Source organism: Ruditapes philippinarum, unplaced genomic scaffold, assembly GCF_026571515.1.
Source record: "Ruditapes philippinarum isolate M1 unplaced genomic scaffold, ASM2657151v2 ctg275_1_1_1_1, whole genome shotgun sequence".
Classification (NCBI taxonomy): Eukaryota; Metazoa; Mollusca; class Bivalvia; order Venerida; family Veneridae; genus Ruditapes; species Ruditapes philippinarum.
Genome location: NW_026852998.1, coordinates 704767 through 770351, shown reverse-complemented (window position 1 = coordinate 770351; position 65585 = coordinate 704767). Strand labels below are relative to the sequence as shown.

The following is a 65585-nucleotide window of genomic DNA, read 5'->3' as shown; positions in this document are numbered from 1 at the left end:
AGGTCTTGGATGACCAGATACTAAAATCTCGCCTTTTAATCTACCCAAATGCACTTATTAATTAGGATGTTTAATTTATCTCTTCACTCTGATTTGAATGTGATAATGAATGAAAAATGTAAAATAAGTGAAAAAGCAAAATTTTGTGATCATATTTCTGCAAGGTACTGTTTCACTACTGTAGTGAGATTTTGTACAAATGATAGCATTTCTGAGGCATTAGTTAGGCTTTTAACATTGTCAAAAATACAGGATAGCCTTCAAATGCTGTGTTTGTTTAAGGAAGCATAATCTTTGGTGCATTAATGTGTTAAGCCCTTCTAAATTTAAAAGGAGTTTACCAGTTACTGCACTAAAGTGATGGAAATGTTGTTAAAGTTTTATGTGTAAAATGAGTACAATGCATGCCAGTACAAAATAATTTTGATTTAATCCTTGGAAAATTGTTAACAATGAGAATTTTCAGACATACATGCATATATGAATATCACATGCTTTTAAATGTTGCTTTATTTAACAAATAAAACATGGCCTTGAGGGCAATATGCAAGTTTACGGACTTGTTGGTCAGACTGAGGAAGGTATATGGCCCGAAGCGCAGCTGAGGGACATATACCTTCCGAGGTCTGACCAACCAGTCCGTAAACTTGCATTTTGCCCGAAAGGCCATGTTTTATTTGTTATATTATACCGAATCTAAATCCTTTCATCCTTTTGTTGCTGTCATTTTTACTATAATTTGCTTTCAAATAATAATTTATTTGTTCAGTGTGTGAAATATCTCAAACCCTGGTCGGATTATTTATTATTTTATTATAATTTTCAAGCGATATGTACAGCAAAAGAATCAACATGCTCTTCTTTGTAATTCAATTTTTTTTAATAAAATTAAACAGGCAAAGAAACCCCGAACTTTAAGATTTTCACAAACTGTATAAAGAAAATTTATAATCAATTTAAAGACAAATCATGACTTTTGTACATGACATGTAATAAAACAATAAATTCATTTAAAAGATTCATTAAACAACAAAATAAAATATTATACCTCATTTGCATATGGACTTCTATATTTAATATGACGTCATCCAGTCTTTATAAGAATAATGGACCGCCCCCCGGTCTGTATGCGGTTTATGGACCGGATGACGTCATATTAAATATAGAAGGGCGCATGCAAATGAGGTATACTATTTGTGAATATGGTACCTTAAGGACGTTTTCGAGAGTTTTCATATAGACATAAAGTTATAGGCAAAATGAAAACTGTTCAATAGAATTTCTTTTAACTTGGCTTGCTGTTAGAATATGATAACAGAAACATTTTATGTGAAAAAATAATTGGGGTCATCATTTTCGTTTTTGAATTATCTGCCCCTGAATCAGAATTTTCTACTTATTTTAGGTCATTTCAAGGGCAGATAACTTATACATACTGAAATGAAATCTTGTTTTTACTTCTGGATTATGTTTTTTCTTTTTATTGTTGAGGACAATACATAATAACATACAATTCCTTATATTAAAATTCCTTATATATTGTTTAAGGCAGAGCTCCAGATAGCGTGCGTATAAGCGTAAAATACGCATAGAAAATCTAAAATACGCATCACTTTCAAAATTCGTGCGTCACAGTTACGCACAACAAAATGAAAATACGCTCGTATGTCAAAATTTATGCGTAAAAGAGTAGAAGTGTAAACATTTGATATGTAGAAAGAAAATGTTTTGAGCATAAAATACAATATATTTCCATTTATTTGCATTGAAAACTAAAAATTCTGTTGTCAACAACGCATGTTAAAACGAAAGTAGCAGGAAATACAGAAGGGAGGTAACTCCCGTAGATCTATCAACCTGTGAAATTATTGATGAAATTTGTGCCAGATAATCATCGTAGGAGTTAACACAGTATTAAGTTTGTTTAGGCATCTATTGACATACTCAATATAAAAAAAATATATTTTAATAAAATTTCTTTAACTTTAGTTGTTGGAACAAAATAACATGTTATTCACCTGCAGTTTTGTACTCAATATTTTCGTACCCAGTCTACATTTACGGACAATTTTCTCTCAGACCAATAATTTTTTTAAGGAAAGATAAAAATATCTTGTTTATGTTTCTTTAATTCTAATTTCAACTATAATTGTTCAAACTGGAGTACATGATAAGGTACATGCCAACAAAAATAAAGAAAGAAAAATATTGACTCCTAGAAAATAAAATAACTTGAGGGCTTCCACTAGTGGAAGTTTGGGAGTCTTTTACTCCTTCAATTGGCCTGTGACTTCAAAAAATCAATACTTTCCTTCTTTACCTATATAATGTGACTTCCAATATCAGAGATTTTGAAGTCTTTGACTTCCAAATTTTGAAAATGGAAGCCCTGATAATTTTGCTGTGTATCCTAAACTTGGGTTCCAGTATACTCTGGAAGTCTGACTTTACATGGCATGTTTTGTATTGTTTCACATTAAATCAGTATTTAATTTGTAAAGGTTTTTCTTAAAAAAGAAAATAAACAAACAAACAAACACAACAATAAGTTTAATTTGTTTATAAAAAATGCAAAATACTTTTTTGACAGATTTTACCCCTTAAGTTTTTCAGAATTTGCATTTTACCCCTCACTCTAAATTTTGAGGGGTAAAAACCCCATGGCCAAAAAATTATCTGGAGCTCTGTTAAGGTACTTAAATTTCTTAAAAAATCCGCCATTTTTTTCTAAAAAATGCACATGTTAAAAGAAGAAGTGAAAAATACCCATCCACTCTAAATTCGTTCTTGAAATTTTGCATATCGACTAAAACGAAGGTAAGCTTCATGAAAATAAGAAAAAAAAATGTGTATTGTTTTCCTTCATTTTAAATTATCTGCCCTTGAATTTAACGAAAAAGTCCAATTCAAGGACAGATACTTCGAAAATGAGAACGGTGACCCAATTTTTTTCCCGTTTAAAATGTTTCTGTTGTCATATTCTAACAACATGCCAAGTTTAAAGAAATTCTATTGAACAGTTTTAATTGTCCCTATATGTCTATATGAAAACTCCCGAAAACGACCTTAAGAGACATTACATAATTATATCTCCCAAAATTTTTGGAAGACATATTGCTTTTGCCTTAGTCATCTGTCTGAATGCATTCAGTTTGTCCAGCTTTCACAGATCTAACTGCTGGCTGGATTCCAATGAAACTTCACAGGAGTGATCTGAGTACCATGCCTAGTTTTGCATATTGCTGGCATTGTTCTACTTTGCTACACAAAATGGCTATCAGGGCTATAAATAGAAAAATCTTGTCCAGCTTTCAAAAGTCAAACTGCTGGTGGAATTTTGACTAAAATTCACAGGAGTGATCATTGTAATGATGAGGGAGACTTATGTTTTTGCTGGTGACATAATAAGACAATAAATGCATTTGAAGCTGTCAAGCTGGTTTTATATAACTTACCAGTTTGAAGAATGCAATAGATTATTAAAATTTGTTTTGCTTAATTATAAACTGTATTAATATATACAATGTATGTATATCTTTATAACATTAAAAGAAAAAAACATCAATATTTAAATTTTTTATTACATTAAAAACTGTCCACCTTGTCTCGAGTCAGAGTCCCCATGTCCCAAAATATAGTAAACCCTGTCCAATCATACAGTCAGCCCTGTCTCAAGGTTCGCCCTGTCTGTAATCACTGCCTATATACAATTACTAGAAAATACCATTAATTGTCAACAATGTTTACCTCATTATCTGGGGAAAATAAACAAACAAGTATGTAGAAATAATAGTAAAATCATTTATTTATAATATCAATCTAATTCACTTTTTGGTTAAATAAAAGTATACAGATGAGACTAGTATTAAATTATTAGTTCTAATAAACAAAGGTATATTCAGTTCCTATGATATCATGATTGTGTTATATAATATTACAGTGTAAACATTTTCCGTGACTGCATATGAAATCAGCACATGTTGATGATGCTTTTCTTAAAACTATATGACACTAAATCACATATTTTATAAAATCTTCATATTTTACTAACATTTCCCCTAAAAGTTTTAATTGTGTTTACACAGTCAACAGACATATGTTATTATAAATTATTCTATAATATTTACTGTTCATATTAGCTTGAATTTTGTAGCAAGTTAGCTGGTGGAAGATTGTCATAACTTAAATTTCATAAGTTAAATTTTCGACATTAATGGTCGATAGTAGAAAATTTTCGTAACAGTTTTCATCACAGCCTATACAGCATATTGACATGTGGTCCCAAACTTCAGGACTGTTGATGACTTAGTTAAATTTGACATTAATGGTCAATGGTTGGAAATTTGCGTTACAATTTTCTCAGTAACTACTTATCACAGCCTCTTGGTATTTGGCATACAGCACTGACATGTTGTCCCATACAGTGGGATTCGATTCCAGGTCTGTCGCTCATCCACTTCCGATTTACCGACTTAGTTAAATTTTCGACATTAATGATCGATATAGTAGAAAATTTTCGTAACAGTTTTCTCAGCAAATTCTTATCACAGCCTCCTAATTGATATTTGGCATACAGCACTGACATGTTGTCCCAAACAGTGGGATTCGATTTCAGGTCTGTAGCGCATTTACATCCTGTTAACTCACTTACTTAAATTTTCCACAGTCATTAAAGGTCAGTGGTAATTTTTTTTCGTAAGATTACAGCTGGATATTATATAGATGGATATCGAAAATAAGCTATTTTCGCGAAAATAAGATTGCGGCTACGGAAAAAAGATTTATTTTTGAAATAGTGCATTTATCTGTTAAATTAATAATGTTAGTTATAATATATCCCAAACAGTGATTTTATCGCTCAATAACATCATTGTTTTGAGTTCGGAAGCGAGGAATTCTATCACGAGGGCGTAGCCCGAGTGATATAATGATATACGCATCCGACGCATCCGTATAATAATTACGTTACATGTCTAAATATAGAACGTGAAACTGTTACTTTATTGCATAATAACACACACTTTCGGTTCTTCTATGTTCAATATGGAAAAATGCGGGTCGTTGTTAGAATATAACATAACATAAATTTATTGCATAAAACTCTTTTACAAAGTTTATAGCAAGAAAGATATAATTGTGGCAAGTACATGAAAACGTGTTTATGAATAAACATTTCTGTACTCAACTTACTGTTCCTCTTTTCTTTATAATCGAACCATTAAACTTATTTTTTTTTCTTTTATTTATGATAATACAATCATATTTCTATCCGGCGACTTGATGCTTTAGCATCAAAATCTCTACTTGTTTCCTTACTGATGTTATTTTCGTAGAGTACTGCATACATTTTTTTTCGTAAATATTCTATATACGTTAGATCCTATTCTTGTAATCGTTGTTTCTTGTTATTTTCGCACTAGAACTTTAATTCTTGCTTTTATTTTGATACTTTTATTTACCACAAACTTTTCTTGTCCTATAACAGAAGATAAAATTCTTACAATCATATTTGCAATAAATACGATTTTTATAAAATTTAAGAACCATTTTTAAATATCTTATTTTCGTAGTCGCCACCTTGAGTTATTTTTGCATGCGTTCTTTCTATACTATTTATATTAATCGAACACGTGTACACTTCTAATATTTCATTTTAAAGCATTTCATTCCTTATTATTTCAGTCGTGCAATTCATTTAATAACAAAAAAAATACGTTTTGATAAATTATACCAAAAATAAATCTTATTTTCGTAGACCCGATCTTATTTTCGCGTCACATGGCGATTTGAGTTATTTTCGTAGGCAGCTATTTTTCGACTCAAACTTCACATTTTTAGATATTTTTTTGGGGTTATGACAATTCAATTTGCTGTAAAATCATTCAAACAATGCATAAAATATATAATTAACATAATTTATTAAAAAGATTTATGCACAATTTCAAAAATAAATCTTATTTTCGTAGACACGATCTTATATTTTCGCTAAAATAGCTTATTTTCGGTATCCATCTATATCGAAAGGCAACCCGGCCATTTTTGTCTTTGATCCATTTTTGGAAATTACCGTGATACAATAATAGTATGCTTCTCTGAAATTACCCAAATTGGCAGACAATGGAAATAGTTTTAAAATGGCATTTAAATTGTATCTTAAGAAGTAAATTTTTGACCGACAGTCTTGGAAAAGGATCACTTATCAAGAAGAATAAAAATCTAATTCATGCATGATTTTTATATTTAAATATTTTCTGATAAACTTAAGTACTCCCCGGGCTACATGATATGCACGTTCCTGGTTAAACCAATATATCACTTGCTCCCAGTATCTCCAAATTACACAATTAATGTTATTGATAAAAAGGCCAACCAATATTATGCAAATAAGCCCAAATTGTGTGGATTTCAATCCCAGTGAATGAAAAAATAAACTAGGGCGAATTATTAGCGGGGCGAATAGTTATATCATCCGGGTTATGTCCCTTTGCTAAATTCCACCATTTGTAATCGAAAAGTTGTAAAAAGAAAAAAGGTTAACAGATAATCGAGTGGAAAACAGGTATTTAAAGATTTATAATGATCAAATTTAATATTTGAAAAATCTGCTTATTGCTATAGTCACATTTTAATCATAAGGCTTATGGTAGCCATAGGGAAACGGAACATATACTTGGACAGTTGGGTGAAATATTTTTTATTTTTGTCAGCCATGTTTGTTTTCACTTAAGCAGTGGGGAGATGGTCTCTAGCCGGCAAACCTTTTTTGGTATATACATTTCAAGTGCGCATGCGTGACGGATTTTCCTCACGGAGACCATCGAAATTCAGGACAGGCGCCATATTGAAAATTAAATGGTCGATGCGGCAGCAATGCAGAGAAATACAGAGCTATAAGGCTATCGACGGAAAAGTTGAAAACTGGTGAAAATTAATTATAATGAAATACTTTTTCTATTTATTTATAAAATTCAGATCGGTAATAGACATAATGGATTAGTTACCCTCAGTTGACCTACTTCAATCAAAATAGTCCTCTTCAGACTCAGAGACTGAGAGTATTATCCTTTCTCAGGGCTCAAGCTAGGTTCAAAATTTAGGGAGAAGTCACTTCTCCCTCCAGCTGCTTTAGGGAGAAGTGGGGAGACTTTAGGGAGAAGTGAGGAGATTCATTTATCGATGTTTGTTGTATCGCAATTATGTTGTCTCACTGTACATATCTTATTAAATGAATTGGATTTGTGTTACAACAGAATATTCAATTTTAATTTAAAAGTAGTTTGAAACAAGTAATAAGAATGAGTATAATGTAATGCAACCATTGCATTAAATGAAGATAAAAAAAGCCATAGTTGATTCATATCATCACGGATTTATATTACAAGGATCGGACACTTTCGTTTAGCTTAAAGTCTCGTCGCGCGCATGCGCGGAATCGCACATCGGATAAAGGTGGACGGCGGAACTCGCAGAGTGCGAAATATGACAGATTTTCACCAGAGTATGTGGTGTTATTGCAGCTTTGTGAAAAATTATACACATATGAATGTATTGATACAGTATTATTTTGTGTCGCTAAAGTATTAATACATCAATATATGCTGACAGAACGATATAAGGCTTAGTTAAAAAAGTACCTTATTCAAAAATATTTGCCTATTGTTTAGGCATACTCTACACTTTGACGCCCTTTTACTTCAAGCACAAATTATTACCCAGATTCAGACTAAGATAATTCTTTTTTACATGGTTTAATGGGTGCATTGCAAAAAATGTTAACTTTCTTAATTGCTTAAAAACTTTTAAAGAAATTCATGTTTGAAATTTGTCTTTATTTCTGTGAATTATTTTCAAATGATTTGTACATTTTTTATTTGATTACCTGTATATTACTATAAATATAGTAAATATTCTACTAATTAGTGTATTAAATATATTTTTCAGATCATTCTAAACAAGCGTGCATATATAGATGAATTCATTAGATTGGCAAGGAAGAAACTTTTATTGGCATACAGAACAGCTGTTTTATAATATATTTTTTTATTTTGAAACAGATTTTTTTCATAGTTATCCTTTACAATTCACGTCAAATGATTTATTTGTCATATGTTTACTTTCATTATTTTTCAAGGATTTAGTTGTATATTTTCTATTTCATTTATAAATGTTAATAAAGAAAATAGATTTACATTGTATTTATATATATCCTCTTCAGAATCATTTTCTTATCACACATATCATGGATTGTAGCACATACAAAATATACATTCAAATTCTATTTGTTTTTGAAGATTGAGTGTTGCAATTATCATAATGTAACATGGTAATTAAAGTTTGAAAATAAAGTTTTTTCAATTATCACTTGTTACCTGGTAATTAACCCCCTTCAAAAGTAATTAAACTTCAAAGAAATTTAAGCAACGTGTAAAAAATAATCAAAACTTACTTTTATTACGCATAAAACTGACTCAAACTGTAACAATTTTTATTATTTTTCTAGCATTACATTAAAAAATATCAGAAATACCTTTCTACAGGCATTCAAAAAAAAAGAATAATTAAAATATATGAGTGACATTAAAAAAGCCGGAATCGAGACAGCCACACGAGAGTACTTTTAAAACGGTTACGATGATTGTCTACTTCACTGCACCGACTTTTGAAAACAGATTTACAAAAAATAATAATGATATAAATGATGAATGAAATTTAAATATTCTATGAATATGGCAATATTAAAATCTCGGCAATATTTTGTACTAAAAAATGAATAAATTTTCTTCACGCGTTGAGCGAATTGTAAAGCCCGCAATTCATAACCCGTAAAACAATTGTGCGTTAATAAATTTGACTACATAACCCAATCAATCTTAAATATTGATCATCTGTGAATAACTTACATCGGCTTCTTTTTTATTTTGAAATTGAATTTATGTTACCATAATGATAAATTTCAAATATAAAAAATGTAAATTTACCGCGGATTTCGTCAAGTTAATTTTTTAATCGTCGTTGCGGACAGATAAACTGCACCTTTGAAAAATAAATTAGATATTCGAATTAAACAAGTATTTTTCTTCAAAATAAACTTTAAATTTCTAAAATCGGATAATAAATGGAAAAGTTATATGGTATTTTGTAAAGTAGGTATCCGTTGCGAACGGGCATTTACGCTTAGCGCCGGTAAATTATCGATCGATGTACCTTATCGGGTGCACGACAAGATATTTAAGCATTTATATAGGGTTAACTGGGAGTGTCCGATCCCTGTAATATAAATCCGTGATATCATGGATCATATCATAGGTGGATTAACAGTTATTCCCTTCTGATTTACTATTAAAAAGCTTGCGCCGGACATTATATTCATATTCACTTATGTTGTAAAGAAAATGAAAGTAGATAACGAAAGAAACGATCTTTAATTTAACTTCATTTGTAATAAATTCAGTTTAATACGCTGTCAATTTTATCAAATTTAACTCGTCGACAAAAAAGGTTATCATAACTTTCATTTAAAATTACCGTTACAGTTATATGTCGAGCGGTCCTCTTAATTCTGACAATCATTTGATGGTGAAAATTTAATTGACATTTGATCCGTCCATCATAAATAATTGTTACAGGAGATTTAAGGTACCCTTTCAACAAATAATGATATTCTGGGAAAGTCCAGGTGATAAAACCCAGGCTAGAAATCATAACCTGTATAAAATGTTTTTGTACACATTTTGCCCAAATTTCACAGGCATCTGCATTTGTTTGTGTCAGATATTTAATGAAAATTTTTATTACAGTAATTCTCGATATTACCTTTTAAAAACCTGGGTTTTGCAGGAATTCCCGATGGTTTTTGCAGGAATACCCGAAGGGCTATGCTATACTCATAAAATCATTGCTTATAGCCAACCTGGCCTTCTATACATTATCTTAGACAGAAGCGGACACTGAGTAGAACCACCTGAACATCCCTGATCTGTGAACAGGGCTGCAGATAACATGCGTATTTGCATTATTACCCAATTAAAATGTCTAAAAACCCAATAGAAATAATAACTAAGGGTAAGAAAAAGTAAATGAATTCTTATTTATACAAACTACATTTGAACTGGTGCGTAATGACGAAAATTATTAATTAACGCGTACATCAGGCAGATCATACTGTTTCAGACTGTTTTAACCTTTAAATTATATAAGGCAACTTGGAAATCTCCTAGGCCAATAAACCATAAAGCAAAGTAGTAAGTAGCTTTTTCATGGGTGAAAGTTTTCAGGATTATTCCTGAAGTTCAGGATTTTCAGTTTCCAGAAAGCCTTCTATTCCCTATGTAAAACTATAGAAAATCTGCTAAATTCAGGATTTTTAAAATTTCCAGCTTTCACCCATGCTTTTTTATTACCGTACAAAACCTACAAATGTCTACAATGAAGGTCAAAAATTTTGGGTAAAATGCATGAACTTGTACTTTATAACCCAAATTGGTTAGGTAGGGTAAAAAATACAGAAATAACTCAAAGAAAATTAATAGAAAAAACCCAATAGATTACAAAATAAGGGGTAATTACCCAATATACACAAAATGTTATCTGTAGCCCTATGTGAACGAGCAATTGTTAGATTTTATGTTTACTGTTTAATTTGTATCCCTAGGTAAATGGTGTGGAGTATAACTGGTAACTGAATAACGTTGATTGTAACTGCCTGTAAAATGATACTGGGACTGGTAAAAGAAGAAACACAGGTAATATTTTTCTAAATGAAATTTTTTGCATATATTAGTTGATAATTTATACAATAAATATTGTTTCCAAAGAAATATAAATCTGTTCCTCGTATAAAATATGATGAACAAGATCGACAAGGAAAGGCGGCGTTCAATGAAGTTTCTAAAAGTGTCAGATGATTTTAGAGAGAAGGCAAAAGATCCTTAAGCCAACTATGAAAACAATGAAAATTATGACAGTGATACACAAAAATCAGGTCCCGAGCTCAAACAAAGGTTGATGTGAACTTCATGAAAAAAAATGAATTTTGTGCCCCCCACTTTAGAAGGGGGCTATATAGATTTACCCTTGTCCATCATTCTGTCGTCCATCTGTCTGATCATTCCCTTTTTATGTCGCACATAACTCAAAAAGTATTTGACCCAGAGTCATTAAACTTAACAGAAATATTGATCAGCATGTGTAGTTGTGCACCTGGGTATTTTCTTCTGGATATTTTTAGAGAATTTGCTATCGACTTAGTCAAAATTTATAATTTTCAACTTGTTTTGCATGTAACTCAAAACGTATTTGACCTAGAGTCATGAAACTTAAAAGAATGTTGATCAGCATGTGAAGTTGTGCACCTGGGGTTTAGCTTGTGAATTAAAAGTTTTTTTCAGAGTTATTGCCCTTGACTTAGTGAAAATTTTCCAATTTTTGTCGTATGTAGCTAAAAATGTATTTAACCTAGGGTCATGAAACTTAACAAGAATGTTGGTCAGCATGTGCAGTAGTGCATTTTGGGTTTTGCTTGTAGATTTGTCCAGTATTTATAGAGTTATTGCCCTTGACTTAGTATAAACCATTTCATATGTTGTGTTACTTGTTCCTTGAGTGCTTGAGTTCAAATCAAGCAACTTTACAGGAATAATGATAAACGTCACTGTGAAACTATGCACCTGGTACTTTGCATGTGGACTTTTTTTCAGTTTTGTTAGAGTTATTGCCCTTGACTTAGTATAAATTTGCAATTTTCAACTTGTTCATGCATAGCTCAAAAAGTATTTGACTTGTAAGCCTGAAAGTTTACAAGAGTAATGGTCAGGCATGTGTATGCACCTTGGGGTTTGCTTGTGAATTTATTAAGTATTTGTATAGTTTTTGCCCTTCACTTGGTAAAAGAATTTTAGTTTTCAACTGGTGACATGTGTAGCCCAAAAAATATTTGACCTAGAGTTATAATATTGACAAAACAGTGAAGTGTGCACATGTGTCCTATGGACACATTTCTAGTTTTAACTTCTTTATTTTTTAGCTCACCCTGAGCATATGCTAGAATTAGGATCACTCTTCGTCCGTCGTACGTCATCCGTCGTACATTGTCTGTTCACACTTTTCAAACGACATCTCCTCTGAAACCATGCAGCAGATCATAATGAAACTTCACAGGGATGTTCCTTGTGTGAAGCCTTAACAAAGTTGTTCAAAGAATTCCATTCCATGTAGAACTCTGGTTGCCATGGCAACCAAAAGAAAAAACTTTAAACATCTTCTTCTAGAAAACCCAAAGAGCTAGAGCTTAGATATTTGGCATGAAACATCTTCTAGTGAGTGTCTACCAAGATTGTTCAAATAAAATCCCTGGGGTCAAAATTGGCCCCGCCCCAGGGGGTCATTGATTTTCCCTATATGCATATTGTAAAAACTTAAAAAAATCTTCTTTTAAAGAACTCAAAGAGCTATGGCTAAGATATTGAGCATTAAACATGTTCTAATAGGTGTCTACCAAGTTTGTTCAAATAAAAGCCCTGGGGTCAAAATTGGGCCCGCCCCAGGGGGTCATTGATTTTCCCTATATGCATATAGCAAAAACTTAAAAAATCTTCTTCTAAAAACCCAAAGAGCTAGAGCTTAGATATTTCACATGAAACATCTTCTAATGGATGTCTACCAAGATTGTTCAAATAAAAGCCCTGGGGTCAAAATTAGCCCCGCCCCAGGGGGTCATTGATTTTCCCTATATGCATATAGTAAAAACTTAAAAAAAATTTCTTTTAAAGAACCCAAAAAAGTAGAGCTAAGATATTTAGCATGAAACATCTTCTAATCGGTGTCTACCAAGTTTGTTCAAATAAAAGCCCTGGGGTCAAAATTAGCCCCGCCCCAGGGGGTCATTGATTTTCCCTATATGCATATAGTAAAAACTTATAAAAATTTCTTTTAAAGAACCCAAAGAGCTAGAGCTTAGATATTTAGCATGAAACATCTTCTAATGGGTGTCTACTAAGTTTGTTCAAATAAAAGCCCTGGGGTCAAAATTGGCCCCGCCCCAGGGGGTCATTGATTTTCCCTATATGCATATAGTAAAAACTTAAAAAAATCTTCTTTTAAAGAACCCAATGAGCTAGAGCTAAGATATTAAGCATGAAACATCTTCTAATGAGTGTCTACCAAGATTGTTCAAATAAAAGCCCTGGGGTCAAAATTGGTCCCGCCCCAGGGTGTCATTGTTTTTAACTATATGTGTATAGTAAAAACTTAAAAAAATGTTCTTTTAAAAAACCCAATGAGCTAGAGCTTAGATGTTCAGCATGAAACATCTGATGGGTGTCTACCAAGTTTGTTCAAATAAAAGCCTTTGGATTAAAATTGGCCCTGCCAGGGGTGGGGGGTGGGAAGGTCATTGTTTTTCATTATATGTGTGTAGTAAAAACTTAACATCATGAAACATCTTCTAATAGGTGTCTTCCAAGTTTGTTCAAATAAAAGCCCTGGGTTTAAACTGGCCCTGCTCCAGTGGCCTATATACAGGTGAGCGACCTCATGGCCATCATGGCCCTCTTGTTAATGTATCTATTTTAAACTACATATATATGTGTCTTATTATCACTTTAATCATTTGGGAGAAGGTTCAATACTTTTGCTTGACTATTTCTAGAATCCCCCTTGAACTTAGACTTTTTAGCTCACCTGTCACAAAGTGACAGGGTGAGCTTTTGTGATCGTTTTTCGTCCGTCCGTCCGTCCTTCCGTCCGTCGTCCGTCCGTAAACTTTTACTTTAAATGACATCTCCTCATAAACCACTGAGCCAATTTCATCCAAACTTCACAGGAATGTTCCTTTGGTGGTCACCTTTAAAAATTGTTCAAAGAATTTAATTCCATGCAGAACTCTGGTTGCCATGGCAACCGAAAGAAAAAACTTAAAATATCTTCTTTTAAAAAACCATAAGAGCTAGAGCTTAGATATTTGGCATGAAACATCTTCTAGTGAGTCTCTACAAAGTTTGTTCAAATAAAAAAATAAAAGCCCTGGGGTCAAAATTGGCCCCGTCCCGGGGGGGGGGGGTCATTGATTTTCCCTATATGCATATAGTAAAAACTAGAAAACTCTTCTTTTAAAGAACTCAAAGAGTTATGGCTAAGATATTGAGCATCAAACATGTTTTAATAGGTGTCTACCAAGTTTGTTCAAATAAAAGCCCTGGGGACAAAATTGGCCCGCCCCGGGGGTCATTGATTTTCCCTATATGCATATAGTAAAAACTTAAAAATCTTCTTTTCAAAAGCCCAAAGAGCTAGAGCTAAGATATTTAGCGTTATACATGTTCTGATGGGTGTCTACCAAGTTTGTTCAAATAAAAGCCCTGGGGTCAAAATTGACCCCGCCCAGGGGGGGGGGTCATTGATTTTCCCTAAATGCATATAGTAAAAACCTAAAAAAATTTCTTTTAAAGAACTCGAAGAGCTATGGCTAAGATATTGAGCATCAAACATGTTCTAATAGGTTTTAACCAAGTTTGTTCAAATAAAAGCCCTTGGGTCAAAATTGGCCCCGCCACGGGAGGTCATTGATGTTCCCTATATGCATAAAGTAAAAACTTAAAAAATCTTCTTTTAAAGAACTCAAAGAGCTATGGCTAAGATATTGAGCATTAAACATGTTCTAATAGGTGTCTACCAAGTTTGTTCAAATAAAAGCCCTGGGGTATATATAGTAAAAACTTAAAAAAATCTTCTTTTAAAGTACCCAAAGAGCTAGAGCTAAGATATTAAGCATGAAACATCTTCTAATGAGTGTCTACCAAGATTGTTCAAATAAAAGCCCTGGGGTCAAAATTGGCCCCGCCCCAGGGGGTCATTGATTTTCCCTATATGCATATAGCAAAAACTTAAAAAATCTTCTTCTAAAAACCCAAAGAGCTAGAGCTTAGATATTTCACATGAAACATGTTTTAATAAGTGTCTACCAATTTGTTCAAATAAAAGCCCTGGGGTCAAAATTGGCCCCGTACTGGGGGTCATTGATTTTCCCTATATGCATATAGTAAAAAACTTAAAAATCTTCTTATAAAGAACTCATAGAGCTATGGCTAAGATATTTAGCATCAAACATGTTCTAATAGGTGTCTACCAAGTTTGTTCAAATAAAAGTCCTGGGGTCAAAATTGGCACCGCCCCGGGGGTCATTGATTTTCCTTTTATGTGTATAGCAAATACTTAAAAAATCTTCTTTGAAAAAACCCAAATAGCTAGAGTTAAGATATTAAGCATGAAACATCTTTTAGTGACCTGGGGTCAAATTGGCCCCGCCCCGGGGGTCATTGATTTTCTTTATATGTGTATAGCAAAAACTTAAAATCTTCTTTGAAAAAACCCAAATAGCTAGAGTTTAGATATTAAGCATGAAACATCTTCTAGTAAGTGTCTACAAAGTTTGTTCAAATAAAAGCCCTGGGGTCAAAACTGGCCCAGCCCCAGGGGTGTCATTGTTTTTAACTAGATATGTATAGTAATAACTTTAAAAAAATCTTCTTTTAAAAAGCCCAATGAGCTAGAGCTTAGATGTTTAGCATGAAACATTTTCTTATGGGTGTCTACCAAGTTTGTTCAAATAAAAGCCCCTGGGTTAAATTGGCCCTGCAACATTTGGGGGGGGGGGCCTATATACAGGTGAGCGATCTCAGGGCCATCATGGCCCTCTTGTTTCAACAAACTATTATTTTTCACTCAAACTTTATTTCTTAAAGCATTTCCACTTGTCCTTCACCGCTGTGGGTTCAAATCCCAACAGAGACTTTATATTCTTTCATCTATCTAGCTAGCTTATGGAATGTCAGTGGTTCTACTCTGAGGTTCCCGTTCATGCCTGAAATAATGCACAGAAGGGCACCTTAGGTCTTCCTTCACCATTAAAGCTCGAATGTCGCTATAATATTATGGCCTATAATGTGTTTGTATGACGTAAAACCTATAAAAAAAAACTTATAGCATTTACTTCTAACTTCATGAAGTGTATTGATGGTTATATATGGGTAGAAATTATGAAACATGGCCAATTAATATTCAATTAGTGGGTCCAAAGTGAATGTAGGCCAAAACTAATATAGCAACAAAGCTCTCAATGTAAAATGATGAACCATTTGAGTACACCTCCAGGTAACTTTAAGGCCTACAATAAACAAATTTAACAAAAATAAAAATGATAACAATAAGAATAGGAAGTGGCTAGCCGTACGGGCCCGTACGGCTTGCCTAAAGTTCTAGCCCTACGTGAGTCACGTATGACTAGCCAGGACACACTGTATTGGCTGGCAGTACGGCACTTAAGCGAAAGTGCATATGTTAATTATGACTTAAAGCAAGGATTTTAGTCAAGAATGTTTACTGCGTGTTTAATCGACGCGTTGGCTTCAGTAAAGAATGAACTTTGTCATCTCAAGCAGGGCGTCAAGTTTCCTATAAATTCCTATATATTCCTATATTTTGGAGTAATTCCTATAAATTCCTATATTTCAATTAAAATTCCTATATTTCTGTGAAATTCCTATAAATTCCTATATTTAAGGTTAAGCAAGAAATATTAGATAATAGAGCAAAACCAGTACTGTATTTTGCAAACAGGTTGTGTCATCTGTTTGTATATGTGCAACATTTAGTTCAAAATCCATCTTTCTTTCAAGTGTAGTGACCCTGCCCAGCCCAGCTAGTCCAGTTTTACCTTTTGGATTTGATTGAGGGAAGTCAAACATTCTTACAGTTGAAGCTGTCCTATATTTTAACAAGTATTCTGTTTCAGGTCTAGATATTCTATGCGCAAATTGATATTAGACAATATTTATAATTGCTACACGGTCTCTAAAAAATAAACATGTTTTGACTTCACACAAAGTAGATATGCAATATTTAAAACTCTTCACACTATAGGTTTTTTTTAAAGAAAAGGTCAACTTTACTTGACCTGTTAAAAAGATAGCTGCAAGCTTCCTGTACAGGGTTCATTTTTCTATTCAAGTTAAAATTTCATGGATTTCAATAAATTCTGTGATTAAAATATTTTACTCAAGGATGAGCCAAGTATATCATTAACAATGGTAAACATGCCTATAGAAAAAACAAAGTTTCAGGAACAGTGGTTAACTGAAATTAATTCAAATTGAAAAAAGTATGGTGTGTTAAAGGTAGTTCAGATCATATTGTTAGGTGTACCCTAACATCATTGTGACAATAGTGTAACTTCACCATGGAAAATGGTCACAACACGAGAAATCAAGTGAGTAAATGCTTTCAATAAAACAGACTAAACTGACATTCAAAGTACAGCCTAGTGCATCTTCAAACACAGCAGAGAGTGAAAGGTCAGGTCAGGAATCTCAGGTACTGCTGTTGGTTCACCAAAACTAACTTATGCTTTACCTAATGAAGATGTATTACATGCCAAAGTCATTTGGGGAATGAAGTGTGCCACATTCATCTCATTCCAAGAAGCAGAAGTGTGATTAATTTAGCAGCATTTGACCTTTTATGGTTGCAACACAAACATCTTAATCAAACAGGTTGTCAAATGTATGTTACAGTAGGCCAATGTAGTTAGTATTCCTGGTTAAATTATTATAAGCTTAACAGTTACTATGATTATTATAAGTATATATTATCATATAGCTGGACACAGATACAGAACAGTACCTAGTGCTGTATTTACTGGTTTATGTTAGTTTTCCAAGTACATCATTTTGTTAATTGTCATAATTTTATTGAAATGTTGAAAGTTGTAATACCTGTTCTAACTTGTAAATGAAAGGAGAGTGTAGTGAGTGAAGGAGGAGGTTTTTAAGTTCAGAAGTTCTTTGTTTTTCTTGTCCTATATATTCCTATATTTTTGGGAAAATGGTCCTATATTTCAGAGGTAAGTCCTATATTTTTTTGACCAAAATTCACTTGACGCCCTGCTCAAGACGTCGAGAAAAAATAACGTTGGGGTTTGGTTGCAGTTAAATAACATCAATTGAAATAGTTTATAAAATTTTGATAATAATCCTTTTTTGTTTCATTTAGTTTGATTTTTAAATTGAAAAAAAAAAATTGTTGTTGGGCTCTGATTAATTACAATTACCGTCGGTATAGAAGTTTGTCCATCGTCCATCATTAAGGAAAGTTTGCATTATTAAATTATTTTTTCTTTTCGCCGTTTTTTCTAATATTCTTTTTATTTATTTATTTATTCCCCTCGAATCATTATTTATTCGATCCATGTGCTTAATTAACAAGATTTAACAATTCGTCTTTCATACAAAGCATGAAAATTAAGGACGTTATAACAAGCAACTTTGACACTTAAGATATATTATACAACGCTAGCTTACTCATATTCATTTTTTTGTTTTGCAAAATTGCGGATCAGCTTTATTAAAGTGTACAAACTAGGACAAATGCGGAGATTTGATTCAAATCGTCGTTTAAAGACACAAAATAACATATGCATTTTTTGCCTTCCATATAATTTTGAAAAGTGCCTTACGGCTAGGCAATACAGTGTGTCCAGGCTAGTCGTACGTGACTCACATACGGCTAGAACTTTTGGCTAGCCACTTCCATAAGAATATTTACCTTGAATGTGCTAAATTTCTGATTTTTTTCTGAAATGCTAATGGAGGGGAAGCTATGAAGCCTATGATGCCATATACTTAAAACCTTAATCAGAGATTTGCAATTCCGCAAGTTCTTATTATTGCAAGATTTTCCAAATGTTTGACACACAGGCAGCCAGTGCATGGCTTGGATAGAATACATGTACATGACCATGCCCACTTATTTTTTTGAATTAAATTTCTTTTTTCATTAGATTATAATATTTTTTCACTCAAAATGTTTTTAAGGTGATTTCGTTTTATCAGCTATGTTTGTTTTCACTAAAATTTGTCCAAAGTGAAAGTAGGCCGAAATTCATATAACAACAAAGCTCTTATTGTAAATTGATGAACCATATGAAAGTACACTTCTTAGTTTATATTTTAAGGACAATTATAAACAAAAATAAAAATGATAACAATAAGAATATTTACCTTAAACGGGCTAATTTTCTGAAGACCAAAAACCACGGTGTCAAGGGTATACGCATCATTTTTCCGCGTACCGCCGATAATTTATCATTCTGCGCGCAACACCGTATCATTCTTACGTAATCTTCTAAAAAGTGCAAGAGGTAAATTCAAAAATGCGAAAATTTCTTACTGAAACTGATTTTATTTTGAGAGTTTGCATACACCACGGAAGTTTTGAATGATTAATCTAGGTGTGCAAAACATTTTGCAACAATATTTGTTTATTATAACTTGAAACTAATGAAAACACTTTTATACATGTGAAACAATTGTGTTCTTAATGCGAACATTTTTTATCCTTTTCTGAAAGTAAAGCTGTCGGAAGAAGTATCATATGTCAAATGATCACAAAAAGCATTGTCCCGAGCTGATAACATACCAGTTTTATACAAATAATGCAAAATACTGTTGTAAAATGAAGAAAACTTTGATAAACATGGTACCGCATCATGCAGAACCATGGCACCGCTTCTTTTTGCGCGGTAATACTGCATACATGTACTTTAAAATGTGTTAAACCGTTTTTTTTGCTGTTTTTTTGTGGAGGGGGTATTGTTATTTTTTTATTGTAGGATTGACAAGAAGAGGTAGTAAACTGTTGTTGGTTATCGGTTAGGGTAAGCGGGGCAGTGGATTACCTGGGCCTGGAAGCAATCTGGACCTCTATAGATTTTTTTAAAGATAATTTCTTGTTAAAATTCTATGCTTTCGTAGCAGTTGCATTTTATGTCTGTTGTGAAGTTAAACTTTTCTTTGTACTCGGGAATTGCATAATATTTGCAGATATCAGTAATTAAAATTTTACTCTCAAATTTGTTAAATACAACACACAAGCAAGTCAAAGCTCATATTTCTAAAATAGTATTTCTTTTTTACATTTGAATTTTAGTTACTAAACTAATTGACTGGGCACGTAACTTACGCATGTTACTGAATTTAAGAAAGGTGGCTAAATATGGTGGCTGATTTGGTACATTGCGCGTTGCGTTGTCGATAGCGACGACGCAACCTATATCGTTGTCGCCTTTTCGTCTTGTCGCTAGCGACAATACGGCAAAGCACCAAGCGGTGCGTTGTCGCGCTGTCGTCTTGCCGTCCTGTTTCTAGCGCGGCACGCCAAACGGCGCGTTGTTGTGCGGCGTGTTGTCGCGATGTCACATTGTCGCTAGGTTCAAATTGAAGGATTGGCTTATAAGCCAGCGACAGGGCGACATCGCGCCGCACGACAAAGCACAATTTGGCGTGCCGTACTAGAGACAGGACCTTCTGCTCTTGTCTTGTCGTCCTGTCTCTAGCGAAGCGCTAGCCAAACGGCGCGATGTCGGATTTTCGTCTTGTCCTGTCGCTAACGCAAACTCCTCACACTGATTACCTCCCTTGGCAGAATTGTAATCACTGCCTTCACAGACGTCACATGATGATGAAAGTCACATGACGTAATGTCGAAATTCAAATGTAAATATCGACCGTTACATAGAAAATCTAACGTCATTTTTCTCTTTCTGTTTTATTTTTAACTTTTTGTACCTACGTCCGTTATATTTTAACAAAAAATTATCAAAAGTACACAAAATAATGAAAAATAAATTAAAAAGCTAAAAAATATAAATATCCAAATTTGGATATTTCAATGTTTGTGATGGCAGAGATCTCTGTACTGATAAGGGGAGATCACTGCGTAGGAGATTGTCGCTAACGATGTACGCCAAACGGCGCGTTGTCATGCAGCGTGTCATGCGGCGTGTTGTGGCGATGTCGCCCTGTCCCTTGGCTTGTATCAAGCCAATCCTTCGATTTGAATCGAGCGACAATATGAAATCGCGACAACACGCCGTACGACAACGCGCCGTTTGGCGTGCCGCGCTAGAGACAGGACAAGACTAAAACCCGACAACGCGCCGTTTGGCTAGCACCAACACAACGCACAAAAGTGTTCAAAATCAGCCACAATAGTAAGGAGACACTTTTAAATATTTTTTACTTTCCATGTGGATTTACTGCTGTTGAAATATACGGTGTTCTTAAAGGACTGATATTGACATGCTCGATTTTTTCTTAAAGTTCGCCTTTCTGTATTTTTATAGATAAAGTAGCAAGATTTTACATTCTCACAAAATACTTTTCGCGCCATTCAACATTGAATTTATCGAATAGATGAACTTAAACAAGAGATTTAGTAAATCTTAACTGGCGATATTTTTAACTGCCTCAAACAGAACACTATAGAAACCGATAGAAAGTAGTACGCATCTCATGAGAATATCCAATTTATCGAGAAATTGGAGGGCCATTTCCAGGACCAATGTAACTGTTCATTTTAGCATTGACGAATAACTATTCTATAAAAAACAACAATAACGTGACATTTACTGTACCGACCGGCCCACACACACAAAAATCAACTGCAATAAACGGCTGAATATTGTGTTAAGGTAAGCATGTGAATAAGGAAACTTGGGGTCCAAAACGTAATCCATATAACATTGACGCAAAACAAGTTAGAGACGATTTCAATGTTGACTGACATAATCGATTTTAGTAAATTTTACATTCTGTTAATTGATAACAGCCATTTTAACATTATTTATCATGAATGAAAGTGAATTATGTCCGATTGACTAAGTGCACGAAAGTTCCGTGCGAATACAATTTACCTACACCTGTCACTGCCCAAAGCTTAAAGGCCTTGCAAATATTTTCTATAGTTTTATATTTTCAACGTGAACATGACATAGATCTATTTATAATTAAATGTGTTTATTAATTTATCGGTTCTTTACAATTACACGATACAGTTACTCGTATTTTCTTCAAAATTGTCTTCTTAAGTCTGTAAAATGAAAACTCGTACTGTATCCATATTTGTGTCGGAATGCTTGTTTATCTCCTTGTAGTTCCAGTTATTGATAGACTATTATAAAACTTATAGATAACTTTTACCACAACAATTTAAGATTCTTGCTCAAGGAAACATGGCGCCTGACAAGCGATGCCAGAATTATAAGTCCGCCGTTTCAGTCTATAAGTCTCGGCTTCCAATGTATTTACACAAATTCTTTAGTTATAACAATAATTTATATATAAACATTTCATTAACATGATAATTGACAAATATTAAATTGCACGGATTGAGTAGGAAGCTTGATTTTTTTAGAAACTCTCTCCGTAAGCACTATCTCAAAGAGTATGTATAAAATGGTAACAATGATATATGCATATTTGTGTTAAATATACATAACATTTTCACTATAAACTTGCTTCTTTACATGCATAATAAAGTCAGCAATTTGCACTCAGGTTAATAATAAAGTAAAGACTCAGATTCTTTCGAATGTGACCGTGGTCTCATGTGTTTACGCCGGACACACAAAGAACCAGGTTTGCTTTTAGAACTGACGAGTATTTATGCGTTTTCCTCCGCTTTGTAAATAATTAATATACATCTACATGCTTCGCCCAGATGGGCAACAATAAATAAATACAAATAAGATTATTCATCGTTAGGTTAATCATCATTATGCGGTGCAAGTCTAGCGCAAATGTATACGGTGCCACAATTTTCGGTGCGGACCCATGATACGGTACCAAGAACTCGGTCAGTTGTCACGCTTTTATGACTTTTTTAAGAAATTAAACAGCTTAAATTTGTGTGCAATATTTTTTGTATACATATCTTTGATGCTTACAGTTATATCAAATAAATATTTTGATTGACAACATAATTTTCTCCTTTTAAAAGTTTTCCAAATGATCATTTTCCCCAAGCCAGTTCTAGCTGTTTTCATTAAAACAAAGAAATCGTACAAGTCTTTGATAAAAATTAGGTAAAGACATAAGCTTCAATGATCATATTATTCCGTAGACACACTTTTATGAATACACTTACTTCAAAAGTTTGACTTTCAGGTCGTTTTCCATCATGCATGTTGTGTTTAAGTGTTTGTTTTGTCTAAAATGATACGGTGCTGCGCACAGGATGATAAATTATCGACGGTACGCGGAAAAATGATGCGTATACCCTTGACACCGTGAAAACATTCTTGTTGCAAAGTTTTATGCACATTTCATGAATGGCAAAATCCTTTTTAAAGTCTGTTTGGTTTTAGTCTTCAGAAATGTAGCCCATTCAAGGTAAATTTCTTATTATCATTTTTAGCTCACCTGAGCACGAAGTGCTCAAAGGTGAGCTTTTGTCATCACTCTGCGTCCGTCGTGCGTCCTTCAAAAAATGGCGTCAAACTTTTCAAACAACATCTCCTCCTAAACTACATGGCCAATTGCAACCAAACTTTACAGAAATGATCCTTAGGTGGACCCTTTTCAAAGTTGTTCAAAAATTTAAATTCCATTAAAAACTCTGATCCTCGCTTTAAGTCATAATAAACATATGCACTTTCGCCTAAGTGCCGTATGGCTAGCCAATACAGTGTGTCCTGGCTAGTCGTACGTGACTCACGTATGGCTAGAACTTTTGGCTAGCCGTACGGGCCGGTACGGCTAGCCACTTCCTGTTCTTATTGTTATCATTTTTATTTTTGTTAAATTTGTTTATTGTAGGCCTTAAAGTTACCTGGAAGTGTACTTTCAAATGGTTCATCATATTACATTGAGAGCTTTGTTGCTATGTTAGTTTGGGCCTACTTTCACTTTGGACAGACTTAGTGAAAACAAACATGGCTGACAAAGCTGAATCACCTTCAAACATCTTATTTTCAGTAAAACAACAAAGGAAAGTTGTTTTTAAAAATTCATCCACATATACTATTTATAAGATGTTTTTAACACATTTTGAGTGAAAAGAAATATTTTATAAGTGAAATAAAGTGGGCGTAGTCATTTTCATGAATACTATCCAAGCCACGCACTAACTGCCTGTGGTTTGGCAAAAATTATACAATAATTTTGGTCCCTTAGCTGCCATATGTTATGGTAATCAAAAGAAATAACAAATAAAATAAAATGCAAAAATGTGACAAAAAGGCAGTAATGATTCAGAAGTTGACACATTTGGTTATTCATTAGACAAAATGTTGGAAATTGATCAATCTCGTGCAAGGGATTTTGGATCTGGATTAGAAAATTTTCTATTTTTAGAGCTTCTTATTTGGCTGTAATATAAATTTTTCAATGAATCTTGAATATTTTCTGTTTCAGATAAATATGGGCCGGTCTCAGTGTCAGCATTCCTGATGTGATATCTCTATGCTGTGATCAGAAGTGAAGTAAAAACATCATCTTGTTTGAACAAAAACACAACTCATTTCAATTGGTAGAAAGAATGAAATAAGTCCTGAAAGGCATGCAACAACTGCAAGCACATGTGGTAAAACTGAAAACAAGCTACATTGAAAGAAGAAGCGAAAATGATTAGTATATGACTTTACAAGCCAGAACACTGAGTAATGAAAAAGAAATTTAACAACAAAAAATGTTATGTTCTTGATTTGTGTGGCAGTGATTAGGAAAATTGTACATGGGATTTTACTGTCAGCTGCTGGTGCATTTTTACAAAACAAAATTGTTTTGGGTTTTGTGAACTTTTTTTCATAATTAAATAAGAGATTCTGACAGATTTGCACTGAAAAAAAGAGACTAAATGTAAGATTAGCAAATATTGTAGATTGGGAGCCACTTTTATAGAAAAAGAAGAATGTGTCATTTGTTGTGCATTTTTATCTAAATCTAAAAGTGGTTTGCATTAACACAATAACCATGGATCAACGGAGTGTTTTCAATTTGAAACCCATTTCACTTCCATATGTTTGTGGAATATGTAAGGTATCGTGTTCCAATAAAGAGACATTGGAGGCTCACATGAAAAGTCATACCGGTTATGAAATCATCGCAGACGGACAGCCTTACATGTGCAGTGTATGCAAAAAAACTTTTGTACGTTTATCAGACTTAAAGTATCACTGTGTCATTCACTCCAAGGTAAAACCGTTTACTTGTGAAGTTTGTTTGGCAAAGTTTAAAAGACTAAGTTCCTATCGAGAGCACACGCGTCTGCAGCATGTTGTTGGTGGGAAATTCTTTTGTAGGTTATGCAAGGAAGACTTTGCTTCAGTAACAAATCTTGCTGCCCATGTGCGTGAAATACACTTGTTTAAATGTGATGATTGCAATAAGTACTTTAAATTTTCATTGGACCTAAAAAAACATAAGTTAAATCATATTAAAAAACATAAGTTAAATCATATTAAAAAATGTTCTTTGCTGTGTGAAGTCTGTGGAAAATTATTTCTTAATTCGTCCATTTTGAAACTGCACCAGTATAATCACAAAGTACATAAGATTTATCAGTGTGGTAGCTGCACAAAGAGTTTTACATATCATGTGGCATTGAAAGCACATTCTAGAATTCACATAAGTGTTGGTTCATACAAGTGTCATCTCTGTAATAAATCCTTCAAAACAAATGGAATGAAAAAACAACACCTGCGTGTGCACACTGGGGAAAATTTGTTTAACTGTGGTCTATGCAATAAATATTTTCTTTCGCAAAATTTGCTAAAGAATCATAAGAAGAAGAAATGTCATCTAGTACAGTCTCATACTGTAGAGACAAAAACTCTATAAATCCTTAAATTTTATGACTGTCATATTGAGCTGTCTGAATTAGCTACATAATTTTTATTTTTTTACCTGATGCAACTGGTGTGCCAATGAAAACAACTGATTTGGCCAAGGGTCACCGGGGACATTATACCAACAAACTGATAATACCGATTTTAGCAGCATTTCATTGGATGATATACATTTGTAGATCAGCAATCTGTTAATGATAAAAGCACTCCGAAACATTGCAATGTTGTTTTCTGAAGGATATTGCTAGTTATTTCAGGGAATCATATGAATTATTTGTGAAAGATAAAAGTTACTGGCAAAAATTTTAAGTTATTTAAACTGTAACTTCACACTCACTTTATTTTACTCTTGAATAGGCAAAATGCCACTTTGCATATTGTCTTTTATTTTACTCCAGGGTGTTCATGTCACTTTGAAGGCACATTATGCCTAAGAAATCTGTATTTTTGTTTATTCTTAGATATGTCAAACATGTTTTCATCTTTATGATAAATGATAAATTTTTGGAAACTAGAACAAGATACTAAAGTATAAAGTTTTTGAGAAATAAAACATAGAGTGAGACTAAATAAAGTGTTAGAGCACCGCACTCAATTCAGTGTTGCATCTAGGCCGCGCGATTGCGTGATTTTTTATGCAGATCGCGCATTTAAATGAAGTCAGTGCGCGCCAAGTCGCGTTTACAATGGAAGTACACAGGTGTGATCACAACCATCCCAAGAGGTGCATATAGCCGTCACATTCTGCTTCACTGAATATAATGGCTGCTAGAGCTGTAAATAAAAAAAAAATCTTGTCTGGCTTTCAGAGGTCAAAATGCTCGTGAGATTTTAATGAAACTTTACAGGAGTGGTTAGTGCCATCCCTATTTTTGCATATTGCCGGCATTGTTCTACTTTGCTACACAAAATGGTCGCAAGAGCTATAAATAGAAAACTCTTGTCCAGCTTTCAAAAGTCAAACTGCTGGTGGGATTTTGACTAAAATTCACAGGAGTGATCATTGTGATGATTAGGGAGACTTATGTTTTTGCTGGTGACATAATAAGACAATACATGCATTGGAAGCTGTCAAGCTGGTTTTATATAACTTACCAGTTTGAAGAATGCAATAGATTATTAAAATTTGTTTTGCTTAATTATTAACTGCATTGATATATATGTATATCTTTATAAAAACATTAAAAGAAAAAAAAATACATCAATATTTATTTATTTTATTACATTAAGTCACGGCCGCCTGTCCCAAAATATAGTAATTAAGCCCTGTCCAAACATACAGTCAGCCCTGTCTCAAGGTTCGTCCTGTCTGTAATCACTGCCTATATACAATTACTAGAAAATACCATTAATTGTCAACAATGTTTACCTCATTATCTGGGGAAAATAAACAAACAAGTATGTAGAAATAAAAGTAAACTCACTTATTTATAATATCAATCTAATTCACTATTTGGTTAAATAAAAGTATGTATACAGATTAGACTAGTATTAAATTATAAGTTCTGACCGCCTCCGTGGTCGAGGGGTTAGAGTCGATGACTTCTAATCCAGTTACCTCTCTGGCGTGGGTTCGATCCCCGGGAGATGCTTTGGTAGTTTAGCGCGGAGGAAGGTAGTCTAGTACTGGTGTAACTCTCCAGGAACGATGGTTAAGAATCAACCCGCCTATATGACTGAAAAACTGTTGGGAACAGGCGTAAAATATTCAAACAAACTAATAAACAAAGGTATACTTAGTTCCTATGATATCATGGGTTCTATAATATTACGTACAGTACAAACATTTTCCGTGACTGCATATGAAAGCAACACATTTTGATGCTTTTCTTAAAACTGTGACACTAAATCGCATAGCATCTGTCAATAAATTTAAGTTTATGAATAGTGACTTCATTCCTTATAATAAAAATCTATTTTATTATATCTTCATATTTGACTAATTTTTCCCCCAATAGTTTTTATTGTTTTTACACAGTCAACAGACATATTATGTTATAATCAATTATTCTATAATATTGACTGTTCATATTAGCTTGAATTTTATTGCAAGTTAGCTGGCTAACTAAAATTTCATAAGTTAAATTTACGACATTAATGGTCAATAGTACAGTTTTCTCTGCAACTACTTATCACAGCCTATACAGCATATTTGACACGTGGTCCCAAACTGTGGGTTTCGATTTCAGGACTGTTGCTGACTTAGTTAAATTTGACAGTTATGGTCAATGGTTGGAAATTTGCGTAACAATTTTCTCAGTAACTACTTATCACAGCCTCTTGATATTTGGCATACAGCACTAACATGTTGCCCCATACATTGGGATTCGATTCCAGGTCTGTCGCTCATCCACTTCCTTTTTACCGAATTAGTTAAATTTTCCACATTAATGGTCAGTGGTAATTTTTTTCGTAACATTACAGCAGGGTATAGATGGATACCGAAAATAAGCTATTTTCGCGAAAATAAGATCGCGGCTACGGAAATAAGATTTAATTTTGAAATAGTGCATTTATCTGTTAAATTAATAATGTTAGTTATATATTAATGTTTGCATTCTTTGAATGATTTTACAGCAAATTAAAATTTCAGAACAAAAAAAAATATTTTAAAAAGTGAAGTTAGCTCAAATCGCCGTTAAAAGCGGATGTAAATAACTTACTTTAATGTATCAAATAAATAAAATTATTTTCGTTTATACCAGATTTTCGTACTTACCTTATTTTTGTATGTACATCATATTCATACAAGTTTTATTTCCTTACTGATGTTATTTTCGTAGAGTTCTGCATAGATTTTTTTCGTAAATATTCTATATACGGTAAATCCTATTCTTGTAATCGTTGTTTCTTGTTATTTTTGCACTGTTATTATTTATTATAAAATTCTTACAAATTGAATCATATTTGCAATTAAAACGATTTTAATAAAAGTTAAGAACCATTTTTAAATATCTTTTTTTCGTAGTCGCCACCTTGAGTTATTTTTGCATGCGTTCTTTCTATACTATTTATATTAATCGAACACACTTCTAATATTTCATTTTAAAACATTTCGTTCCTTATTATTTCAGTCATGCAATTCATTTAATAACAAGAAAAATACGTTTTAATAAATTATACCAAAAATAAATCTTATTTTCGTAGACCCATTCTTATTTTCGCGTCACACGGCGATTTGAGCTATTTTCGTAGGTAGCTATTTTTCGACTCAAACTTCACATTTTTAGATATTTTTTTGGTTATGAAAATTCAATATTTTGCTGTAAAATCATTCAAACAATGCATAAATATATAATTAACATAGTTATTAAATAGATTTATGTACAATTAAAAAAAAAATTATTTTCGTAGACGCGATCTTATATTTTCGCTAAAATAGCTTATTTTCGGTATCCATCTATATCGAAATGCAACCCGACCATTTTTGTCTTTGATCCATTTTTGGGAATTACCGTGATACTTCTTATGCCGTTTGCTTCTCTGAAATCACCCAAATTGGCAAACAATGGAAATAGTTTAAAAAATGGCATTTTAATTGTATCTTAAGAAATAAATTTTTGACCGACAGTCTGGGAAAAGGATCACTTATCAAGAAGAATAAAAATCTAATTCATGTATGATTTTATATATCTAAATATTTTCTGATAAACTTAAGTACTCCCTGGGCTGCATGATATGCACGTTCCTGGTTAAACCAAATATCACTTGCTCCCAGTATCTACAAATTACACAATTAATGTTATTGATAAAAAGGCCAACCAATTTTATGCAAATAAGCCCAAATTGTTTGGATTACAATCCCAGTGAATGAAAAGATAAACTAGGGCGAATTGTTTGCGAGGCGAATAATTGCAAACAGGACGTTTCGAGTTAAGTCCCTTTGCTAAATTCCACCATTTGTAATCGAAATTTTGTAAAAAAAAAAAAAGTTAACAGATAGATCTACTCGAGTGGAAAACAGGTATTTAAAGATTTATAATGATCAAATTTTATATTTGAAAAATCTGCTTATTGCTATAGTCACATTTAAATCGTAAAATAAATTTAATCATAAGGTTTATGGTAGCCATAGAAAAACGGCACCTATACTTTGACAGGGAAACAAGACGACTCACCTCCCAGACGATTCACCCCACAAAAAACCAAGACAACTCACTCCTCAAGACAGTTCACCCCCCAAAAAAAAAATAAATAAGACAATTCACCCCTCATGTTTATTGTTACAAAAAACAAAAAGTCAGTATATTAATTTATTCATTTACAACAAAAATTTATTTCTCTATTAAAGGGATTGAAAAGAAGGAAAAAAACAAGCAAGTAAAGTTTCAAAATTTGATAAACATGTATATTAATTTGTTATGTTACCATATATTATCTTATTCAATCATATCAAATAGTAATTGTAATTTTTACAGTTTGCATGTAAAATAATATGTAAAAATAATATGAAATTAGGCAAAGTCTATGAACGGGGAAGTCGTTAAAAAATTCTTTCATTCTTTCCGTTGTAAAAAGGAGTAACCAGGATTTTATTTATTCGATTATTGAACATGACATTATATTTTTATGTGAAACTTGGTGCAACAAAAACAGCAACATCGATATATCAGGCTTTATTTCGCATAACAATTATAGAAAATTCAAGCACAGAAGAGCCAAGCGTAGCAGCGGAGGTGTTGCGCTATATTATAGAGATTATTTACAAGGTGGTATTAATATTGTTAAAAACCATTATGATACTATAGTATGGATTAAGCTAGATAAAACATTTTTCAAGTTTCAAGAAGATGTTTACATATGTTGTGTGTACATATGGTGTGAGGATTCGCCAGCGTATGATGTGCATAATGTTGACCTATTTGATATTATACAAAATGACATATATAGCTTTGAAAGTAAAGGCAGAATTTATTTAATAGGAGATTGTAATTCGAGAATTGGCTGTAGAAATGACTTTATTTTACATGACAGTGTGAACAGTGACATTGATTTTGATGAATATGTTCCCGACGAACCCCTTGGTAGAGCCTCATCAGATAAACATTGTAATACGCTCGGTTATAGACTGTTAGAGTTATGTAAATCCACGGGTTTTCGTGTAGTAAATGGTAGAATAGGTGATCTTTACGGTAAATGCACGTTTATTTCTAGCCAGGGGTCATCAACCATAGACTATTTATTAACAAAAGAATGTAATTTTTCGCTGATAAGTAATTTCAGTGTGCACGATTTGAATGCATGGAGTGATCACTGCCCTATTTCTTTCAATATTAATTGTAGTGAAACGTGTAAGTGTAAACATGGGGAACAAAATGACAATTTTGTTAAATATGTATGGTCCCCCGAACTTAGAGACAGTTTCAGGTCGAATCTTATTGGAAAATTACCAGTATTAAACGAATTATGTCATAATGTAGATTTAACTGATCGTTCTGCGATAGACTCTCTTTTATTAGGCTTTAAAGGGATACGCAGGCAAATAAATGACAAAAAAATCAAAATGATTTAATGTACTCAAATCACGCTAAAATGACATTTTCTAAAGTCCCAGCATGAAATGCTGTATAAATTCTATTTATTTTGGGTTTGAAGCCTAAATATATCTAGATGTATTGAACGAAATTTAGACGCCGACAGAATCACCGAATAGTTTTAAATCAAGCCATGTGACTTGAACAAACCCTGGAAGTTACAATAACAGATATTGTGGATATTGTATGATTGAAACAAGTTTAAGGCATTCATTTTGGCATGATCTTTAACGTTTCCATAGTTCACTGTGGGACTTATGTGATATCTTAACGCTCTAACCTGACCCACGCGGGTCAAGTTAGGAAACCAGCATTCTATTCTTTATAAAGAGAAAAGTTTTGTTCCTATTACTGCCTAGTGTATTTATTTTGATGACATTTACAGAAGGATGAATGAAAAAATCAAAACGAAGAAATGAAAATTTTGCCTGTGTCTCCCTTTAACAATGTGATACAAGAAATTGCCAATCCGTTATTTTGTAAGAATTATAGTATACATAATCAGCCTACATTTATTGATAAATGTGTTGTTAAGGATAAGGAGTGGTTTGATAATGATTGTTTACAAGCTAAAAAGTTGTATATAAACGCATTAAATAATTTTAAAGTAGATAATAGTGTTGTAAATAGAGAGCAGTTGTGTTTTTATAAAGCTAAATATAAGAATTTGGTTAAGAAAAAGAGACGTTTGTTTAAATTGAAAAAAGTTGAAAAAATTGAGAGCTTACGATTTTCTAAGCCGAAAGACTTTTGGAAATTATTTAAATGTAATAATAAAGTAAATCATGACATTTCATTAGATGAATTTTTTAAGTATTTTTCAGAATTAGGTAATGATATATTCCAATCAAGTAACACGGAGTCCGAAGATTTTTCACGCAACAATGATTTTGAAAATTTAAATGGATCGGATGATATTTTAGATAAACGTATTACTGTAAATGAAATTTTGGAAGCAATCAAAACTTTAAAAACAAATAAATCACCTGGTATTGATTGCCTGTTAAATGAATATTTTATTGAATGTATTGATATTTTATCCTCGCATATTTGTGATATTTTTAATTATGTACTTGATAGCGGATATTTCCCAGATACATGGTCTGAAGGTGTGATAATACCGTTGTATAAAAAAGTTGATAAAAATGATGTTAATAATTATAGAGGAATTACGTTAGTTAGTTGCCTATCGAAATTATTCACATCTATTTTAAATAAAAGATTAATACAATATTTTGAAGAAAACCATGTTTTGTCAGATGCACAATTTGGATTTAGAAAAGGAAAATCAACCATTGATGCTTTATTTATTCTTATGACAGTTGTTCAAAATTATATAAATAATAATAAACGTTTGTATTGTGTTTTTGTAGACTTTAAGAAGGCTTTCGATTGTATATATAGAAACGCGCTTTGGTTAAAATTAAGTAATTGTGGGATTAGAGGTAAATTGTTACGCCTAGTAAAAGACATGTATAGTAAAGTAAAATCGTGTGTAAGGTTATGTAATAGTTATTCAGAATTCTTTAATTATGCTGTAGGTCTACGTCAAGGGGAGGTAATTTCACCGATTTTATTTTCCCTCTTTTTAAATGACTTTGAATTATTTTTACAAAGGGATATAAATAGTGGTTTGACTATAAACGATATTGTTTTGATTTTGTTACTGTTCGCTGATGATATGGTAATTTTAGGAAATACACCAGATGATATAAATAGAAGTTTGACGTTATTGAATGATTATTGTAAAAAATGGAGCTTAGAAGTAAATATTGATAAAACCAAAGTTGTTGTTTTCAGAAGACGTGGAGGTTTAAAAAACAATGAATTATTTTATTACGAAGGGAAACATTTAGATATTGTCGATAGCTTCAATTACTTAGGAACAATATTAACTTATACTGGTAGTTTTAGTTTAAATCAAGAACATTTGATTGGTAAAGCTCATAAAGCTCTAAATGTACTATTGATTAATTGTAATAGATATCAGTTAAAACCTAAAGTGTTATGTCAGCTTTTTGACTCTTTTGTTGGTTCAATTTTAAATTACGCTGCTGAAATCTGGGGTTTTACTAAATCAAAGGAAATTGAAAGACTTCATCTTAAATTTTGTAAAAAAATATTAAATGTAAAAGTTAATTCATGTAATGTTGCTGTGTATGGTGAACTAGCACGTTATCCTTTATATATTTCAAGATATGTTAAGATTTTAAGATTCTGGTTTAAAATGCTTGAGACAGATAATATCATTCTTAAAAATGTATATAGCATTGCTCTTGAAGACTGTAATAATGGTAAGACAAATTGGTTATCAAATCTTAAATTGTTATTATGTAATCATGGTTTTAGTGATATTTGGGATTTTCCAGATTCCGTAAATAGTAAAATATTTTTACCAATATTTAAACAAAGGGTAATTGATTGTTTTTTACAAAGTTGGCTTTCTGGTAAAGAGAGTAGTCCTGTTTTGTATCTGTATAATCATGTTAAAGATTCTTTTGTATATGAAAATTATCTTGATATAATACCAAGTACTTTAAGGAAGTATCTTACAAGAATAAGAATATATTTGCATTCATAACATGTGCAAACTGGAAGATGTCATAGAAATAGAATTGTTAGAAATGAAAGATATTGTTTATATTGTAATCTACATGACGTAGAAGACGAATACCATTTTATTTTAATTTGTCTTTGCTATATTGATATAAGAAAAGAATATATAAAAAGATACTATAATATTAGACCTTGTATTCTTAAATTCATTGATATATTAAAATCAAACAATAGAAGTATACTTTTAAATTTATCCTTGTATGTACGAGATGCGATGTCTCATAGAAATAATTTAGATATAGTAGATACAACTTAATATATTAAGAATTCATCCTCTATATTGATATGAAAGAGACATGTTTAGATCCGATCTTGTGATTTATGTTAGTATGTATTGTAAAATTGTTTATTTATGTATGACGATGTATGATTGTACAAGTCAAAAATAAAGTATCTGTTCTGTTCTGTTCTGTTCTGTAAAGGTGTCATTTGGTATTACATGCATCGCTTCCGTTTTCACTCGGAACACTCAACGATTATTATTAATCCGAAAAGTTGAGATTTGTTCCGTTATCGGAATACCCCGCCCGCCTATTATCATTGAGTTACATTGTAAATGGCGACGCCCGACTAGAACTGACACTGAAAATTTCTTTGATAGGTATAGAATTCTATATATTTTTTAATTGTTTTTTATTTGATTTTCTTTTAAATATACATGTGCAGACTTCCCGAAAGTTGAAAAAAACTGTCAGACATTCGGTCTGACAAACCATGAAAATCTGTCGGACAGAAACGAAATCAGTCGGACCAAATAAAATTGATCAAAATCAAAGAATGACTTGTGTTTGTATTTCTAAGACACTCTTTGCTTTTATTTTTTTCGCCGTAAAAATCGGCACATTCCTTACAGCGCATTTTCATCTCCTCCCTATCATACACCAACGATTCACTGTCTTGCTTCTATTTTTCATTAAATTTTGTCTCAGGTCTCTTCTTTTTATCCTTTTACTGCTGTTTTGCCTGTTCCTCTGACGTAAATTTTTTATTTTTCCGAGGTTTGGCACCTTTAGCGACGCCATTTTGTATACATGCGGCTTGGATAAAAGCCGGACAGTCAGACCGATACGGAATAAAAACTCGTCAGACCTGATAAAAATTTATCGGACATGTCCGTCGGACCGACGTATTTCGGGAAGTCTGCATGTGTAGTCTATAGCCGGGCAAGCCAAAGCCCGGACCCGCTTCGCGGGCCCGGTCTTTGACTTCCCCGTATTAACGCATAGTAACAAATATTATTTTTAAGTAATAAATTATAATAATTAATTTAAATATGACTAAATATTTTAAAAATATTAATTATGTAAAGAAACACAACAAATTTGTTTATTGCATCTTCTAATTTTAAGATAAATTTCATCAAAATTAAAATTAAAGAAATGGGGGGTGAATTGTCTGTGTCATTTTTCCAATAATGTGGGGTGAACTGTCTGGTGGGTGAATTGTCTGGAAAAAATGGCTGAGGGTGAATTGTCTGGGGGTTGAGTTGTCTGTAAGCCCTTTGACAGTTGGGTGGAATATTTTTTATTTTTGTCAGCCATGTTTGTTTTCACTTAAGTGGGTCCAAAGTGAATGTAGGCCAAAAATCATATAGCAATAAAGCTCTCAATGTAAAATGATGAACCATTTGAAAGTACACTTCCAGGTAACTTTAAAATTAAGGCCTACAATAAACAAAAATAAAAATGACAACAATGAATAAGAATATTTACCTTGAATGTGCTACATTTCTGATTTTTTTTTCTGAAATGAAATTCACTAAATGGAGAGGAAGCATATGATGCCATATACTAAAAACCTTAAATCAGAGATTTGCAATTCTTCAAGTTCTTATTTTTGCAAGATTTTCTAAATGTTTGACACAAAGGAAGTCAGTGAAGGGCTTTGAAAGAATACATGTACATGACCATGCCCGCTTATTTTTTTTAATTATTTTTTTTTTCACAAGATTCTAATAAAATATTTTTTCACTCAAAATGTTTTTAAGGTGATTCTGTTTTATCAGCTATGTTTGTTTTCACTAAAGTCTGTCCAAAATGAAAGAAGGCCAAAATTCATATAACAACAAAGCTATTATTGTAAAATGATGAACTATTTGAAAGTACACCTCCTAGTTTATATTTTAAGGACAATTATAAACAAAAATAAAAATGATAACAATAAGAATATTTACCTTGAATGGGCTAATTTTCTGAAGACCAAAAACATTCTGTTGCAAAGTTTTATGCACATTTCACGAATGGCAAAATCCTTTTTAAAATCTGTTTTAGTGCCAACAAAAGCTATTTTTTTACAGCAAATACAAAAATCTTTCAAAACGTAACTCCAAATAAATCAGTTTCTCATGTCCTGCTAAGCACCCGGCCTCCATTATTTTATTTTTTAAAAAGTAGTGCAAGATAGCAATCATCATTTATAGCCTTATGACATTTTACAATGTGAGCTTTGTTGTTATATGAATTTTGGCCTACCTTCACTTTGGACAGACTTTGTGCAAAACAAACATGGCTGACAAAGCGGAATCACCTTAAAACATCTTATTTTCAATAAAACAACAAAGGAAAGTTGTTTTTAAAAAAAATCATCCACATATACTATATATAAGATGTTTTAAAAACATTTTGAGTGAAAAAAAAATTATTAGTGAAAAAAGTGGGTGTAGTCATTTTCATATATACTATCCAAACCACACACTAACTGCCTGTGGTTTGGCACAATAAAATTAAACAATAATTTTGGTCCCTTAGCTGCCATATGTTATGGTAATCAAAAGAAGTAACAAATAAAATAAAATGAAAATATGTGAGAAAAAAAAGAAATAAAGATTAAGAAGTTGTCATAATTCTCAGTAATTGATGAAAATGTAGACACATTTGGTTATTCATTAGACAAAATGGTGGAAATTGATCAATCTCGTGCAAGGGATTTTGGATCTGGATTAGAAAATTTTCTATTTTTACAGCTTCTTATCTGGCTGTTATATAAATTTCTCAATGAATCTTGAATGTTTTTTGTTTCAGATCAGAATGGGCCGGTCTCAGTGTCAGCAATCCTGATGTGATATGATCGATATCTCTATGATGTCATCAGAAGTGAAGTAAATTCATCATCTTGTTTGAACAAAAACACAACTCATTTCAATTGGTAGAAAGAATGAAATAAGTCCTGAGAGGCATGCAACAACTGCAAGCACGTATGGTAAAACTGATAACAAGCCAAATTGCTGCATTGAAAGAGAAGCAAAAATGACTAGTAGAGGCATATACAAGCCAGATCACTGAGTACAGTAATTGTGAAAGAAATTTAAAAACAAAAATATTTTATGTTCTTGATTTGTGTGCCAGTAATTCGGAAAATTGTACATGGGATTTTCCTTTCAGCTGTTGATGCATTTTTACAAAACAGAAATGTTTTGTGAATTTTTTTCATAAATTAATAAGAAACAAGTATTCATTGAATCTGACGGATTTGCATTGAACAAAAAAAGACTAAATATAATGCTAGCAAATACATGTAGTTTGGGAGCCACTTTTATAGAAAGAGAAGAATCTGTCATAAGTTGTGCATTTTTATCTAAAAGTGGTTTGTATTAACACAATAACCATGGATCTACAGAGTGTTTTCAATGTGAAACCTATTTCACTTCCATATGTTTGTGAAATATGTAAGGTATCGTGTTCCAATAAAGAGACTTTGGAGGCACACATGAGAAGTCATAATGAAAACATTACTGACGGACAGTCTTACATCTGCGGTATATGCAAAAAGGGTTGTCTGTGTTTATCAGAGTTAAAGAATCACATGGCCAGTCACTCTGACGCTAGACCATTCACTTGTGAAGTTTGTTGGAAGAAGTTTAAAACACCAAATGCCTGTCATGGGCACATGCGTAAACTGCATGTTGTTGCTGGGAAATGGTTTTGTAGGGTATGTAATGTAGCCTTTGCCTCTGTAAAAATCCTAGGGATGCATATTCGTGACATGCACTGGTTTAATTGTGATTGTTGCAATGAATCTTTTCGATCTATATGGCACTTTCAAAAACATAAGGCGGACAATGTAAAAAAATGCTCTTTGCTGTGTGAAGTCTGTGGCAAATTATTCGTAAAAACAGCCAATTTTAAACTGCATCTGTATAATCACAACAGACAGAAAAAGACTTTTCAGTGTGGTAGCTGCACAAAGACTTTTTCATATCGTTTTGCATTTGTAGCACATTCTAAAAGCCATATAAATGAAACTCCATACAAATGTCATCTCTGTACTAGATCTTTCAAAACAGAAAGAAGTTTAAAACAGCACATACGTGTGCACACTGGGGAAAATTTGATTAATTGTGATCAATGTGAAAAATATTTTTTGTCTCAAAATATTCTAAAAAATCACAAGAGGAGGTGTCATCTAGTGTACACCTGAAGAGACATTAAGTTATGCTTATTTTATCACTGTCATAGTTTGCGCTAAATTAGCTACATATGAGCTATGCACGTATTTAAAAGGAATGAAATTATTTGAAATTGGCCTTTGAGTTCACTATAAGCTGGTACTGTCTGAAATGTAAAAAAGACATCTCCACTCTTTTTATCACTAATTTTAAGAGTTTTTTTATCCGAGGTAACAGATGTGACAATAAAAACAAACGATTTATCCAAAGGTCAAATTAAGGGGGACATTATAATTGATAGGCTCCATTTGAGCTGTGTCATGACAAAACCAACATAATGGGTTTGCGACCAGCATGGATCCAGATCAGCCTGCGCATCCGCACAGTCTGATCAGGATCCATGCTGTTCGCTTACAAACCCTATAACAAGTAGAGAAACTGATAGCGAACAACATGGATTCTGATCAGACTGTTCGGATGCGCTGGCTGGTCTGGAACCATGCTGGTCGCAAAGGCATTATGTTGGTTTTGTCATGACAAGGCTCTTTTCATATCATACATGTATGTATGATCCTGTATGATCCTATAAAAATGATTGGTCATACAGTGAGGTCATTCAGCATTCAAAAGCATTTACTTGCATGACGCTCTATCAAGTCTGCTCAAATGGTTATCTCGGTAGCATCTACGGCTTAAATTTTAAACTTGCCCTGTCCAGGATGTCACCTCAAAAACCACAGAGGTAACAACCAAGATATATTTATCTTGGAGCATTGTTTAGCTGATTGCTTCTTGTTAGGATTGTTTCAAATTATTGTCCTTACCTGAGCTTGGGGTAGGGGGTGGGGATGGTGCAAGTTGTGTTTTCCATGCATTTATAAAATACATTGTAACAGCTTTTGAAATAGTCTCCTTTGAACCCACACAGGCATTTTTTATTTTTTTATATAAATGTTTGCATGTATTCCTTGCATAAATATTAATGTCATTTTTAATGATTTATCTTTTATAGTAATCGGTTTATTACTGTTTACATATATGTTTACTAGTATATTGAATGTGTTTCAGTGAAATATAACATATGTTTATTAAAAATTTGTTTGTTTCAACCAAATATAACATGGTTTATGCTCTATATGTTTCTTATTGTTTTGATTATTGATAGTTATCTTGACAGATACATATTACACAATTACACCCATGGTCTTTACCCTTGCTAGATCAATTGAACTACCATTTAAATTTCTGTTTTTGCTAAATTCATGGAAGATAACAAACAATACAATAATGTAATTTTTACTAAAACTTGTACACAATATTATTTGGTGATAAGAGATTAATTATGTCTATGATATGTATATTTATTTTGTTGCTTTTGGCATTTACATGTACTGAGGTAAATAAACAGAGAAAAAACGACACACATTGCCTTGTATTTCTTACATATTTTAATATACATTTTACCTTATATAAATGTGTCGGTTCGTTTTAGCTCGACTATAAGAAGAAAAGGGACAGCTATTGTACCCACCAGGCGTCGGCGTAACACTTGTATTAAGTTTTTTTGCATGCAAGTTTTTATCTCCAAAACTACTGTAGGGAAAATGGTTGAAATTCCACACATTTATCTAAGAGCACACTGGAGGATTACTTTCAAAGACCCGTAACTCTAACATGGATTTTGACATAATTATGGCTCCTTTTGAACGTAGAAAGGACCTTTGTTTTACTATCAAGTTCTAAGAATAGTCGACCATGCTGCCCTCCTGAAAACTCTTGTTTTATATAAATGTCAGCGGGTGTTTCACGATGACGACAGCATTCAAAGACCGTTGAGCGGAACCTATTACGCGTTTTGGCGCTAAAATAACAACAAGGAATATTTACAAACCGTGCAAAATTTAGCGGCATCTTAACCACCAGGAATATTTTACCAAACGTACAATATGTTAGCTGACTGACGACGGTTTTCAGTTCACTTTACTTAACAAAAATGTTATATAACAATATGATTTTCTTCCTCGTTTATTTTTACCATTATGATTTATTAGTATGTGGTTTAGTATAAAAAAGCTCAAATAATTCGTACCTCGTGACCTTAGATTTGTTAATTGGTTGGGGTTAGCGTCGCACCAAAACAGTATATGTCATATATGACGAATTTCGAGAAATACCTCAGGTGCCCCTCCGTGCGCGACTCGAACCTTTGGTAATGAGAGGCAAGTGGTTTGATGTCAATGACCTTCACCATTCGGCCACGGACGCCCCCAGTTAGCCAAACACATTAAACGGAAGTCATTTCACTTCCATATGTTTGTGGAATATGTAAGGTATCGTGTTCCAATAAAGAGGCTTTGGAGGCTCACATGAAAAGTCATACCGGTTATGAAATCATCTTACATGTGCAGTTTATGCAAAAAGTGTTTTGTATGTATGTCAGACTTAAAGTATCACTGTGTCGTTCACTACAAGGTAAAACCGTTTACTTGTGAAGTTTGTTTGGCAAAGTTTAAAAGACTAAGTTCCTATCGAGAGCACACGCGTCTGCAGCATGTTGTTGGTGGGAAATTCTTTTGTAGGTTATGCAAGGAAAACTTTGCTTCAGTAGCAAATCTAGCTGCCCATATGCGTGAAATGCACTTGTTTAAATGTGATGATTGCAATGAGTATTTTAAATTTTTTTTGGACCTAAAAAGACATAAGTCAGATCATATTAAACAAAACTCTTTGCTGTGTGAAGTCTGTGGAAAAGTATATGCAACATCGTCCATTTTCAAACTGCACCAGTATAATCACAAAGTACATAAGATTTTTCAGTGTGGTAGCTGCACAAAGAGTTTTACAGGTCGTGTGGCATTGAAAGCACATTCTAGAATTCATATAAATGTTGGTTCATACAAGTGTCATCTCTGTAATAAATCCTTCAAAACAAATGGAATGAAAAAACTACACCTGCGTGTGCACACTGGGGAAAATTTGTTTAACTGTGGTCTATGCAATAAATATTTTCTTTCGCAAAATTTGCTAAAGAATCATAAGAAGAAGAAATGTCATCTAGTACAGTTTCATACTGTAGTGAAATTAACCCTATAAATCCTTAAATTTTATGACTGTCATATTGAGCTGTCTGAATTAGCTACATAATTTTTATTTTTTTACCTGATGCAACTGGTGTGCAAATGAAAACAACTGATTTGGCCAAGGGTCACGGGGGACATTATAACCAACAAACTGATAATACCGATTTTAGCAGCATTTCAATGGATGATATACATTTGTAGATCAGCAATCTGTTAATAATAAAAGCACTCCGAAACATTGCAATGTTGTTTTCTGAAGGATATTGCTAGTTATTTCAGGGAATCATGAATTATTTGTGAAAGATAAAAGTTACTGGCAAAAATTTTAAGGTATTTAAAATGTTATTCACAAGTTAATCACACTCACTTTATTTTACTCTTGAATAGGCATAATGCCACTTTGCATATTGTCTTTTATTTTACTCCAGCGTGTTCATGTCACTTTGAAGGCACATTATGCCTAAGAAATCTGTATTTTTGTTTATTCTTAGATATGTCAAACATGTTTTCATCTTTATGATAAATGATAAATTTTTGGAAACTTGAACAAGATACTAAAGTATAAAGTCTTTGAGAAATAAAACATAGAGTGAGACTAAATAAAGTGTTGGAGCACCGCACTCAATAAGTCAATACCATATTCTGGTTTATACCGGACAAGGGGCTTGGATGACTAAATACTAAAATCTCGCCTTTAAATCTACCAATATGCACTTATTAGTCTCTTCACACTGATTTGAATGTGATAATGAATGAAAAATGTAAAATTAGTTAAAAAAGCAAATTTTTTTCTGATCATATTTTTGCAAGCGTCAAGAGTTACTGTTTCATTACTGTAGTGAGATTTTGTAAAAATGATAGAATTTCTGAGGCATAATTTAGGCCTTTAACATTTTCAAAAATACAGGATAGCCTTCAAATGCTCTGTTTGTTTAAGGAAGCATAATCTTTGGTGCATTAATGTGTTAAACCCTTCTAAATTTAAAAGGAGTTAACCAGTTACTGCACTAAAGTGAGGAAATGTTGTTAAAGTTTTATGAATGCATGCCAATACAAAATAATTTTGATTTAATCCTTGGAAAACTGTTTACAATGAGAATTTTCAGACATACATATATATTTATGAATATCGCATGTTTTTAAATTTTGCTTTATTTGTGAATATTAACTTGAGAGACATAACATAATTATGTCTCCCAAAATTTTTGGAAGACATATTGCTTTTGCCTAAGTCATCTGTCTGTTCTGCTGCACAAAATGGCCATCAGAGCTATAAATAAAAAGTCTTGTCAGGCTTTCACAGGTAGTATTTCATATATGCGTTTTCAATGAAAGTACACAGGTGTGATCACTACCATCGCGAGAGGTGCATATAGCCGGTACATTCTGCTTCACTGAATAAAATGGCTGCTAGAGCTGTAAATAAAAAAAAAATCTTGTCTGGCTTTCGAAGGTCAAAATGCTCGTGAGATTTTAATGAAACTTTACAGGAGTGGTTAGTGCCATCCCTATTTTTGCATATTGCCGGCATTGTTCTACTTTGCTACACAAAATGGCCGCAAGAGCTATAAATAGAAAACTCTTGTCCAGTTTTCAAAAGTCAAACTGCTGGTGGGATTTTGACTAAAATTCACAGGAGTGATCATTGTGATGATTTGGGAGACTTATGTTTTTGCTGGTGACATAATAAGACAATACATGCATTGGAAGCTGTCAAGCTGGTTTTATATAACTTACCAGTTTGAAGAATGCAATAGATTATTAAAATTTGTTTTGCTTAATTATTAACTGCATTGATATATATGTATATCTTTATAAAAACATTAAAAGAAAAAAATACATCAATATTTAATTTTTTTATTACATTAAGTCACGGCCGCCTATCCCAAAATATAGTAATTAAGCCCTGTCCAAACATACAGTCAGCCCTGTCTCAAGGTTCGTCCTGTCTGTAATCACTGCCTATATACAATTACTAGAAAATACCATTAATTGTCAACAATGTTTAGATCTACCTCATTATCTGGGGAAAATAAACAAACAAGTATGTAGAAATAAAAGTAAACTCACTTATTTATAATATCGATCTAATTCACCATTTGGTTAAATAAAAGTATGTATACAGATTAGACTAGTATTAAATTATAAGTTCTGACTGCCTCCGTGGTCGAAGGGTTAGAGTCGATGACTTCTAATCCAGTTACCTCTCTGGCGTGGGTTCGATCCCCGGGAGATGCTTTGGTAGTTTAGGCGGGGAAAGGTGTCTAGTTGGTGTAACTCTCCGGAAACGAGGTTTAAGAATAAACCCCCCTATATGACTGAAAAATGTTGGGGCCCGTAAAATTTAAAAAATAATAAAAAAGGTATATTTTCCCTATGTTCAGGGGTTCTATAATTTAGTCAGTCAACTTTTTTCTGTGAGCTTAAAAGAACCTTTTTTTGTGCTTTTTTAAAACTTAAAAAATCGCTAGATCTGTCAAAAAATTTTAAGTTTTGAATAGTGTTCATTCTTAAAAAAAACTTTTTTTTAAAATTTATTTGAAAATTTTTCCCTTGTTTTTATTTTTTTTTACACGTAAAAAGAATATTAAAGTGGCCCCAAACTGTGGGTTTCGATTTCGGCTGTTGCGATTATTAAATTTGACATTTTGGGTCTGTTAAAATTTGGTACTTTTTCGTAATATTATCACAGCCTCTTGATTTTGGCTCCACAAAATGTTCCCCCATCTTGGGGATTCGTTCCCAGTCTGTGGGTACCATTTTTTTTACCGATTATTTAAAATTTAAAATTAATGGTCGTGGTAAATTTTTTTCGAAAAATTACGGGGGTTAGAGGGATACAAAAATAGTTTTTTCGCAAAAAAAGTCGGGGGAGGGAAAATGTTTTAAATTTTGAAATAGTGTTTATCTTTTAAAATTAAATTGTTTTTATTTTAAATGTTTGCATTTTTTGAATGTTTTACAGCAAATTAAAAATTTTCAGAAAAAAAATTTTTTTAAAAAATAAAGTTGCTAAATCGCGTGTAAGGGGTTGTAAAAAACTTACTTTCCCTTACTTATTACCCCCTTTAACCCCTTCCCCCCCCCCTTTTGTTGTCTCAAATGATGAAAAAATGCCTTATTTAGGCCCCAAACATTTGTTTTTGTTTGAGAAATGTTGTTAAAAAAGTGACCTCTTTTTCGGCGCGGCCCCCAACCAAAAGATACATCAGGGGGTTGCCAGAAGGGGGATGTCAAGAAAATTTTAGACTTGTGAGAGGCTGTAAATGACCCCAGATTGATCATAAGGTAACGTGTAACCAACGCTGAAAAGCATTTGACTCTATCTCAATCCATTGAGAAGTTAATTGCAGAACTTTGAAATCAATTTTGATGAAAAAAATCAACGCAAAATAGTGATTTTTGGCAATTTTGAGATGTCCCCTCGTTGCCATGGTAACTGTCCTATAACAGTTATTATAAATATTCTTACAATCATATTTGCAATTAAAACGATTTTAATAAAAGTTAAGAACCATTTTTAAATATCTTTTTTTTCGTAGTCGCCACCTTGAGTTATTTTTGCATGCGTTCTTTCTATACTATTTATAATAATCGAACACACTTCCAATATTTCATTTTAAAAACATTTCGTTCCTTATTATTTCAGCCATGCAATTCATTTAATAACAAGAAAAATACGTAGTTTTAATAAATTATACCAAAAATAAATCTTATTTTCGTAGACCCATTCTTATTTTCGCGTCACACGGCGATTTGAGCTATTTTCGTAGGTAGCTATTTTTAGACTCAAACTTCACATTTTTAGATATTTTTTGGTTATGAAAATTCAATATTTTGCTGTAAAATCATTCAAACAATGCATAAATATATAATTAACATAGTTTATTAAATAGATTTATGTACAATTTCAGAAATAAATCTTATTTTCGTAGACGCGATCTTATTTTTTCGCTGAAATAGGTTATTTTCGGTAATCCATCTATATCGAAATGAACCCGGCAATTTTTGTCTTTGATCCATTTTTGGGAATTACCGTGATACTTCTTATGCCGTTTGCTTCTCTGAAATCACCCAAATTGGCAAACAATGGAAATAGTTTAAAAAATGGCATTTTAATTGTATCTTAAGAAATAAATTTTTGACCGACAGTCTGGGAAAAGGATCACTTATCAAGAAGAATAAAAATCTAATTCATGTATGATTTTTTATTAAATTTTTCTGATAAACTTGTATTCCCCGGCCCCTGTATGAGTTCCCGGTTAAAAAATAACCTTGCTCCCGTATCTCCAAAAAAAACAATTTAAAGTTATTGATAAAAAGGGAATAAAGTTTGCAAAAAAAGCCCAATTGTGGGGATTTCAATCCCGTGTTTTAAAAAATAAATAGGGGAATTGTTGGGGGGATAGTTTAAGGGGGTTATGTCCCTTGCAAAATTCCCCTTTGTAATCGAAAATTGAAAAAAAAAAAAGGTTCCTAGTGGGGAACGGTATTTAAAATTTAAATGATTAAAATTTTTATTTAAAAAACTGCTTTCTGCTATAAACACATTTTAAACGTTAAAAATTTTGTGAAAGTTTTGGGCCAAAAACTAGTGGCTTTCAAATTTTGTGAAAATTTAAAAATCCCCTTCCCGGTAACTTTAAGGCCTACAATAAACAAAAATAAAAATGATACCAGTAATAATATTTACCTTGAATGTGCTACATTTCTATTGAATTAAATTTCTTTTTTCATTAGATTCTAATAAAATATTTTTTCACTCAAAATGTTTTTAAGGTGATTCCGTTTTATCAGCCATGTTTGTTTTCACTAAAGTCTGTCCAAAGTGAAAGTAGGTCAAAATTCATATAACAACAAAGGTCTTATTGTAAACTGATGAACCATTTGAAAGTACACCTCCTTGTTTATATTTTAAGGACAATTATAAACAAAAATAAATTTCTGAAGACCAAAAATATTCTGTTGCACATTTCATGATGGCAAAATCCTTTTTAAAGTCTGTTTTAGTGCCAACAAAAGCTATTTTTTTACAGCAAATACAAAAATCTTTCAAAACTTAACTCCAAATAAATCAGTATCTCATGTCCTTCTAAGCACATGGCCTCCATTATTTTTTGTAAAAAAGTAGTGCAAGAAAACAATCATCATTTATAGCCTTATGAACTACAATTAACATGAAAGCACAATCAAACTTTAAAATCTAACCTTTTTATGTGTAACAGTGAAGTGTGTCTGTTTGTCATGTACACAAGAAATTGATTTTATAAGTGAAAAAAAGTGGGCGTAGTCATTTTCATGTATACTATCCAAGCCACGCACTAACTGCCTGTGGTTTGGCACAATAAAATTAAACAATAATTTTGGTCCCTTACCTAATATAATTGTATGCCACCATATGTTATGGTAATCGAATGAAGTAACAAATAAAATAAAATGCTAAAATGTGAAAAAAAGCAGTAAAGATTAAGAAGTTGTCATAATTCTCAGTAATTGATGAAAAAATAAACACAATTGGTTAATTGAACTTAATTCATTATTATTGTTTAGTTTTTTTCTGATGATCATTTTAAACAGACCTGGTTGTCATGTTTGGCTCTGCTTTACAATGTGTAATTCTTTGAGCTTTGGTTAATTAATTCATTAGACAAAATGGCGGAAATGGATAAATCTTGTGCAAGTGATTTTGGATCTGGATTAGAAAATTTTCTATTTTTAGCTTGACTTTTCGCAGAATTATGAATAATCGAGCTTATGCAGTCACCCATTTGTCGGCGTCGTCGTCCCTGTGGTTTAGTTTTTGCATGTAAGCTGGTATCTCCATAACTACTGGAGGGAATGGATTGAAACTTCACACACTTGTTCTCTGTGATTATCTAAGATGATTGGCACAAGTCCCATAACTCTGATTTGCTTTTTACATAATTATGCCCCTTTTTCGACTTAGAAATTCTTGGTTAAGTTTTTGGGTGTAAGCTAGTATCTCCATAACTACTTAAGTGAATGGATTGAAACTTAAAACATTTGTTCTCTGTGATAATCTCAGATGATTGGCACAAGTCTCATACCTCTGATTTGCTTTTTTACATAATTATGCCCCTTTTTCGACTTAGAAATTCTTGGTTAAGCAGGGCTCTCGATTGACACGGGGATCCGGGTTTTGACTCGTGAAAATCGGGAAATGCACAAATTTGACACGTGATAAAATCTGCTCAAGAGTCAATTTGCCACATGGGATTTTCAGCTATGCAATAATAATTACCTTAAATCCACCCTAATTATCTATCAAATCCTACATATGTTTAAATCACACTCATTAAAAATGTCAACAGGCAGTATTAGCCATGTATAAAATGCTTTACACATAGTCTGTGCACTGAAGCGGGACAATTCAGTGGCTGCAATTTGACAGCGCTAAAAATAGCTCTACACAACTGATAAGAATTACATACTTGAGGTGTCAATTATTGATTGCTTTTAAAGGTTTATAATACGTCTTTGATTTACTTGGAGTACCTGTGCATTTGTTATTTCTTTTTCCATTAAATATTCCTGGTACATTTGGGTATTTAAAATTAATATGATATAGCATACCAGTAAAGATAATTTTTTTTATATATTTTATACATTTAATCAGAAAAGCTGCTGCTTATTTTATTCTTTTACAGCAATTCATTTTTTGTTTTATTTGTTTTTTGTTTGTTTTTTCTTTTAGGTGGAGGGGGTATAGACATTTATAATTAAGCATTTTTTTCTGTCAATTTAGACTTTGGAATCTCCAAAAATGACCTCCAATACAGTCATTTTTGTAACATAAAAATGATTCATGTAGTCAAATGACACTAGAAAAAAATGATTTGACTCATGAAAATTTTGGCCAAAGAGTCTTTGACTCGTGAAATTCTGACCCTACTGAGAGCCCTGGTTAAGTTTTTGTGTGAAAGCTGGTATCTCCTGCAGGGTTTGTACCTTTTTGGACAATTTTATGTATTCATATAGGTAAGCATTATAATACTCAATGAAACACCCTTGTGACAACTTTTCGAATAGTCGAGCGTTACTGTCCTCCGACAGTTCTTGTTAGAGCTTCTTATCGGGATGTAATATAAATTTTTCAATGAATCTTGAATGTCTTTTGTTTCAGGTCAGAATGGGCCGGTCTCAGTGTCAGCAATCCTGATGTGATATCTCTATGCTGTGATCAGAAGTGAAGTAAATTCATCATCTTGTTTGAACAAAAACACAACTCATTTCAATTGGTAGAAAGAATGAAATAAGTCCTGAGAGGCATGCAACAACTGCAAGCACGTGTGGTAAAACTGATAACAAGCCAAATTGCTGCATTGAAAGAAGAAGCAAAAATGACTAGTATAGGCCTATACAAGCCAGAACACTGAGTACAGTAATTGTGAAAGAAATTTAACAACAAAAAAATTTTATGTTCTTGATTTGTGTGCCAGTGATTCGGAAAATTGTACATGGGGTTTTACTTTCAGCTGTTGATGCATTTTTACAAAACAGAAATGTTTTATGAATTTTTTTTTTTAATTAAACAAGAAACAAGTATTCATTGACTCTGACGGATTTGCATTGAAAAAAAAGACTAATAACTGTAAAGACTGTAATGCTAGCAAATACATGTAGATTGGGAGCCACTTTTATAGAAAGGGAAGAAGTTGTGCATTTTTATCTAAAAGTGGTTTGCAATAACACAATAACCATGAATCTACAGAAAGTTTTCAATGTGAAACACATTTCACTTCCATATGTTTGTGAAATATGTAAGGTATCGTGTTCCAATAAAGAGACTTTGGAGGCACACATGAGAAGTCATAATGAAAACATTACAGACGGACAGTCTTACATCTGTGGTATATGCAAAAAGGGTTTTATGTGTTTATCAGATTTAAAGATACACCTGGCCAGTCACTCCGATGCTAGACCATTCACTTGTGAAGTTTGTTGGAAGAAGTTTAAAACACCATATGCCTATCATGGGCACATGCGTAAACTGCATGTTGTTGCTGGGAAATGGTTTTGTAGGGTATGTAATGTAGCCTTTGCCTCTGCAAAAATCCTAGGGACGCATATTCGTGACATGCACTGGTTTAAATGTGATTGCTGCAATGAGTCTTTTCGATGTATGTGGCACTTTCAAAAACATAAGGCAGATCATAATAAATTTCTGTGTGAAGTCTGTGGGAAAGTATTTGTAAATACAGCCTATTTTAAACTGCATCTATATAATCACAACAGACAGAAGAAGACTTTTCAATGTGGTAGCTGCACAAAGACTTTTTCATATCGTTCTGCATTTATAGCACATTCTAAAAGCCATATAAATGAAACTCCATACAAATGTCATCTCTGTACTAGATCTTTCAAATTAGAAAGAAGTTTAAAACAACACCTACGTGTGCACACTGGGGAAAATTTGATTAATTGTGATCAATGTGATAAATATTTTTTGTCTCAAAATACTCTAAAAAATCACAAGAGGAAGTGTCATCTAGTGTACACCTGAAGAGACATTAAGTTATGCTTATTTTTATCACTGTCATAGTTTGCGCTAAATTAGCTACATATGAGCTATGCACATATTTCTAAGGAATGAAATTATTTGAAATTGGCCTTTGAGTTCACTATAAGTTTGTACTGTCTGAAATGTAAAAAAGACATCTCCACTGTTTTTATCACTAATTTTATGAGTTTTTTTATCCAAGGTAACAGATGTGACAATAAAAACAAATGATTTGGCCAAAGGTCAATTTAAGGGGGACATTATAATTGACAGGCTCCATTTGAGCCGTATCATGACAAAACCAACATAATGGGTTTGTGACCAGCATGGATCCAGACCAGCCTGGCAATTGTCCAGTCTGATCAGAATCCATGCTGTTCACTTACTAACCCCATAACAAGTAGAGAAACTGATAGCGAACAGCATGGATCCTGATCAGACTGTGCTGGATGGGCATGCTGGTCGCAAACCCATTATGTTGGTTTTGTTATGGCGCGATCCCATAAAAATGATTGGTCACACAGTGAGGTCATTGAGCATTCAAAAGCATTAACTTGCCTGACACTCTATCAAGTCTGCTCAAATGGTTCTGGCTTATTGCATATACAAATCTCGGTAGCATCTAGGGCTTAAATTTTGGGCACAAAACATTGACTAGTGGTTTCTTCCAAGTTATAGGGGTGTGGTGGGGATAGGGTAGGATCAGGGATATTTTCATTGTAAAAATTAAAACAAACTTGTGTCTTAAACCACTTAGAATAGCTTTGATTTTTGGCATGAAACATTGCCTAGTTAATTTTTATCAAAGTTGTTCAAATCATATTCCTTTGGGTATAAACTTGCCCTGTCCAGTTCATGTTTTTTTTTTATCAAACTTTAATCTTCACCTCAAAAACACATAGGTTACAACCGAGATATTTGTCTTGGAACATTGTTTAGCTGATTGCTACTTGTAAGGATTGTTTCAAATTATTGTCCTTACCTTAGCTGGGGGGTAGGGGGTTGGGGTGGTGCAAGTTGCGTTTTCCATGCATTTATAAAATACATTGTAACAGCTTTTGAAATAGTCTCCTTTGAACCTACAGTCTACACAGGCATTTTTTTTTTATCTTTTCATGTTACTTTGTAATGTTTGCATGTGATCCTTGTATAAATATTGATGTTATTTTTAATGATTTATCTTTTATATTAATCCATTTATTACTGTTTACATATATGTTTGCTAGTATATTGAATTTATTTCAGTGAAATATAACATGTGTTTATTTAGAATTTGTTTATTTCAATGAAATATAACATGGTTTATGCTTTATATGTTTCTTATTGTTTTGATTATTGATAGTTATCTTGACAGATACATATTACACAATAACACCCATTGTCTTTACCCTTGCTAGATCAATTGAACTACCATTTAAATTTCTGTTTTTGCTAAATTCAGGGAAGATAACAAAGGATGTGATAATGACATTTTTCTGTAAGAGTTTGTTCCCTTGTTGAATTCTTTTTTTGTTTGCTGATTAGTTGTATAATGTAAAAGCATCGTCAGATATCCATGGCGCCAAAACCATAAACCCTTGATTACATGTTAATTAACAATGGGTATCCAACGATGATCTTTGGATAATGTAAAATCTGCATTTAAATTTTAAAGCCTCAATCAGCTCGTACTTAAATTGATAAATTGCCTACCTGTAGCGAGGCAAATCAGCCTGCACATCCTTATATTCCAATCAGGCTCAATTTACAGTTGGTAGGTCAATTTTTTTTAGTCATTAGGGCAAAAGCTATTGCGATCACCCTCATCGTCTGAAATGCTTTTAAATTTATTTCTCAAATGCTTTTATACTTTTGTGTACTATAATTACTTATCGGCCAATTACCTGAACTATCATTTTCATTTGTTGCTTTTTGGCAATAAGTATAGTTATTTTGTATGAAAGGCAAATTACTTCTTTGTTTACGTTTTGCTATGTTAAGTTATTTCACATTTATCTTTTTTTCTGGTTACAAGCATCTAACATGCTTGAAAACCATTATTTAAAAGTTTTAAAATTTATATTTGCCCTTTCTCAAAAAGTAAAATATTATTTATTTCTGGGGCATAATGTGCCTTTAATCATGCTTAATTTAGAAATAAGGAATGTTGCCCCTTAATAATTTCCCCTATGTACAGACTCAATCAAACCGAGTCTGCAATTTTCATGTGATTTTGTTGTGATTAATGCTTCCGATGGATCATTCTTTTTCCAGGTTTTTAAATGACATCTCCGAAATACCTTGGCTGATTTTGATAAAACTTCATTAATGAATAGAATGACGTGTTAAATCCTATTCATGTGCAAGTATTTAATTTTGTTAAACACATGCAGATTGTTTTGACACGTTTCTGATTTTCGTTTTGTAGGAAAACGTGTGTAAAAGGGAATTTATGTGATGCTGAATCTTCTTTACATGTATATTTACTATACCACATTTTTTTTATTTTTGTCCGTTTCTGTGACTTGTATGCACAGTTCAATACAATAATGTAATTTTTAGTAAAACTTGTACACAATATTATTTGGTGATAAGAGATTAATTATGTCTATGATATGTATACATGTATTTATTTGTTGCTTTTGGCATTTACATGTACTGAGGTAAATAAATAGAGAGAAAAAATAACACACATTGCCTTGTATTTCTTACATATTTTAATATACATTTTACCTTATATAAATGTGTTGGTTCGTTTTAGCTCGACTATAAGAAGAATAGGGACAGCTATTGTACCCACCAGGCGTCGGCGTAACACTTGTATTAGGTTTTTTGCATGCAAGTTTGTATCTCCAAAACTACTGAAGGGAAAATTGTTGAAACTTCACACATTTATCTGAGAGCACTCCGTAGGATTACTTTCAAAGGCCCATAACTCTAACATGGATTTTGACATAATTATGGCTCCTTTTGAACGTAGAAAAGTCCCTTGTTTTACTATCAAGCACTGAGAATAGTCGAGCACGCTGCCCTCCTGAAAACTCTTGTTTTATATAAATGTCAGCGGATGTTTCACGATGACGACACCATTCATAGACCGTTGAGCGGACGCTTTTTGGCGCTAAAATAACAAGGAATATTTACAAACCGTGCAAAATTTAGCGGCATTTTAACCACGAGAACTATTTACAAAACGTGCAATATGTAAGCTGACAGACGACGGTCTTCAGTACTTTACTTAGCAAACTACTAAGTTATTAGTATATAACAATATGATTTTTTTCCTTGTTTAATTTTCACCATTATGATTTATTAGTATGCGGTTTAGTATGAGAAATAGCTCAAATCATTCGAACCTTATGACCTTAGATTTGTTATTGGTTGGGGTAAGCGTCGCACCAAAAACAGTATAGCTCATATCGCGACTTTCTAGGTTTACTGATAGAGGAAGGCCTCAGGTGCCCTTCCGTGCATTATTTCAGGTATCTGAGTAGAACCTCCGACGTTCCGTAAGCTAGTTGGATAGCTTTCTCACATCACATGCAAGAATCCGAAGACGCTTGAGCGATTCGAACCTTTAGTAATGACAGGCAAGTGGTTTGATGTCAACGACCTTAACCATTCGGCCACGGACGCCCCAAACGAGCAAAACACATTGAACGGAAGTCAGCCCTCGACTTCGGTCTCTTTAATGTTTGCGGGCTGGATGGTATCTATAATTCTTTAAGGCCCTCAGTGCTGTGTACTATGTGTCTTTGAGTGTATATATATTCACCACCGGTTGCCCATATGGAAGAGAATCAGTCATTTTAGATATTGCAAGATACAGATACATAAGATGCCCCAATTTCAGAAGCTTCCCCTTAATATTTAGCGTGCCAAAAATGTTTCAAGTGTGTAAAGCTATATTTCTGCTGCATTTTTTGAGAATACAAATGCACATTCAAAATCCTTGTATGAAATAAATATGGTAGTAAACTGCCTTAATTAAAATCGAATGGCGCTTGAACGAAATAACTTCCAAACGGTTAAAACCGTACTGAAAATAGCAGTATAATATTTTGTTTCTGAACATTTTATTCTGTTTACGTACAATATTCATGTGTGTTAAATAACAGAGTCATCCTATGTTACGATTCATTTGGTAACAATATTATTTTAACTGTTAATAAATTTGATAAACATACATGTATTTCATAAGATATTGCTTAATACCCTATAAGCACTCACACACGGGACCTCAATTTAAAGTTTCATCCGAAATATTGTTTTAGTAATTTTAGTTGGCCAGCCCGGGAATCGAACCCACAATGACGAGATAACAAGTCTCACGCTCTAACCGACTGAGCTACATGTAGACTCGGTTTCTAAATGAATCAAAATTTGTAACATCTGTTAACGTTTGATATGGTTAATTCAGATGCTAGTTTTGCTGAAAAGAGAGAGGTTTTATCGGGTACTTTTAATTTGTTGTTACTTTGCACTCACTTTGAAGTGGCTGATGTAATTTTAGTCTTCAAATTGATAATAACATCATCCTGTTCGGTTTCCGTAATGTGCTGTAGCGAGTTTTAATTTTGGAAGTGGCGGCATGGCCGAGTGGTTGACATATCGGACTAGTTATCAAAGGATCACTAGCCGTGTGGGTCTAAACCCCGCCAGGGAAAATCCGTTGTTTAATTGAGCAAAAAATATTACGCTCATTGCGTAGTATAGGTTGATTCCATTCTTGCTTCCTACACAACTGATCTCAAATAGATTATGTTTTGGAAGTGCATATACTGGTGCTTTGACTATAGAGTTCATGATACAATTGCTAACGGGATCTCTGCCTACAATCGATATGTCTGAAACTAGAGAACCTTGAAACCATAACAAATAAATCATCGCTGTTCTTAGCCTGATAGTTTTCCAACATAGTTTCTAAAGTATACTCGTAATCAAGGTATGTTACTGCTATAAAATAAATACAAATGACATCCCATGTAACAATAGATTAGTCATCACAAAATTAACTGTTTTAAGTTCGCGCATACTAATTTGGACAGTCGTTTTTATGGGCTGTTACAGGCATATTTAAATGGGTGGGCCTTTACATGACTTCCTTGCATAAACCTTTGATTCGCTCAACGTCGTATTTAGCGTCTTTTGGACTTTAAATAGAGTTATTTTTCTTTTTTGGTCTCTTAAATTTTAATTTGGACTAAAACTTTAATAATTCCTATAGCACGGCCTTATCTCAAGAATACAAATGTACATTATTTTTGGTAAGCGACGTACGGCTATCATGAAAACGTTTTACATGTATTTATGTATTGACACATGTGGAAATTGGAAAACCATATGGACGTTTTGTTCGTAGTGCTAGTACAAGCCATTTTCTGGTTTAGGACAGTTCAATATTTTTGAATCCATTTAAAACTCAGATATAAAGCACCACTATATTTGAGACCATATTCTAAAGTATTTTGAATTTCCCGGTTTTGAAATAAAATGAAAATCCAATCTTTTATCAATGTGGAAATTTCAACCAACCAGGACGCTGCTCTCTTTATTTCTTGTTTTCTTAAAATATGATTATCCTTTTCAATTTGATTATAAGTAAATTAACGAGTCATTTGTGCGTTATCAAGGTAACCTAATGTATACTATCACGATGGGATGTGAAACTTGAAACTTTAGCCTTCTGGCGGAAACCAATTTTACCATTGGGACATGTATCAGGAGATCGGTCGCTTAAAAGTTAATATGTGTCATGCCTCTCAAACAAGAGATCGTGCGAGAGTTCGAGCCTAATTGAGTTACAACCTCGTGACCTCGTATACATAGCGTCAATACAGTTTAGTCGAACCTGATTCCTATATGCTACAAGCTTTCTTAACGTATTTTTGTGTCAGGCTTTACGTCACACCAACACAGTATTAGTCATGTGGCGGCGACTTTTCCGACTTTACTCGTAGCGGAAGAACTCAGTTGCCCTTCTATGTATTATTTCAGGCACAAATGGGCACCGGAGTAGAACCACCAACATTCCGTAAGTTAGCTGGATAGCTTCATCACATGAAATAATCCAAAAGCCCCTGTCTGTCTGGTTCGAACTCACAGCAATGAGGGGCAAGTGATTTGAAGTCAACGACCTTAACTCATCGGCCACGGATGCCCCTCTTAACCAAAAATGATCATGTATATACAATACGAAAATTCAGGGTCTTCACCCGGGACAATCTCAAAGCAAACTATTTATTATTGAATCAAAAGAATCACAACACAGGTATGATCATTATTCATTTATAATTCTTTCAAACAAGAAATATTTTCGTGTGTCTCATACAAATGCAAAAACAAGACAAAAATAAATATAAATAAAACAATATCTATATACATAAATATGAATTGCACCAGTCATTTGTCAATGCAAAATGTGTCCATGCACAGTTAAACTCCCACGAATGCACAAGATTATTCAGACTTTAATAGTTAAGATCAAGTAAACACTGTTCATAAATTTGCATTTAGGTATTACATATATCTCGATCTTTAATCCAGTTACAAATGCAAATAGAAATTATCCTTTCAGGTGCCCCTAATATAGTTAATATTTTATGGAATTCTATGCCCACTTTCCATACAAAGCTTATATATACATTGTATTTTATGTAAATGCCCTTTTTCTTTTGTTTTTGCAACAACAAAAGTAAGTCCGATTTGTAGTTCAGCACAATTCAGTCGACTCATCGTTAAAACACACATTTTTGTATTTTCTTTTCTTGTCGGATTTCCTTTCATATAGTCAGACGCTACTGTGTCGTCTGCAACAACAGCACGCGCCAAAAATCCGCATAATCATTTTCTTAGCGTCTTTGCGGAAGTTGATATTCAGGAAACTATATATAATTGGATTAATGGCGTTGTTTATGAAATATGACTTGACGCAGAATTTAAACACCACTTCTTGCGTAGGCGTTAGATTATCCTCAAAGTCCTTTTTTATACTTCTTATTACCATAAGAATTAAAAATGGCAGATAACTAATTACATAAGCGACCGTCACTGCAAATAGGACGACAGTTGTCCGCGTGACTTTTATTTTTCGCTTTGTTGGTGCAGAGGATTTCACACTCGCTGAAGAAATTGAGGAAAATTTTCGTTCTTTATTATTATTTTTAATGCATTTTTTCTTCAAGTATGAGTCATTTATTTGTTCTGAAGACATGTCAGTGCTGATTGGATCAGATCCATTGTCGTCTGGTGCACCACCTTTGACCTCTTCCACTGGGTCGCTTGATTCATGAGCTGAGCTACTGCTGAACGTTCGAGTTGACTTTGACGAAATTTCAGATTCTCGGTTTGACTTTTGCCCGATTTTTGCTCTCTTCTGTCGCCATATTTGAAGCCCAATTTGAATGTATATGACAGAAAAGAAAATCAGACAGCAGATGAAAAGAAGTCCAAGAAAACCGTAGTAAATTGGCGGCCAAAGAGTGCCGTGCATCGAGTCGTCAGTCGAGCAGTCAACGCCCCAGACTCCGGGCTCAAGCTCCTCGGTTGCACGTCCGAAAATCACACAAGCTGGCCACGACAGTGCGACGCCGACAAACATTGCCACAACGCAGATCTTTTTTGATGCCTTCACGGAGATCATTTTGCCTAATTTACATATTCGCAGATACCTGTCCACAGCAACTGATATCAAAATCATAGAAGAACCTATTGTGGTAACAGATTCCACGAATCTTAAAAGTTTACATGCTGCTGATGCATAAAACATGTACGGATATCTGAGATCGGTAATTTCCGTAGGCATTCCAATTATACACGTAAGTAGGTCAAGGACGGCCAGCGCCATTATGAAAAAATGTGAGGATGATTTTGTTGGTTTGCAACAGTACACACAGCACACTAGAATGTTTCCACAAGTTCCAACCACTGTCAAAACACTCATGTACACTATTACTGGAATATACAGAGTTGCCTTAGCATCGTTATACCGGACAAGAGTCTCGAACAAGTCGTCATCGCTCAAAGGTGTTGTGTTTGCCACCGTTGACACAGTTGTAAGTTGGGCGACGCCCACCGGCGTACCGGGTAACGAAATGGTGCTGTTGTTCATGGTTGTGATTTAATTGGCACTGCTTATGAGTTCATTACATCCGGAACAATTCTGAAACGATAAAATGAGCAAACAACTGTCAAGAAAATAGTCCGCAATAAACACCGAATAACAAACAATGCGTTTCATGTCAAGTGTTACGCAGCTGGAATATGAATAAAAATCATACATAAAATAATTAATGCTCAACAAAAGACAAACAGACAATAAAACTAGCAAATCAAACAGACAAAAAAAACCTAATGAAGGACATAAAGTGACCATTAAATCAACACGGTTATTGTTAAGTATTCCGAATGACATGACTAGACAGGTAACAACGTTTTGTGACCATTATTATATGAAAAGGCCCAAAACTTAAGACACTTTCACCCGTTGTTGTTTTTTCCCCTGGATATATTTATATTTTTAGAATATCAAATCTGTACATCGCAGTCACTTTTGCTTAACTGCATTTTTTTTTACATATTTCTATGCTGTTTAAAAGAAAATAGTCCTTACAAAACAAAAGAAAAACTTGAAAATACGACGTTAATTTTGTAAAAAGCCAATTTGTTTAAACCTGGAAATCTTATTCTCTTTTATGTATTCAGTCAAAAGCTAAAAAAATAAGCCTTTGTGTTTTTTTAATTATATTCTAAAAGAATTAATTCATTGCATTAGAAAAAAAATACGATACCTTATATATATTTTAAAAAAATGCTAAAATGTATTGCAGTCACAAGTTAATACGTTTTTTATTGTTACCTTATAAAAAATATACTCCAATATATTGCAGCCACAAGTAAATAAGTTATATATTGTTTATATATCCATGTTATTGCATCAAATTCTTTATCCTTTCTGGTTTTGAACTGTGTAAGTATCCCAATTAAAACCTCGTGACATCATTGTTTGTCATAAGTACATACGGTCTTAAGTGCTGATGGCAAATTATTCTTTTATGTTGTTTATTTCAAACAAGTTTATTTTTAAAACTGATCGAGCTTCGTTTCCTTTGAGCGCCAATTTTAGCTTTTAAATAGATATTATCATACTGTATGTAGGGGGGGGGGGGGGGGGGGGGTAAGTGTGTTCACACGCACTTAATATTGTTATAGTATAAGTGTTTAAGTAAATGTTAAGATTTTATAGTAAACTGTTTAAGTTGCACTTTCAAAACATCGGATGACCTCAGATAGTGTCCTTAATTAAATACAGTCTACCAATTTTGTTGTCTTTGCGTGGGCTGTGCACCAGAAAGGTATTTCAGTGCATGAAACATTATAGAAATCTTTTTATTTACAGAACTGTCAATCAGTTTTCACAATTTATAAATTGAAATGAAAATAAAAAGGTTTACAAGAAAGACTTATAATTGATATGTAGGTTTTGAAGCCATGTAACTTTTTCACATCTACTTAATTGTAATAACACGAGTAAAGGCTTTTAAATGATTAAATTCTTAAACCTATATGCAAAAAACAACATGGCTATGTATGGTATTCCATAAGCTTTTTGTGTGTTTTGCTCGGCCCACAGCGAGGTCATCAAATAGGTCTTAATCAAATATCCCGTCAACATAATGTATTACGGCATCTTAATATAATTTAAGGCAGGAAACTGTTAAAACACGTTGATTTTTAACTGTATAGAATTGAAGTATACACTAGCTTTTTGTATTTTTTTCTTTGTTACAAATTAAAGTGTGCAATATTTTTTTTCAAACTACGTCATCGGTGGTGTTCGGACATATTAAATAAATACTCCCCGTGCAAATAATCCCACTATTTTACTATGTATCAATGTCTTAACGTTTCTTGTCGCCTTTAAACTGTAAAATGATAATCATATGAAAACAAGAGAAATCAAACGCAATACATGATTAGTTCAAGACTTCGTACTTTGATACCCTCTCCATACAACAACAACAACAACACGCTACTTAAAATTTAACTTGATACCAGTGATTTAATTTGCGCACTATAAACTTAAACTTACAATAGACTTTGAACATGAATTTCCTGATAAACGTCTTCTGGAGAAGATTTTTTTTTATTTAAAATAAAAAACAACATAAAAAGAGAAGAAAGTGTTTGAAAGTTGGTTAGGGAAGGACCCTAGAGATAATGTTGTTATACCTGTTGATCCAACCCGTTTGTACAATATAATTATGCTTCAGATAAAGATGTTAAATTTGCATTAATATGCAATAAAATATCATTATGCAATAAAATACCATTAATACTAAAAATGTAATGAGGAAATTCCTTAGTGTCACCTAGTAAATATGATTTTAAACCCAGTTTTCAATTAAAGCATTTTAAAAGATGTTGACAAAAGGTTATGTGAGAGAAACTAGAAGTCCAATAATCATCGAATTTTATGTATGAATAAAAAAAGTCTTAGTGTTTCCGACTCAGGTATATTTTTTACGGTATATATATAAATGTTTGTTTTAAAATTCTTACCATTAAATATTAATCCAAAGAAAAAACAACACAAATTCAAACTAACGGCTCCTTGTTAGTAATCTTAAAGATCTAATTCAGAAGCATTCAATTTAAATTGTCAGATTTTTTTGTCTAACTTATCGAGTCAGACGCCACTTTTGAACTGATATTACAGCACGTTCGACGTAAACTTTACTCTCTATCACTTGAGCGCTTACACATAATTAATTTGCCCATATTGCATCCCGATATGAAAGTATATTTCCCGATCAACTTAAAAACATCTTAATGCATTTTACATGGTGCTAATCACAAGATATGGGGTCAAATTATGTCAACAAGATCTAAAGATTCGTGGGAATTGGTGAAGGGACTTGGGTAATGTCCGCCCCAGTCAAATGTTCAGCAGACGAACAAAAAAGCACGTGAAGAAATGAGAAAAAAATGTTCAAACTGCAGCTGTGCTACTTTGTGGATTTGCTTTAACATGTAGTACCAAACCATGCTTATATTTTTAAATATTTACCAAAATATAAGCACGCCATTCGACAATGAAATATTTCAAACATGTACATAAAATCAGCCAATCAGAAAACAGATATATTTGAACGAATGAATGAAGATTATTTATTCACATCCTTTATAAAATGGCTTCCGATTTATATCGTTTTTCATATGACCCTTTGCAATTCTGAAGTTCAGCTCAGGATCCGTGAACGTTAAAACAATGCAAATTACTCGGAGAAATAAAGAAAAAAATTCGTTTGCTCTCTCCGGCCATTGTAAGGTATTAATAGATTTCGCGGAAGCTGAAAATGAAGTTAAACAGGACGCGCGCAAAAAAAAAGAGAATACTTCAAAGTTTTTATATGATTTTCAACGCTCTAAAATTAAGTTTGATTGACAAATTCTGAAAGACTAAAAAGAAAAGTTCATTTTTAAAAAGGCTAATGCCTAAGAACGAAAATAAAAATTATAAATTCATATAACGCAATGTGTACATTTAAAGTCATTTATTGCAGCAAGCTTCATTAATGCTAAAATAAGCTCTTTTGAAAACAGAATTTCACACGAATTCATAAGAGCCATGTGCTATTTAACCATCTCTTAAAGCCGCCAATAAATTTGTACAAGACTTTGTGGTTGTGTTAACAACTGACATATCTTGATCCCATCTCATTAAACATGAGTGGAATAAACTTCGATCATAGCTGCTTACATGTCATCAAACACTATACCATTGACCTAAACTTAATTCCGATTCCAAATTATCAAATTACGCGCTGTTGACAAAAAACTTTAAGCCTATTGACAAATTAAAACTGTATACGTAAATGTACAGATGTTGTTATAATGTTGTTTTTTCTTTTGTTTTTGTCCCTGTTATTTTTTCTTGATTTTGAGCTGAATATATGTTCATTTTGACCAGGATCTTTCAAATTTAAGGACCCTGTTTTTGACATTTAGTTGTGGGCTTAGGTTATTACTGTTTTTAAGTAATTATCAACAGATTAAGATATAGGATGCAGATTCTAATCACTTAACAAATTCTCTAAATTAAGTCGAGTTAAAATTTTTAGTGTTTATTTAGTCAGATCCGGTTTTACGGTTTTCAAGAGCTCGTACATATTCGGCAAACTTCGGCTCTTTCCGTTGCTAAGTTTATTTCTTTGTAATGTTGTGAGTGGTTCATATAACAGAGAAAATGGCGAAAGATGCCGGTTTTCACGATCTTATAAAAGGTGTAATTTCATTAGTACTTTAAAATCTAAAACTGACTGAAACTTTTAATTAGGACTCCCCAAAAAACAAGAAGCAATTCATCCATGGACATTATTTTACCGAAATGTTATAGGTGAAACATGGAATTATATACATTTACACCACAACAATAGACAAAAAGGACTTTGATGTTTGAAACTTCGTCTTAAAAAAAAACTTAATTTTATTTCATATATGTACTTTTTTCCTATCTCAATAATTTTAGAATAAAAGCTTTCAACGTTTATGTTTCTTTTCTTCACATCATATCCAATGCAATGAATAAATAATAAAATTATTCAAGGAAAAAATAACAATGATAACTTACTCTGATATAATCCATTTTGTATAAATAACTGATTGAATTTAATTCCTTTTTATTAAACGAAAACAAATATACACAAAATATCAGTGATGCTAAAATAACAGTACATATTCAAGATTACCTAGATTTTACTGCGTGCGCATTGACCCCACGGTGACAATTAACGGACCATTTAATTACATACAGTTATACACATAAATAATTAATAAAAGAAATACACTAACTTCTTAAAACGGTGGTCATCGGTTGCCAATGACGCATTAATCACTATGGAAAGCAGGTTGTGCCTGCAAGCGACAAGTATAATAGATTTCGGATGATCAGTTGACGTTTTTATGTAATACGTTATAATTGATTTGTACGTTCATGTACTCGATTGGAGTAATCAAACCAGTTTCAAATGAGGTTGGTTTCGCCTCAAAAATAAATTATATCGCCCTCTTTAACGGCGAATGCTGACCTTAATTAATTAGGAAGTTGAAAATACACATCCTATTTTTTCTAGAATATACATGTATATAAGATACTATAGACGACGAGTGTAATTGATCCCATAACCATTTAATTGTCAATTAAAGTCAGTGCCTAGTGCCACCAAAAAATATTTTATTTATAATAATATCAAATGATAACAAACAGTTATTTATCGGATGGTTATCATTTACTTTAAGAAATTTAGATGAATAAAAATAGCGCCAAAATCTCACCAAATTTGCTATCGAAAAATTATTAATAAACTTAAATACAGAAATTGAGACTTCGCAAACTTACACTTATAAGTATATAAGTTGATATACTTAAACTTATATACTTATATTAACATGTATTAATAATTACTTACATGAATTGTGATAACAATATCAAAAACATCAGCTGATAACACACTGCAAAACATATCAGCGAGTAACTTAATATTAAGTAAACTTTAATCATACCTATTGTTCTAAAAGAAGTAATTTAAAATTCCCCATTTTAACACATAAACAGCTGATCAAATTTTGTTTTTAGAAGAAATTAGTCATTTGCCCACTGTGTATTTTTTTCATAAGTCATCAATGTACTAAAAATTGTGCTTAATGACTGACCGCGTTGTAAAAATTCCGGACGGGTTTAAACACTTTTATAACAAGTTACTAATGTTCCATTCACCCTTTGTACAAATACGTCCATTCAAGACGGCAAAATTTTAATTAAAATCACCCAATATCAAATATCCGTCAATCTTTACAATGTTAATATAGGTGGTGAAAATATTTAATTTCATTACTTATCCGTGTTAATTTGTAATAAAAAATTAGGAGTGATTGTAAGTGAAACTTTAATTTATAATATATCAAATTAGTTTGTACTTTGTCATATGATATGTGTCATTCAAGGGCTGTAATCCCTGGGTGTTTGAAATTAATATTTATAAGTTTGAAACCCCTAGGAATACATCCAAGTTACAATAAATATTCATTATCTTATAGATATAAATTGTTTTAAAGGCCAATTATGCCTTAGAAATGCTATTATTTTTTGTTTCTCGAAACCTGTTTAATTTTGATTTCTAATGTTACAGTTTCCAAAAACATACTCATTTGTTATATACCCGAGCTATCTTTTGCATCTTCAGCTCAGATGGCAAGCGATACAACTATTGTGAATTAGTATTTTGCATGGACGTCAAATACTATTTTGTTTACATTTAGCTACCTTTTAACACATCATTGCATCTTAAGTTCTACTTTTTTCAGTTGTAAAACATCTCAAATGCTCTTAATCAATTATATAAACGTTATATGTTTGACAATTCTAAAATATATATATATATAAAATATGGATTTCTGAGGCATAATGGGCTTTTAATAAATGCTGCTGAAAAAAATCGCAAAATTACTGCCGGACACGAAAGTGTTAAGTTTTTGTTATCAGTATAGAGCAAGGCCAGTCTACACTTCTGCAGTGTCCCTTCAGGCTGTTACCAACTTCATTTATTCTTAAATTTAATAAATCTACCCAAATTTGAAAATGAACACTTCCAAAAATGGAGATGGACTTATTCAAACATTCAAAGTTTGTTACAAAATTTAGCTGATTCAAGGTTTAAAATCTGAGTTCGTTTTCTTCTCACCAGGGACATATAGTAGATTATATGAGTTACACATTATTTCATAATTTATAATATAACATTTTGATTTTAATCTATAATAGAAATGGGTGCAAAATCCAAATTACACACAACACGTTCCTCGTCATTTATGGTACATGTACATTTATATTTTTCACTTACATTTACATGTATCTAGTGTTGTCCGAGAAAGAAGATGATTTTTACACACTATTGCTATAGGCAAAAATGAAAGAACAGAAAACAATATCGAACTTCATAAAAAAAGTTTATTTGATATTTGCCTTATTTATGAGTTAAACTTCGCTGTAATTACAAAAAAAAGCTAATCCGAATAAATTGTCCCCGTAAAAAAATTCTTAAAAGGTCTTATACATGTATCAGTAAAAAAAAGTATCCCCCAATCCTAATTTTCTTAATATAAAATATGCAATATTACATTTTTATGTCAAATTTTTGACATATGACTTTTGACGTTTTGCTACATAAGTAAATATGCATAGATATATGTATGTATAATAAATACCGCTAAAGAAGGGAAAATAGGCCGAAAGCTACGTCAAATTTTAATATGCAAATATATAAACACGCGAGTCGCCAGATGGCTTTCAAGAGGGCCCATCATTAAGGGCCTTTTCAGTCATAATTGAATAACATTATGTTTGTTGTAGGGATATGTTACAAGCATGTTCTTACATAAACATTGTATATTCTCCTCGGGGGTTAGATCGTGTGTCAGATATAAGTTTAATATTGGAGCTTAATTGATCAATGTAAAACTTAATTGAATTATTTTCTTTTGAAATTAACACTGAAATACCGAACATTTGTCCTTGTAGATAACAATCTTTGAAAACTATCGAAGATTTTTACTTTTTAACAATTTAGTTCAATGAAAATATTGTTAAAGAAGATATATGGTTGAAAAATTAGTACTTTCTTCATTGAATAATTTCATTTTAATTAAAATATCTACACACATCGTTTTTGCTTTTATTTGTATGTTACGTTTTGAGCGACTAAAGTAAATTTTGCATTTCTCGTTTTTATAGATTCGT

The 65585-nt window shown here is 32.7% G+C and overlaps 2 protein-coding genes across 3 annotated transcripts; one reads left to right on the top strand and one right to left on the bottom strand.

The window, feature by feature from the left end:
- The first annotated feature begins 6601 nt into the window (after positions 1 to 6601).
- Positions 6602 to 43130, top strand: LOC132731035 (zinc finger protein 226-like). Its single transcript, XM_060717137.1, has 4 exons — positions 6602 to 6921; positions 10652 to 10742; positions 24243 to 25665; positions 40584 to 43130. Exons 3-4 carry the CDS (start codon positions 24801 to 24803, stop codon positions 41300 to 41302), a joined length of 1584 nt encoding a protein of 527 aa, XP_060573120.1. The 5' UTR covers positions 6602 to 6921; positions 10652 to 10742; positions 24243 to 24800; the 3' UTR covers positions 41303 to 43130.
- A 12933-nt stretch (positions 43131 to 56063) lies between these two features.
- Positions 56064 to 60598, bottom strand: LOC132730989 (alpha-2A adrenergic receptor-like). Of its 2 annotated transcripts, none has more exons than XM_060717094.1 (2): positions 60350 to 60598; positions 56064 to 57950 (listed from the first exon to the last, which is right to left on the bottom strand). In XM_060717094.1, the coding sequence occupies exon 2, from the start codon at positions 57897 to 57899 to the stop codon at positions 56580 to 56582; it is 1320 nt and encodes a 439-aa protein (XP_060573077.1). In that variant the 5' UTR covers positions 57900 to 57950; positions 60350 to 60598; the 3' UTR covers positions 56064 to 56579. The 2 variants fall into 2 exon arrangements, with proteins under 2 accessions (XP_060573077.1, XP_060573071.1); XM_060717088.1 differs by lacking the exon at positions 60350 to 60598 and adding an exon at positions 58647 to 58828.
- Positions 60599 to 65585: the final 4987 nt, after the last annotated feature.

What these genes read in the sequence shown, in the direction of transcription:
- LOC132731035 (XM_060717137.1), top strand. Translation starts at nt 24,801, where the DNA reads ATGGATCAACGGAGTGTTTTCAATTTGAAACCCATTTCACTTCCATAT. An exon ending in TGTAGAGACAAAAACTCTAT is followed by an intron (nt 25,666 to 40,583) that starts AAATCCTTAAAT and finishes TCACATGAAAAG; the next exon opens with TCATACCGGTTATGAAATCA.
- LOC132730989 (XM_060717094.1), bottom strand. Translation starts at nt 57,899, where the DNA reads ATGAACAACAGCACCATTTCGTTACCCGGTACGCCGGTGGGCGTCGCC.